Source organism: Aegilops tauschii, chromosome 1 (genome assembly GCF_002575655.3).
Source record: "Aegilops tauschii subsp. strangulata cultivar AL8/78 chromosome 1, Aet v6.0, whole genome shotgun sequence".
NCBI classification, from domain to species: domain Eukaryota; kingdom Viridiplantae; phylum Streptophyta; class Magnoliopsida; order Poales; family Poaceae; genus Aegilops; species Aegilops tauschii.
In genome coordinates this window covers 266332651-266404739 of record NC_053035.3, presented here as the reverse complement: position 1 = coordinate 266404739, position 72089 = coordinate 266332651, and the positions used below count along the sequence as shown (strand labels likewise).

The 72089-nt window shown below is 48.1% G+C and overlaps 3 protein-coding genes across 3 annotated transcripts; all 3 read left to right on the top strand.

Annotated features, from left to right (window-relative positions):
- Positions 1-20729: 20729 nt before the first annotated feature.
- Positions 20730-21651, top strand: LOC141039325 (E3 ubiquitin-protein ligase SINA-like 10). The gene is made up of 2 exons (XM_073506684.1): positions 20730-20794; positions 20946-21651. The coding sequence occupies exons 1-2, from the start codon at positions 20730-20732 to the stop codon at positions 21649-21651; spliced, it is 771 nt and encodes a 256-aa protein (XP_073362785.1).
- A 5409-nt stretch (positions 21652-27060) lies between these two features.
- LOC141039324 (E3 ubiquitin-protein ligase SINA-like 10) lies at positions 27061-28083 on the top strand. The gene is made up of 2 exons (XM_073506683.1): positions 27061-27125; positions 27277-28083. The coding sequence occupies exons 1-2, from the start codon at positions 27061-27063 to the stop codon at positions 27980-27982; spliced, it is 771 nt and encodes a 256-aa protein (XP_073362784.1). The 3' UTR covers positions 27983-28083.
- Positions 28084-33390: 5307 nt separating this feature from the next.
- Positions 33391-34312, top strand: LOC109778011 (E3 ubiquitin-protein ligase SINA-like 10). The gene is made up of 2 exons (XM_073506682.1): positions 33391-33455; positions 33607-34312. Exons 1-2 carry the CDS (start codon positions 33391-33393, stop codon positions 34310-34312), a joined length of 771 nt encoding a protein of 256 aa, XP_073362783.1.
- Positions 34313-72089: the final 37777 nt, after the last annotated feature.

Genomic DNA, 72089 nt, shown 5'->3' with positions numbered 1-72089 from the left:
CCGCACTTCATTTGGAGTCTCCTAGCTCCCTCTACCTATAAAAACACCTTCCCCTCCGAAATCCGGGTCAAACCCTAGTCCCCTTCCCCTCTCCGCGGGCGGACGTGTCCGCCGCCGCCGGACGAACCAGCCGTCGCCGCCCCGCGCCAATCAGGCACTGCCACGTGCCCAGCGCCGCCGCCCGTACGCCCGTGGCCCGGAGAGCCCGGATCGGGCCCCCCGAGCCCGTCTCCCCGTCGCCAGGACCCGCGGGAGCCCGCGCGCGCCCCGCCTCCTTCCTCCTCCAGCCCGGCGCCGCCCTCCGCCGTCGACCACGCCGTACCCCGCCGCCGCCCGCTGTCCTCCGGTCGTCGCCGCGCCTCCACGCCGACGCCACGCCGCCGTCCCGCACCCGACGCCGGCGCCTCCTCTCCGCCGAGCCCTGACCGGCCCCGCCCCTCCTCCCTCTCCGGCCGAAGCTCCGGTGAGCTCGCGCGCCGGCGAGCCGAGCCCACGCCGGCCTCGATCCGATCTGGATCCAGAGAATCCATACGGTTGACTTTTTCTTCCTCCCCCGAAATCTTCCAAGTCCTTATATTTTTGCAATTTATGCTCCTGTTCATCGCATCATAACTCTCTGCGTATAGATCCTTTTCGTGCGTGTAAATATCAAAATGTTCTTCTCGAGATGCTCTTCATTTTGTTCCATTGTGCCATGTTCATTTGAGTCCATCTTGATGCCAAAATCTCTGGTGCAAGAGTGCTAAGTGCTGTTAACTGCTGTTACTTATCAGAACTTGAGGATTTGTTATTTTTGTTGCTATTGATGTGCACATCTTATGGGCATGAGCCCTACATGTGTTTTGATGTATGCCATGCCATCTTTACAGAGATGTATGCCATGTATTTTTTTGATCTCTGTGGTGACTAGCACAAGCATGCAAACTAGGCTCCGTGATGTTTCTGTTTTCAGGGACTGTAATTTTAATGTCTGTCTCTGCTGTTATTTTGTTGCCATGTAAACTTGATGCTATAGAGAGATCCATGCATATTTAGAGATACTTCAGTAAGGATGTTTTGTATATATATAGTTGTGCTCTATCCATTCATGCCTTTGGTTGCAATTATGGAGTGCCATAGAATGAACTAATCTTGCTCTACTTTTGCTATAAAATATTCCTGGCAGATTGTTTACGTGGTATTCAATTTTGCCAAGCTTGTTGTAGTTGTTTCATACATGCTATGAACTTGCTCTTGCCATGGATAGCTTCACAAACATTCCATCTTTCTGTAGGTATGCTTGTTTTGTCATGCATTGCCTTGTGGTGAGTGCATCAAGCTCACCAAGATGCCCTCACAATGCCTGTTTCTGCCATACTCTGTTTTCTGCCAAGTCTGAAACCTGTTAACGAAACTTGCTATGTTTACATGGTTGCCATCATATCTTCTGGCCCTTTTTGGCTTATTGCCATTAAAGGACATTTGTTCCATGCTTTTAGTAGATTCATTCCATGCCTTGTTTTGATATGTTAAGTTCCTGTAGCATGTTGATTTCATGCTCTGAACACTGCTACCTGCTGCTGTTTCAGGCATGTCCAGTAATTTCTCCAAGTCTGTGACCCTGATATCTTTTGCACTTTTGCCATGCTTGTTTGAACCTGTTATGTTGTGATCTAACCGTAGCTCATTGTGCATATTTTGTCAAGCATCTCCTGTATATTACTCCATTTGTTTTGTTGCTATATTAGAGTGCTGTAGCATAGTTACTTGTTGCATTCTAAGTGCTATCATGCTGTTAATCACAGATTCGTGTCATTCTTGTTTTGCTTGCCATTTGCAAACCGTGCATCCGTTTCCGGTGATCTTTATATCGATTTCAACCGAAATCATCTCACCTTTCCAGTGGCATGCTTGGTTTGCCAAGTTACTGCCTTATTCATCATTTTTCTTCCGGAGCACGCATATGCATCGCATATCATATCTTGCATATCATTCATGTTTGCATCATGTTGCTTGTGCATTTCCCGTGATTGATTGTGGTTCCGTTGCTTGTGCTCTTGTTTTGGGTAGAGCCGGGAGACGAGTTCGTGAACGAGGAACCTGTTGAGTACGCTTACGAGGATCAAGCTTTCGACAACTCTGAAAACCTTGCAGGCAAGATGACCATACCCTCGAAATCACTTCTATCTTTGCTTTGCTAGTTGTTCGTTCTATTGCCATGCTGCGCTACCTACCACTTGCTATATCATGCCTCCCATATTGCCATGTCAAGCCTCTAACCATCCTTTCCTAGCAAGCCGTTGTTTGGCTAAGTTACCGCTTTTGCTCAGCCCTTCTTATAACGTTGCTAGTTGCAGGTGAAGTTGAAGGTGGTTCGATGTTGGAACATGGATATTTTTGGAATATCACAATATCTCTTATTTAATTAATGCATCTATATATTTGGTAAAGGGTGGAAGGCTCGGCCTTACGCCTGGTGTTTTGTTCCACTCTTGCCGCCCTAGTTTCCGTCATACCGGGATTATGTTCCTTGAGTTTGCGTTCCTTACGCGGTTGGGTGATTTATGGAACCCCCTTGACAGTTCGCCTTGAATAAAACTCCTCCAGCAAGGCCCAACCTTGGTTTTACCATTTGCCACCTAAGCCTTTCCCCCCGGGTTTTCGCGAGCCCGAGGGTCATCTTTATTTAAACCCCCGGGCCAGTGCTCCTCTGAGTATTGGTCCAACCTGTCAGTCGCCGGTGGCCACCAGGGGCAACTCTGGGCTCGCCTATCGGAAGCTTGGACAATCCGGTGTGCCCTGAGAACAAGATATGTGCAGCTCCTATCGGGATTTGTCAGCACATTCGGGTGGCTTTGCTGGTCTTGTTTTACCATTGTCGAAATGTCTTGTAGACCGGGATTCCGAGACTGATTGGGTCTTTCCGGGAGAAGGTTTATCCTTCGTTGACCGTGAGAGCTTATAATGGGCTAAGTTGGGACACCCCTGCAGGGTATTATCTTTCGAAAGCCGTGCCCGCGGTTATGAGGCAGATGGGAATTTGTTAATGTCCGGTTGTAGAGAACTTGTCACTTGACCCAATTAAAATACATCAACCGTGTGTGTAGCCGTGATGGTCTCTTCTCGGCGGAGTCCGGGAAGTGAACACGGTTTGAGTTATGCATGAATGTATGTAGTTTCAGGATCACTTCTTGATCATTTCTAGCTTCGCGACCGTTGCGTTGCTTCTCTTCTCGCTCTCACTTGCGTATGTTAGCCACCATATATGCTTAGTGCCTACTGCAGCTCCACCTTTTTTACACCATCCTTTCCTATAAGCTTAAATAGTCTTGATCTCGCGGGTGTGAGATTGCTGAGTCCTTGTGACTCACAGATTCTACCAAAACAGTTGCAGGTGCCGACGATGCCAGTGCAGATGATGCAATCGACCTCAAGTGGGAGTTCGACGAGGAACGTGGTCGTTACTATGTTTCGTTTCCTGATGATCAGTAGTGGAGCCCAGTTGGGACGATCGGGGATCTAGCATTTGGGGTTATCTTATTTTCATTTGGATTTTGACCGTAGTCGGTCTATGTGTGGATTTTGGATGATGTATGAATTATATTTATGTATTGTGTGAAGTGGCGATTGTAAGCCAACTCTCTTTATCCCATTCTTGTTCATTACATGGGATTGTGTGAAGATGACCCTTCTTGTGACAAAACCACTATGTGTATGCCTCTAAGTCGTGCCTCGACACGTGGGAGATATAGCCGCATCGTGGGCGTTATAAGTTGGTAATCAGAGCCATCCCCGACTTAGGAGCCCCCTGCTTGATCGAATCGCTGGCGTTGTTGAGTCTAGAACAAAAATGTTTTGAGTCTTAGGATTATATATATCGGAGAGTAGGATTCTTTTTACTCCTCAGTCCCTTCGTCGCTCTGGTGAGGTCTCCTGGCGTAGAAGTTTTGACTCTTCTCTCCTCAAATTTCACTAAATTTTTTTTAGGATCACGCGGGTATCTTAGAATTGTTCCGATGGTTTTGTGACGAGAACATTGTTCTTGGTGCCTCCTGACATTTAGGGGTTGTGGCAGTGTCCCGGGGAGTTGAGCTCCGAGGTGTTGTCGTCACAATTTTATCGTTGCAGTTCTGGAATACCTGAGTTTCGCCGACATCGAAATCTCTTTTATGCAGTTGTTGGTGAGATCACCTTGACGCCACCCAGTACTGGGGCAGGAGTTCGGGAGTATTGCCATAACTCGTATAACGGATGCTTTTCGAAGGTTGATGTACACGATTTCCGAAGGTTTCTTGGTTATGTGTTGACGGATGGATACAGCTGGATCTAGGGATTGCTAGTTTGGGTGATATATTTTGTGTCCCCTGTATCCCCAACACCAGATTGCATAACCAGAAAGTTTCGGGATTTTATAAGTGGGAATTCAAGTAGCTCCTAGGATATCTTTCCGACAGACGCATGAGATGAGATTGGGGTTCGACGTCTAGTGGTCCGCCTTTCCACGGTTGGTTTTCAAGTGGTCTCGTAGTGTCTTAAAGAGTCCTTGGCTATGCCGATTCGGGGACGCCTCGTATGTCATGTGCACTGCCTTGTACATGATGGTGCTGTACGATCGAGCCCGTGTGGGCCCCACCACGAAAACTTCGGATGAAATCTCTATCATATGTTTGTTCCGGCTTATTCTGCAAGCCAATACTTTGTTTTGTTTTGAATTGTGGTATTCGAGTTGCTTCAAAGTCAAATGTTGATTCCATACCTTTTTTTCTAAGTGGCTTCTCAACTTAATGGAAGTGTGATGATTTGCTATGGAATTCATTCGTTCATCCTCGTTCGAATGTTTATTGTGAAGACTATATGTTGCAATTTCTATCCGTTGATTCAACTTGTCTATTTGTCTATCAAGATGCTAACGGATGTCACCCTCTTCAGGATGGCTCCGCCAACGCGTCAAAATCCGGAACGCAATGAAGGGAGTCAGGCGAACCCTCCGCCACCACCTCCGCCTCCGGAGGCATGGCAAGCTATCATGGCAGCCACCAACGCCAATGCTCAGATGATTCTGCAACTCTTGCAAGAACGCACCCAAGGGCAAGGCAATCAAGGAAATCAAGGTCAAGGCAACAATCAGCCTCACTTCGCTACCCTCAACCAGTTTCTCGCAAATCAGCCCAAGTCTTTCAGCTACTGTGCTGAGGCCACAGATGCCGATGATTGGCTCGTGGACATCAACAAGCATTTTGAATGTAGCAATGTCAGGCCTGAGGACTATGTCAAGTTTGCTTCTTTTCAGCTCAAGGATCAAGCTCCTGATTGGTATCAACAATACAAAGATTCCAGAGGAGGTCGTGTGATCACTTGGACTGACTTCTGTCGGGACTTCAAAGCGCACCACATTCCACAAAGTGTTGTTGAGAGAAAGCGTGAGGAGTTCCGCAATCTCAAGCAAGGCAACATGTCTGTGTATCAATTCAACATCCAGTTTCAGAAACTTGCTCGCTTCGCTAAACAAGACGTTCCTGATGAAAAGAGCATGATCTATCACTTCAGAGGTGGCCTTAGAGAGGATCTGCAGTTAGCTCTCGTTCTTGTTGAGCCTACTCAGTTTGATCAATTCTATAATATGGCTCTAAAGTAAGAGGCTGCTCAGCTCAAGTGTGAGGCTTCTAAGAAGAGAGTCAGGGACACAGTTCAGTCTTCTTCTTCCTCACTAGTGGCTGCTAAGCAACAGAAGTTCTGGTTGCCTCCTCCTCCTCCGTTTCGTCAGCCTTACCAGCAGAAGAACAAAGGTGACCATGGATCTTCCCACTCATCCAACTCTGGCTATCAGAACAAGTCTCAGAATCAAGCTCCAAAGGCGAATGCGCCTTATCATCGTCCACTCTCGGAGGTGACTTGCAACAAGTGTCAGCAGAAAGGTCACTATGCTAACAAGTGCTTCAACCAAAGGCGCCTTCCGCCTCCTCCTCCTGTGAGATCTTCCAGCAATGCAGTGGTCAAGCATAATCCCAAGTCTGCAAAGGTGAACATGATGAATGCAGCTCAAGCGGAGGAATCTACTGATGTGATAATGGGTAATCTTCCTGTTAATGATATTCCTGCAAAAGTCTTATTTGATACTGGTGCATCTCTTTCTTTCATTTCAAGACCTTTTGCTTCCAAGCATGAGTTGGTTTTTCAAGATTTGCCTAGACCGTTATCAGTTGTCTCTCCGGGTAAATTCATGAACGCAAGCTCCATGGTTCCGGATGTTTCCATCAAGATGGGGAACTATAAATTTCTGTCTTCTCCAATTGTTCTTGGTGACTCGGATATTGATCTAATTCTCGGGATGGACTGGCTTTCTAAGCACAAGGCTCAACTTGATTGTGCTGCCAGGGAAATTCAATTGACACACTCTTCTGAGGATGTGATTATCTATGCCGCTCGTGATGAAACCATTCGGTTGTTTTCTCTCAATGAGAAGGGCGAATTGAATGCCATCTCTTGAATTCCAGTCGTTTGTGAGTATCAAGATGTCTTTCCAGAAGAGCTTCCGGGTATGCCTCCTCACCGACCAGTTGAGTTCGTTATCGATCTTGAGCCCGGCACTGAACCCGTTTGCAAGCGTCCTTACCAGCTTGGACCCAAGGAGCTGAAGGAATTGAAGAAACAGCTCGATGAACAAGAGCGTCTGGGTTTGATCAGACCGAGTTCATCTCCATGGGGTTGTGGTGTTCTTTTTGTCCAGAAGAAGGATGGCACGGAACGACTTTGTGTCGACTACCGTCCATTGAACAAGAAGACAATTAAGAACAAGTATCCACTTCCCAACATCAATGAGCTATTCGAGCAACTCAAAGGTACTAAAGTATTCTCCAAGCTTGACCTTCGTATGGGTTATCATCAGATTCGCATTCGTGAAGAAGATATTCCCAAGACAGCATTCAGAACACGCTTTGGTTCTTATAAATATCCTGTCATGTCTTTCGGCCTTGTCAATGCTCCTCCAACATTCTCTCGGATGATTAATTTCATCTTCAACCCCTATACCAATGAATTCGTCCTGGTGTATCTCGATGATATCTTGGTCTTCTCCAAGAATAAGAAGGATCATGCCAAACATTTGCGATTGGTGCTCGACAAGCTCAGAGAGTATCAATTCTATGCGAAGTTTTCCAAATGTGAGTTTTGGCTCGATGAAGTTCTTTACCTTGGTCACATCATCTCTGCCAAGGGCATCGCTATTAATCCCGAGAAGGTGTCCGCAATTGTAAATTGGGAACCTCCTCAGAATGTCAAGCAGCTCCGCAGTTTTCTTGGTCTTGCAAGCTATTGCCAAAGATTCGTTGAGAATTTCTCTAAGATTGCAAAGCCTCTTTCCAACCTCCTCTAGAAGCATGTGAAGTATGTCTGGTCTCCTGAGTGTGACGTTGCTTTCAACACTCTCAAAGAGAAACTCGTCACAACTCCTGTCTTAACTCCTCCTGACGAATCCAAACCATTTGAAGTTTTCTGTGATGCTTCTCTTCAAGGTCTCGGTGCTGTGTTAATGCAAGAGAAGAAAGTTGTGGCCTTCAGTTGAAGCCCAACGAAAAGAACTACCTCACTCACGATCTTGAGTTGGCGGCAGTTGTCCATGCATTAATTACATGGAGACATCTCTTGTTGGGAAGGAAATTGGACATTTTCACCGATCACAAGAGTCTCAAGTACATCTTCACTCAGCCCAACCTCAACCTCAGGCAAACTCGATGGGTCGAAATGATTCAAGAGTACAATCCCAGTATTGAGTATACTCCAGGCAAGGCAAATGTCATTGCAGATGCTTTGAGCAGAAAGGCTTATTGCAACAGCTTAATTCTCAAGCCTTTTCAACCGGACTTTGTGAAGCTTTCCGCAAGCTGAATCTCCAAGTTGTTCCTCAAGGTTTTCTTGCCAACCTCATAGTCTCTCCTACTTTGGAAGATCAAATTCGTGAGGCACAACTCCTTGATGCCATGGTGAAGAAGGTGAAACGTGGTATCGACAAGGGCATTTCCAAATACAAGTGTTATCGCATTGATGACAGAGACACTTTATTCTTCGAGGACCGGATTGTGGTTCCTAAAGGTGATCTAAGGAAGGTCATAATGAACGAAGCGCACAATTCTCTCCTTTCCATTCATCCTGGAAGTACGAAGATGTACCATGACCTCAAGCAGTCGTATTGGTGGACTCGAATGAAGTGAGAACTCGCTCAATTCGTGAACGAATGTGATGTGTGTCGAAGGGTGAAAGCAGAACACCAACGGCCAGCTGGTCTCCTCCAACCTCTTGCTATCCCAGAATGGAAGTTTGATCATATCAAAATGGACTTCGTGACTGGATTTCCTAAGTCCAAGCGCAGAAATGATGCTATCTTCGTTGTCATTGACAAGCTCACTAAAGTGGCTCATTTCCTTCCAATCAAAGAATCTACCACAGCAGCTCAGTTGGCAGAGCTATATACCTCCAGGATTGTCTCCTTGCACAGCATTCCACAATTGATTTCTTCAGATCGTGGAAGCATCTTCACTTCTAAGTTCTGGGACTCCTTCCAGAAGGCCATGGGCACCAACATTCGCTTCAGCACAGCTTTCCATCCTCAAACTAGTGGCCAAGTCGAGCGAGTCAATCAAATTCTTGAAGATATGCTCAGGGCTTGTGTCATTTCCTTTGGCATGAAATGGGAAGATTGTCTTCCATATGCCGAATTCTCCTACAACAACAGCTTCCAAGCGAGTTCGGGCAAGGCCCCATTCGAAATTCTCTATGGCAGAAAGTGCCGTACTCCTCTCAATTGGTCAGAGACTGGTGAACGCCAACTTCTTGGCAATGACTTAATCACAGAGGCTGAAGAAATGTGTAAAGTCATCCGTGAAAATCTCAAAGCCACGCAATTGCGCCAGAAGAGTTACTATGATAGTAAGCACCGTGATGTGGCTTTCGAGATCAGAGACCATGTCTACCTCCGCGTCTCTCCAATGAAAGGCACTCGTCGCTTCGGTATCAAAGGGAAGCTTGTTCCTAGATACGTGGTTCCGTTCAAGATCATTGGCAAAAGAGGCGACCTCGCTTATGAACTTGAGCTTCCTTCCAACTTCGCGAACGTGCACGATGTGTTCCACGTGTCACAGCTTCGCAAGTGCTTCAAGACTCCTGAGCGCACCATCAACTTCGAAGAGATTGATCTCCAAGAAGATTTGTCTTATCATGAGCGCCCCGTTGCTATTCTTGAAGAAACTGAGCGCAAGACTCGCAACAAGTCAATCAAATTCCTGAAAGTGAAGTGGTCGCACCATTCCGACCGAGAAGCCACCTGGGAACACGAGGACCATCTCCGTTCCGAATATCCGTAGTTCTTTCAGTCCTAGATCTCGGGACGAGCGTAGTGGTGGAGTGTTGTAACACCCCGGATGTAACTTTCCATATTTGTAACTCCAACTCTTGTCATTTTCGGTTATGTGTTATGATATTCCCTTCGTGGTCGGGTTTTTGTCTTTCGTTTTGCATTTTGTTCATGTCATGCATCTCATATCATGTCATCATGTGCATTGCATTTGCATACGTGTTCGTCTCTTGCACCCGAGCATTTTCCACGTTGTCCGTTTTGCAATCCGGCACTCCCACCTCCTCCGGCGCACCCCTCTTGTTTCTTTTCGTGAGCGGGTGTTAAACGTTCTCGGAATGGACCGAGGTTTGCCAAGTGGCCTTGGTATACCACCGGTAGACCACCTGTCAAGTTTCGTTCCATTTGGAGGTCGTTTGGTACTCCAACGGTTAACCGGGTAACCGCAAAGTCCTTTTGTGTGTTGCAGCAAAACCCCCCTCCAAACAGCCCAAAACCCCTCTAACTCACCTCCATGCTCTCGGTCGTTCGATCATGATCGTGTGGGCGAAAACCGCACTTCATTTGGAGTCTCCTAGCTCCCTCTACCTATAAAAACACCTTCCCCTCCGAAATCCGGGTCAAACCCTAGTCCCCTTCCCCTCTCCGCGGGCGGACGTGTCCGCCGCCGCCGGACGAACCAGCCGTCGCCGCCCCGCGCCAATCAGGCACTGCCACGTGCCCAGCGCCGCCGCCCGTACGCCCGTGGCCCGGAGAGCCCGGATCGGGCCCCCCGAGCCCGTCTCCCCGTCGCCAGGACCCGCGGGAGCCCGCGCGCGCCCCGCCTCCTTCCTCCTCCAGCCCGGCGCCGCCCTCCGCCGTCGACCACGCCGTACCCCGCCGCCGCCCGCTGTCCTCCGGTCGTCGCCGCGCCTCCACGCCGACGCCACGCCGCCGTCCCGCACCCGACGCCGGCGCCTCCTCTCCGCCGAGCCCTGACCGGCCCCGCCCCTCCTCCCTCTCCGGCCGAAGCTCCGGCGAGCTCGCGCGCCGGCGAGCCGAGCCCCCGCCGGCCTTGATCCGATCTGGATCCAGAGAATCCATACGGTTGACTTTTTCTTCCTCCCCCGAAATCTTCCAAGTCCTTATATTTTTGCAATTTATGCTCCTGTTCATCGCATCATAACTCTCTGCGTATAGATCCTTTTCATGCGTGTAATATATCAAAATGTTCGTCTCGAGATGCTCTTCATTTTGTTCCATTGTGCCATGTTCATTTGAGTCCATCTTGATGCCAAAATCTCTGGTGCAAGAGTGCTAAGTGCTGTTAACTGCTGTTACTTATCAGAACTTGAGGATTTGTTATTTTTGTTGCTATTGATGTGTGCATCTTATGGGCATGAGCCCTACATGTGTTTTGATGTATGCCATGCCATCTTTATAGAGATGTATGCCATGTATTTTTGTGATCTCTGTGATGACTAGCACAAGCATGCAAACTAGGCTCCGTGATGTTTCTGTTTTCAGGGACTGTAATTTTAATGTCTGTCTCTGCTGTTATTTTGTTGCCATGTAAACTTGATGCTACAGAGAGATCCATGCATATTTAGAGATACTTCAGTAAGGATGTTTTGTATATATATAGTTGTGCTCTATCCATTCATGCCTTTGTTTGCAATTATGGAGTGCCATAGAATGAACTAATCTTGCTCTACTTTTGCTATAAAATATTCCTGGCAGATTGTTTACGTGGTATTCAATTTTGCCAAGCTTGTTGTAGTTGTTTCATACATGCTATGAACTTGCTCTTGCCATGGATAGCTTCATAAACATTCCATCTTTCTGTAGGTATGCTTGTTTTGTCATGCATTTCCTTGTGGTGAGTGCATCAAGCTCACCAAGATGCCCTCACAATGCCTGTTTCTGCCATACTCTGTTTTCTGCCAAGTCTGAAACCTGTTAACGGAACTTGCTATGTTTACATGGTTGCCATCATATCTTCTGGCCCTTTTTGGCTTATTGTCATTAAAGGACATTTGTTCCATGCTTTTAGTAGATTCATTCCATGCCTTGTTTTGCTATGTTAAGTTCCTGTAGCATGTTGATTTCATGCTCTGAACACTGCTACCTGCTGCTGTTTCAGGCATGTCTAGTAATTTCTCCAAGTCTGTGACCCTGATATCTTTTGCACTTTTGCCATGCTTGTTTGAACCTGTTATGTTGTGATCTAACCGTAGCTCATTGTGCATATTTTGTCAAGCATCTCCTGTATATTACTGCCATTTGTTTTGTTGCTATATTAGAGTGCTGTAGCATAGTTACTTGTTGCATTCTAAGTGCTATCATGCTGTTAATCACAGATTCGTGTCATTCTTGTTTTGCTTGCCATTTGCAAACCGTGCATCCGTTTCCGGTGATATTTATATCGATTTCAACCGAAATCATCTCACCTTTCCAGTGGCATGCTTGGTTTGCCAAGTTACTGCCTTGTTCATCATTTTTCTTCCGGAGCACGCATATGCATCGCATATCATATCTTGCATATAATTCATGTATTGCATCATGTTGCTTGTGCATTTCCCGTGATTGATTGTGGTTCCGTTGCTTGTGCTCTTGTTTTGGGTAGAGCCGGGAGACGAGTTCGTGAACGAGGAACCTGTTGAGTACGCTTACGAGGATCAAGCTTTCGACAACTCTGAGAACCTTGCAGGCAAGATGACCATACCCTCGAAATCACTTCTATCTTTGCTTTGCTAGTTGTTCGTTCTATTGCCATGCTGCGCTACCTACCACTTGCTATATCATGCCTCCCATATTGCCATGTCAAGCCTCTAACCATCCTTTCCTAGCAAGCCGTTGTTTGGCTAAGTTACCGCTTTTGTTCAGCCCTTCTTATAGCGTTGCTAGTTGCAGGTGAAGTTGAAGGTGGTTCCATGTTGGAACATGGATATTTTTGGAATATCAAAATATCTCTCATTTAATTAATGTGTCTATATATTTGGTAAAGGGTGGAATGCTCGGCCTTATGCCTGGTGTTTTGTTCCACTCTTGCCGCCCTAGTTTCCGTCATACCGGGATTATGTTCCTTGAGTTTGCGTTCCTTACGCGGTTGGGTGATTTATGGGACCCCCTTGACAGTTCGCCTTGAATAAAACTCCTCCAGCAAGGCCCAACCTTAGTTTTACCATTTGCCACCTAAGCCTTTTCCCCCGGGTTTTCGCGAGCCCGAGGGTCAGCTTTATTTAAACCCCCGGGCCAGTGCTCCTCTGAGTATTGGTCCAACCTGTCAGTCGCCGGTGGCCACCAGGGGCAACTCTGGGCTCGCCTATCGGAAGCTTGGACAATCCAGTGTGCCCTGAGAACAAGATATGTGCAGCTCCTATCGGGATTTGTCGGCACATTCGGGTGGCTTTGCTGGTCTTGTTTTACCATTGTCGAAATGTCTTGTAGACCGGGATTCCGAGATTGATCGGGTCTTTCCGGGAGAAGGTTTATCCTTCGTTGACCGTGAGAGCTTATAATGGGCTAAGTTGGGACACCCCTGCAGGGTATTATCTTTCGAAAGCCGTGCCCATGGTTATGAGGCAGATGGGAATTTGTTAATGTCCGGTTGTAGAGAACTTGTCACTTGACCCAATTAAAATACATCAACCGTGTGTGTAGCCGTGATGGTCTCTTCTCCGCGGAGTCCGGGAAGTGAACACGGTTTGAGTTATGCATGAACGTAAGTAGTTTCAGGATCAGTTCTTGATCATTTCTAGCTTCGCGACCATTGCGTTGCTTCTCTTCTCGCTCTCACTTGCGTATGTTAGCCACCATATATGCTTAGTGCCTGCTGCAGCTCCACCTTTTTTACACCATCCTTTCCTATAAGCTTAAATAGTCTTGATCTCGCGGGTGTGAGATTGCTGAGTCCTTGTGACTCACAGATTCTACCAAAACAGTTGCAGGTGCCGACGATGCCAGTGCAGATGATGCAATCGACCTCAAGTGGGAGTTCGACGAGGAACGTGGTCGTTACTATGTTTCGTTTCCTGATGATCAGTAGTGGAGCCCAGTTGGGACGATCGGGGATCTAGCATTTGGGGTTATCTTATTTTCATTTGGATTTTGACCGTAGTCGGTCTATGTGTGGATTTTGGATGATGTATGAATTATATTTATGTATTGTGTGAAGTGGCGATTGTAAGCCAACTCTCGTTATCCCATTCTTGTTCATTACATGGGATTGTGTGAAGATGACCCTTCTTGCGACAAAACCACAATGCGGTTATGCCTCTAAGTCGTGCCTCGACACGTGGGAGATATAGCCGCATCGTGGGCATTACAGTAGTACACTAGGACGGAGACAGTGATAGTACATATAATTAACGCCAAATAAGAGCAAGGGATCACACATGTCATTTACGACTGAAAAAAATACCATACACTAATAAACAATGCTGGTTACAGGAGGCCAGAAGAAAGATGCATCCATCGATGATGTCCACCTCCTCGACTCAGGGCGCTGGACCACCGGACGGCGGCTAAGTAGCAGCGGCTTTCATGGCCAGGTCGACGGACTTCTGAACAATGGCATCCAAAGATTCCAGCCGCTGGAAGAAGGTTGGCGTCTTTTTGTCCTCGCTGGCCTTGTAGTGTCCTACGTAGACGATTTCCTCGTAGACGTGTATGTGTAGGTCGAAGGTTTCTTGCATGGCGAGGCGTTGCGCGGCGAGCGCGGCCTCGAGGTGCACATTCTTCGTCGCGACCTCCGGCAGTTGCAGGGCCACCAGTGCTTCAAAGAGTTCGTCACCTCTAACGCCCGGATAGTTAGGCTAACGGTAAAACTCTCCTAATGATGCCATGTCATCTCTGATTACTATTGCTAATCTCTCGTTAGTTCAAAACCCGTTCAAAAGTCAAATTCAACATATGTCAAACAACAAACGTTTTCAAAAGTTGAAACAAAAATGTTCGGATAGTGCCAAATATGGCATAGGTAATTATGGTGTAGAAGACACAATTTTATAAAATACTTAAATGCCCTAAATTAAATAAAACAGAAAACGAAAAGAAATAAAACTAAAGAAAATACAAGCAGAAGACAAAAGAAAAAGAGAAAAAAGAGAAAAGGACCCAAACTGGACCAGACGGCCCAACTCACAGCCAGGCCGGCCCACCTGGCCCATCCGGCCGACCCAGCCCATTCCCCCGGTCGCTCCCTCCACTTGACTGTTCCCCCGACCAGGGTCAGAACAGGGGCGCGTCCACGCCCGACCGCGTCGCCGGCACCGACACCGGGAGGAGATAAGGCCGCCACGCCCCCGCCTCCTCGATCCCATCTCCCACTCGCCCCCGCTCTCCCCCTCGGTCCCTGCGCCTCCCCTCTCCTCAGATCCACCTCGCCGCTCCTTGCTCTGCGCCATGGCCGAGCGCCTTCCTCGCCGCCGCTTGCAGTAGACGCGACCACCGTCGCCCGTTCACCTCTCCGACGAGTCCAACAGCTCCGCCTCGCTCCTCTGCTTCGACTACACGGTTGGATCGAGCCCCGCAATGCCCACGACGCCGCCGTCTTCCTCCTCTGCTCCGACGAGCTTCGTCGCCGCTCTTCACCAACTCTGGCGACACCCCCTCTGCTGCTACTAAACCGTTCACGGGCCACCGTGTGTGCCGCTCGGTGAGCCCCCGCTGCCTCCTCTCTCTCGCGTGCGCCCTAACTTGCTGTCACCGTAGCACCCGAACACAGCGCCGGGGAGCTCGCCGCCGACGAGTCTCCGGTGACCAAATGGTCACGGGCCCGTGCCGGTTGCACTCATCGCGCCCCGTAGATCCCCCTAGCCTCTCCGTTTGTTCGCTAGCTCACCCTAGCTCCGGTCTTCTCGAGCTCCCGTATGCGTCGCCGTCCGCGCTCGTCACCGGCTGCCGTCCGGTGACCCTTTGGTCCCGGGCTCGTGCCGTTGTGCTCGCGCACGCACGTAGGCCTCGCCCCGCTCTCCAGTTTGCCCGAAACCGCCCCGTATCATCGTTGTTGTTCCCCTCCCGCAGAACCTCGCCGCCGATGAGCTCGGCGCGACCTTCTCCGGCCACCGCAGCCCGCAAGACCACCACCAACCGACGCGTCGTCGTCTTTCCGTTCTAACGCGCCCGGCCGCGATCGAAATGGTGCCCTGTGGGCGTTTTCCGACGATGCCCGAGGACACGCCGCCGCGAACGAGCTCGCCGGCGTGATTCCGACGAGTCGTCGGCCGTCGCTGAGCTGGCCTGACGCGTGGGCCCCCTTGTGTCGCTGATGGGTGGGCCTCGTTGAACCATTAACTCAGTCAGCGCTGATGTGGCTCCCCAATGTCTATGACATGCGGGCCCCACGCCATAAACAAAAAAGAATAAATAGATAAATTGCTAATTAATTAAATTAATTAATTAAAACCTTAATCTCTCACTGACTACTGGGCCCCACCCGCAAATTAAGCCATTTAGTTACGCTAAACCCCCCTGTTAATGCCCCTGACAATGACATGTGGGTCCCACTGGACCCACCTGTCTAGTTTGACTGGTCAACCGACCAGTTGACCTGCTGACATCACTCTGATGTCATGCTTGCGTCATCGTTCACTGTTCTGGATAATGTTGGATTTAAATAAATAATTAAAATCAGAAAATGATTAAATCTTTAGAAAATCATATATAATGATCCGTAACTCGGATGAAAATACTTTCTACATGAAAGTTGCTCAGAACGACGAGACGAATCCGGATACGCAGCCCGTTCATCTGCCACACATCCCTAACCTATCGAACTCGCAACTTTCCCCCTCCGGTTCATTTGTCCGAAAACGCGAAACACCGGGAATACTTTCCCGGATGTTTCCCCCCTTCGCCGGTATCACCTACTACCGCGATTGGGCACACCTAGCATCACACTTTGTCATGTCATGCATCATCATGCATTTGTTTGCATTATATTTATTGTTTCTTCCCCCTCTACTCTCGCTAGACTCCGAGACCAACGCCGCTGCTACCCAGTACGACTACGGTGTTGACGACCCCTCCTTCTTGCCAGAGCAATCAGGCAAGCCCCCCCCCCCTTGGTCACCAGATATCGCCTATTCTACTCTACTGCTTGCATTAGAGTAGTGTAGCATGTTACTGCTTTCCGTTAATCCTATTCTGCTGCATAGCCTGTCCTTTCTACTACTTTTGTTACCTTTACCTGCAATCCTACATGCTTAGTATAGGATGCTAGTATTCCATCTGTGGCCCTACATTCTTGTCCGTCAGCCTTGCTATACTATCGGGTCGTGATCACTCGGGAGGTGATCACGGGTATATACTTATATACATAATATATGATACCTGTGGTGACTAAAGTCGGGTCGGCTCGTAGGAGTACCTGCGAGTGATTCACGGATTGGGACCGAAAGGACGTTTGTCCCGACGGCCCTCTGAGTGAATCTTTGTGGCGGAGCGACAGGGCAGGTTGAGACCACCTAGGCGAGAGGTGGGCCTGGCCGTGGTCGGCGTTCGTAGTTACTTCATAATAACACGTTTAACGAGATCTTGGTATTTGATCTGAGTCTGGCCACTTGCCTATACGCACTAACCAACTATGCGGGAACAGTTATGGGCACTCGACGTCGTGGTATCAGCCGAAGCCTTCGTGACGTCAGCGACTGAGCGGCGCGCGCCAGATTGGACTGAAACGCCTACTCTTGTATAAGGGAGGCTAGGTCTGCTTCCGGCCGCGTACGCAACATGTAGGTGTGCAATGGGCGATGGGCCCAGACCCCTGCGCCATAGGATTTAGACCGGCGTGCTGACCTCTCTGTTGTGCCTAGGTGGGGCTGCGACGTGTTGATCTTCCGCGGCCGGGCATGACCCAGAAAAGTGTGTCCGGCCAAATGGGATCGAGCGTGTTGGGTAATGTGGTGCCCCTGCAGGGAAGTTTATCTATTCGAATAGCCGTGTCCCTCGGTAAAAGGACGACCCGGAGTTGTACCTTAACCTTATGACAACTAGAACCGGATACTTAATAAAACACACCCTTCCAAGTGCCAGATATAACCCGGTGATCGCTGTCTAACAGGGCGACGAGGAGGGGATCGCCGGGTAGGTTTATACTATGCGATGCTACTTGGTGAACTTACCATCTACTCTCTTCTACATGCTGCAAGATGGAGGTGGCCTGAAGCGTAGTCTTCCACAAGATTCCCCCTCTTATTCTGGCATTCTGCAGTTCAGTCCACCGATATGGCCCTTTACACATATACCCATGCATATGTAGTGTAGCTCCTTGCTTGCGAGTACTTTGGATGAGTACTCACGGTTGCTTTTCTCCCTCTTTTCCCCCTTTCCCTTCTACCTGGTTGTCGCAAACCAGATGCCGGAGCCCAGGAGCCAGATGCCACCGTCGACGACGACTCCTACTACACTGGAGGTGCCTACTACTACGTGCAGTCTGCTGATGACGACCAGGAGTAGTTTAGGAGGATCCCAGGCAGGAGGCCTGCGCCTCTTTCGATCTGTATCCCAGTTTGTGCTAGCCTTCTTAAGGCAAACTTGTTTAACTTATGTCTGTACTCAGATATTGTTGCTTCCGCTGACTCTCTATGATCGAGCACTTGTATTCGAGCCCTCGAGGCCCCTGGCTTGTATTATGATGCTTGTATGACTTATTTATGTTTTAGAGTTGTGTTGTGATATCTTCCCGTGAGTCCCTGATCTTGATCATACACGTTTGCGTGCATGATTAGTGTATGATTGAATCGGGGGCTTCACATCACCTTGGAGGACGATGATGGTGGCAGGCAATGAGGAGCCTGGGCGCGCGGGCTGGAGCAGTACGACAAGGTTGTCCGCGCGCTTCTTGACGGCGGTGAACTTGCGGATGGAGTCGACCATCATCTGGTACATGCGAGAGGCGAAGCCGGCGTCGACGAGGGCTATGACGTCGGCGGTCTCCAGCACCGTCTGGAAACTCTGCGCGGTGCGGGACCGCAGGCCGACGTCTTGGACTATCCGACACAGCCGACTGCCGCTCGCGTCCATCGACGCCATGGGTGCTTGTGTCTTCTGGTCACTTGGTCTTGGTCTTGGATTGGAGTGGCAGTGTTGCACAGAGACTAGGAGTGGATGGATTGGAGTGGTGGGGCACCTTTATATGAGAGTCCAAACTGTGTTGCATTAACATCGTGCTGGCTCCATTCTACTTCTCCAATTACTTACCTCTGCATGCTAATTGAATGCGGAGGCATCATTGACCGTTCAATGTTTCGGGAACCGCTACCCTCTGCCTCGTTGGCATTCAAGCCGTATCAACATAAATGTGTGTCAAAAAGAGACTAGTCTGTAGTAGTATACTCAATATTGTGCACCGCGACCAAGGTGGATAGGAAAACGAGAGAACTACATATTTATTTACGGTGTAGATTCACTCATTTTGCTTCGTATGTACTCATTTACGGTGTAGGCACTTGTTGAGATCTCTAGAAAGACAAATATTTAGGAACGGAGGGAGTAGTCCCTCCTTTCCAGTTTACAGGGCTATACTATTAAGAGCAAGTACAATAGTGGGCTTATAGCCTGCTTACATGGAATTTTGTCTATGTGGAGGAGAGAGACATAAAAAAGTAAGACTAGGCACAGTGGGAGTAACTTCAGTAGTAACATCGAGTGCAACTCAGCAAACTTGCTTATGTGGCAATGAGTTAATGAGGAGAGAGGTAGTTTGAGTAACTTAGCTAGTTACTGTAACATCACATGTCCCAATGCAATATGAGTCTATAACCTAATAAATGAATCTTTGCAAGACACCACACTTATGTTACTACCCACTATGAAGATACTAACATAGTCTAGGGATATGTCTATTTTCCCAGTGTATGTTACTCTCCATTGTGGCTAGTCTAATCTCATGCAAGAGCCTGGCTATATGCGTGCTCCAAGGCAGATGCAATAAATGTGAGAGATAGAGAGAAGATGAGAGGTAGATGCAATAAATGTGAGGAAAGAGATGGAGTACTAATCTTATAGCCAACCTTATAACTAAGCTTGTTGTATATGTGTTGGCTATAAATGATATGGCAACATCTTATAGTCAGCAGTTGGCTGTATTATTAACTTTTGTATGTCTCTCTCCTACACATAGGCAAAGTTGCCATGTAAGCAGGCTATAAGCCCACTATTGTACTTGCTCTGAACTGACCGTTGCATGCCGTGCTAGGTACTACATCCCACGTCTCTCATTGGTTGATTCCTATTCATGTCTAGAAACAAGAAACGTGGTCGGGTTTGTTTTGGGATTATTTGATTTTCGTAAGATGACTATTACTAGCAATCGCCACAATAACTGTAAGATCTGCATCCGACGGTGGCACCTATTGGACGCAAATAGCAGTAGAAAAGAATTGCCACAAAACTGCCACACCACGCCCCACCCCTACACAAAGACTGCCACGCGAGCGGCGCAACTGCCGTGTTCGAGTTGCGCTTGGTTCTTCGCCTCTTCGAGAAGACGAACAATGATGTTAATACTTCTACAGTATCGAATCAACGGATGCATGTCCGTCCACCGCGTGCGGGAGGGATAGCTTGTTGTAGTAAGCAAAAGCCCATCCTCGTTTGTGAGCCACCACGCGCATGGGCGAGGGAGAGGGCGTACTAGTAGTAAAATCAAGCCTCTCCTGGTTGTACGAGTTGACGCGACACATGATAGCACTGGCCCCACATGCTTGCCTCTAAACTTGGCTAAAAGACCCGCAGTGTACAATATATTGCTGCAACCTCTAACATTTACCCCACCAAAAATTAAAATATATATATTCCTGTCTTGACTAGATCAGCGTGCAAACTACAATCACCAGGATGACAGGTAGGGCTAGAAGATTATTTTAATCAAAAAATGCTTCGAGACGGCCTCATAGCATGGAGCCGACTCCAACGATTTTAAGCTTAGAGGCACGGTACATGCTATCCTAGACTATGTCACTATACTAGCTCCCCTACACATGAAACTACCACACGAGCATTCAGGTTGCGCTTAGCTCTTTGCCTCTTCGAAAAGTCGAATAATGATGGTACTACTATAGTGGAGTACTACTAGTATGCTTCTGGCCATCTGACACCGAATGAACTGCTGCATGTCCACCGCGTGCGGGAGGGAGAGCGTGTAGCGAAAGCTTCTCCTAGTCCTGCGAGCCACCACGCTCATGGGCGAGGGAGAGGGCGTTGTAATCAAACTTCTTCTTGTTGTACGAGTTGGCGCGACACATCAAAGCAGTGCACTCGATATATTTCAATAATTTGTGTTTACCGATGCATTAATTACAACGCATGCATGCATGCCTTGACTTTCCTTTTGATACTTGCATTGTTGATTTAATGCACCTTGAAGTAGTATGAATATGTGATGGTAAAACTTTCTAATGCCCCGGCCCTAAAGTGAGAGATGGTTGTGCACGAGGAGGGCGAGATCATGGCGACGGAACAGGACCCGACGATGGAGCTCTCTATGGTCTCTATGGACCTCACCTTGCTCCACTGCCCCTTGTGCCTCCGCCCCTTGAAGCCTCCAGTGTATGAGGCTCGAATACACCTCGTCCGTTCGGCTGATCGAGCAAGGTGCAGATTTCTTGATTGATGTGTTATTCGATTGATTTGTGTGGTGCAAGGGAGGGCACCTTGCCTGCGCGGACTGCCGCGGCGAGCGCCTCGGGAACCAGCGGCAGTGCCAGAAGTGCGAGCGCGGCGACAGCTTCGACGTGCGAAACACGGCGATGGACGCCGTCCTCTCCTCGGTGAGGGTGGAGTGCCCGCACAAAGGCTGTGGGCTCTACGTCACTTACCATAAGCTCGCCGATCACCAGAGCATGTGTCCGCTCATGCCCTGCAAATGCCTCGTGCCCGACTGCGGCTACGAAGGCCCGCCGCCGGCGCTCCCCCACCACATCAGCACCATGCATCACATGCCCATGCATAGGATCCAGTACGGCAAGGTGCTCCAGCTGCAAGTGCTAGTGTCGAAGCCGCGGCTCTTGCTGCTCGCGGAGGAGGACGGCCGCGTGTTTTTCTTGGTCGGGGGCGTGCTCGACATCGGTGCGCCTATCACCGTGTTGGTCGTCTGCATTAGAGCAGGGGCATCCCCACCGCCGCACTATGCGGCCAAGCTGTGGGCGAACGGCCCGCGGGGGGAGCCCAATGGCAGGACCGACGCCGTCAATGTGGAAATCGAGGTGACAAGCAGCAAGGATCCCGGCAACATCGCCGTGCAGGAGATGACCTTCTTCACACTTACGCCCAAGCTGCTGGCCGGGGCTGGGTTGTCGAGGATGGTGTCCCTTCACATTCAGATTGACAAGCTCAACTCCTAAATGATTCTACAGTGCCTTCTGTTTATCTTAGTAACATGCTAATATAGGGGTTAGCTCGGTCTAATTTAGCTTAAGAGATGGTGGGTTTTGGTGGAACGAATATTTTGTGTCTGTTGGATATAAAGATCCTTTGGGTAAGAAGTATAAGCAGCTTATATGCTTGTTTGTTGAGAAGTGTTGCATACTTCTGCGAGTTGACGCGACACATCAAAGTAGTACTACTAGTAGTAGCACTCACCCGACTGCGCACCAGGCAGACGAAGCTCGTGTCGTGTTGGTGCCGTGTGCGGCCCGCACATTAACCAAAACCTCGCGCCTCCAGCTTAGCCTCCGCATTTTAAACTTCTCAATCTCAAGGCCAAGGAGCAATGGGAACCATAGAGCCAATCGGATGGTTGAGAACACTACAATTCGTAGCTACAGATGCGTGTCTGAGAGAGGACGAGTGTGTGCGTGCACCTCTTCTCTTCGTGTATAACATACTAAACTCGGAGTACAAGTGTATGTGGGTGGCATCGACCTAGGGAGCTAGAGATGGTGCGTGCGAGAAGTCCCGAGAAAGTAGGTGTGTGCGTGGGAAAGAGGGAGAGACATGATATGTGTCGATGTAATGCGTGTGAAAAAAAGACTAGTCTATACCTCGCCACGAGGCTATTCCTGTCGAACGCCCCAATAACCGTAAGATATGTATCCGACGGTGCCAGTTATTGCATGTAGACAACAGTAGAAAAAGAAGTACCATGGCATATGCTACACCACGATCGAGAATGCGTGCCCACGTTACGCCATCCGGGAATAGTGCCGCACTTCAAAACTAGAACCGTCAATAAAGTTTGAGCTTGCATCTCGTCACATTCCAACTTACTACCACGCTATAGTTAATTGCAAACCTGTTGACATCGATCACAACCTAAACGGTTTCCCACTTAGGAGCATATAAGTACTCGGTTATAAATACTACTATGCCAAGATGACTGCACATTCCTCCTCAACTCCTCATCCACAAAAACAAACAAGTCATTCATCATCGTTCCCTTGCGTCTGCCATGGCCAGCGTGAGTTCTGGGTCGAGAGATTACCACCAGGGAGAGGCGAGCATGGAAGCGGAAGCACGAGAGATGTCCCGCCTCGCTGCGAAAGCAGCCGACATGTCCCGCCACACGACACTAGCAGCACAGAGGTCCCGCCGTGCCGCCGAAGCAGCACGGAGGTCCCGCCGCATCGTCGATGGAGCAGACTGGTCCGGCCGGGCCGCGGAAGCAGCAGCGATGTCCCACCGTGCCGCGAATGCAGCAGAGATGTCCTCCTGCGCCACGACATCCTGGGAAAATGTCTCGCGGGCAGGCGAGGACTCTTACAGGCGCATGCATGCGATCGTCCGTAGCCAGATGGATCAGATCTCCGGCTGGGCGAAGTTGCAGGACGACATGAAAGCCTCATTTGAACAGGCTACCAGCATCATCCGGCAACTAGGGGAGGGCAATGCGAAGCTCTGGGCCAAGCGCAACCTGCTGAGGGCGAAGATCACCGGAAGGGCGAAGCAGACCGAGACCGCTGCCTTGTTGAAGAGGACGGGCGTCATCATCAAGAAACTTATGGACGAGAATGCCATACTCCGCATCGAGTGCGAAAGGCTGGTGGAGGAATCCGTGGATGCTGCCAAGCAGCGTATTAAGGAAGTAGAGATCAGCGAGCCAGATCGTTGTATGCGTCTTCCTTCTTCTTTTTCCCTTGTGTATTTCGGGCGTAGCCGCGTGTGGCTTTTTTAATTATCTTCCTAAATATGTAAGACAATTATTATCCACTATCGTTGTCCTTATATATTCACCAGTCTTGCTATAAGTCGTAGTAGATGCTATATAGGTCCGTCGGATCTTACATCAAGATCCGTGAAAAACATTCTTTTCAGATTTTTTTCCTCTCTTAAATCTCAGTCGAGTGAGACATAGCCACACCATTAAATAGGGGCTCGGGCGCCATTAATGGAGACCTTGGGAGAGAGGTGGGCAGCAGATGGAGGTCAAAGGGCTCTCCACCCGATAAGCACGCGTAGGGGTCAAATACCTACCCCGCACGGCGCCTCCTAGCCAATAAAAAAAGGGGACGCATGGCGGCACGTAAATGGTAAGTAGAATGCCCACGGTTTCAATAATACTTGTGTTTCCGATTGTAACGTGACAGCACTTGTTCCCCAATGACTTTGTTGATTGTTAATGTGTGCGCCTTCGCAAATCGGATAGCAAAATTACCATGGCATGTTGGTGCCATGTCATGACACCAAGCGAAGTTTCATGATTTTCATGCATGTTTTGGATTTATAGGAATTAAAAACCAAGTTTCTCAATGTTTTCGGCCGAGCCACGACACCCAGATGTTTGAATTTCATTCCCATTTCTTGCATGGGACCTAGAAATTTACCCGAGGATACACATGTGATTTTTCAACCAACTTTGGTGCACTGGAGCATGTGCCTGTAGTTCAAATTTGAATTATGCACATTAAATGACCAGAAACTCAATTAATGTATAAAAAGGCCAAATGAACCCGGAATAATTCCAAAATTTAACACGACACTCATATAGTTCTATGTTGCCTCTGTAAAGAAAATCAGGGGGCAGCATATATTGTTTCGCACGGAAAGGTGACACGTTCCCTCTCAGAACCACGAGCCTTCTTGGGAGAAGCTCCGGTTTGCAAGAAGCTTATACCAAAACTTGTTCCAATTCGGCCAAAACTTTTACCACAGCATGTTAGTACCATGACATGACACCATGCCAAGTTTCATGATTTTTAGGCGTGTTTTGGATTTACAAAAATTTTAAAGCCAAGTTTCTCAATGTTCTCGGCCTAGCCATGACGCCCAGATGTTTGAATTTCATTCCCATTTCTTGCATGGGACCTAGAAATTCACCCGAGGACACACATGTTATTTTTCAACCAACTTTGGTGCACTGGAGCATGTGCTTGTAGTTCAAATTTGAATTATGCACATTAAATGACCAGAAACTTAATTAATGTATAAAAAGGCCAAACAAACCCGGAATAATCCCAAAATTTAACACGACACTCATATAGTTCTATGTTGCGTCGGTAAAGAAAATTAAGGGGGGCAACGTATATCGTTTCACACACAAAGGTGACATGTTCCCTCTCAGAACCACGAGCCTTCTTGAGAGAAGCTCTAGTTTGCAAGAAGCTTGTACCAAAACTTGTTCCAATTCGGCCAATTTTTTTTACCACAACATTTTAGTGCCAAGACATGACACCATGCCAAGTTTCATGATTTACAGGAATTTAAAAACCGAGTTTCTCAATGTTCTCGGCCGAGTCACGATGCCCAGATGTTTGAATTTCATTCCCATTTCTTGCATGGGACCTAGAAATTCACCCAAGGACACACATGTGATTTTTCAACCAACTTTGGTGCACCGGAGCATGTGCTTGCAGTTCAAATTTGAATTATGCACATTAAATGTCCAAAAACTCAATTAATGTATAAAAAGGCCAAATGAACCGGGAATAATTCAAAAATTTAACAGGGCACTCATACAGTTCTATGTTGCCTCTATTAGGAAAAGCAGGGGGAGGCAGGGTATATCGTTTCTCGGGACCACGAGGCTTGTTGAGAGAATCTCCGGTTTGCAAGAAGCTTATATCAAAACTTGTCCTAATTCGGCCAAAAATTATACATATGAAAACAGGGTTTAGATTATCCCGAACATCTCGCTACCTAGACAAATGTATTGTGATTTGAATTCAACATAAAATGGATACAAATATTTAAATTGGAGATCGTATGGTACATGTAGTTCATAGTAAAATATGATTACTACTATATGCATGTTTTCTGTTATCAAGATAATATTTAAATGATGGTATAAATTGACAACAATCGTATTCAAATAAGGAAAATTGATTCAAATTTAGTCCACATGGTAGACGACAATATATATGTTCATAGGGTGGAGTAAAATGTTCATATAAGATGGAAGATCAAAATGTAGGACTACGTCCATTATAAACCGCAAGATCATCTAACGATATATTCGAATTCAACATAACATGGATTCAAAAATTGAAATTCGAGATCCTAGCATTTGTAATCATATAAAAAGGGACATGACTCTTTCTTGTGGTGGGAATTAAGTTGTTTTTTTGTTGTTGTTGAGGGAAGTGCGAATTGATTTGGTACAGGCTAATCTTGTTCTCCCGATTTCTTTACATTTTTCTTGTAGTATTTTCAATGGCATTTATAGCAATATAGTAAAAGGGGACATGACTCTCTTGTGTCTTGTTTGGATTGTTTTATTTTGTACCCGTTAAGTTTGTTCTGTCGAGCATGGAATCCGCGCCTTGTTATCTTGAAATTTTCAAGCTCGAGTATATTTTGTCTCTTCTGCTGTGAAACTCCCGCCTCTTCAACCCGCGTCGCAACTGCCGTGTTCGAGTTGCGCTTGGTTCTTCGCCTCTTCGAGAAGACGAACAATGATGTTAATACTTCTACAGTATCGAATCAACGGATGCATGTCCGTCCACCGCGTGCGGGAGGGATAGCTTGTTGTAGTAAGCAAAAGCCCATCCTCGTTTGTGAGCCACCACGCGCATGGGCGAGGGAGAGGGCGTACTAGTAGTAAAATCAAGCCTCTCCTGGTTGTACGAGTTGACGCGACACATCATAGCACTGGCCCCACATGCTTGCCTCTAAACTTGGCTAAAAGACCCGCAGTGTACAATATATTGCTGCAACCTCTAACATTTACCCCACCAAAAATTAAAATATATATTCCTGTCTTGACTAGATCAGCATGCAAACTACAATCACCAGGATGACAGGTAGGGCTAGAAGATTATTTTAATCAAAAAATGCTTCGAGACGGCCTCATAGCATGGAGCCGACTCCAACGATTTTAAGCTTAGAGGCACGGTACATGCTATCCTAGACTATGTCACTATACTAGCTCCCCTACACATGAAACTGCCACACGAGCATTCAGGTTGCGCATGGCTCTTTGCCTCTTCGAAAAGTCGAATAATGATGGTACTACTATAGTGGAGTACTACTAGTATGCTTCTGGCCATCTGACACCGAATGAACTGCTGCATGTCCACCGCGTGCGGGAGGGAGAGCGTGTAGCGAAAGCTTCTCCTAGTCCTGCGAGCCACCACGCTCATGGGCGAGGGAGAGGGCGTTGTAATCAAACTTCTTCTTGTTGTACGAGTTGGCGCGACACATCAAAGCAGTGCACTCGATATATTTCAATAATTTGTGTTTACCGATGCATTAATTACAACGCATGCATGCATTCCGTGACTTTCCTTTTGATACTTGCATTGTTGATTTAATGCACCTTGAAGTAGTATGAATATGTGATGGTAAAACTTTCTAATGCCCCGGCCCTAAAGTGAGAGATGGTTGTGCACGAGGAGGGCGAGATCATGGCGACGGAACAGGACCCGACGATGGAGCTCTCTATGGTCTCTATGGACCTCACCTTGCTCCACTGCCCCTTGTGCCTCCGCCCCTTGAAGCCTCCAGTGTATGAGGTTCGAATACACCTCGTCCGTTCGGCTGATCGAGCAAGGTGCAGGTTTCTTGATTGATGTGTTATTCGATTGATTTGTGTGGTGCAAGGGAGGGCACCTTGCCTGCGCGGACTGCCGCGGCGAGCGCCTCGGGAACCAGCGGCAGTGCCAGAAGTGCGAGCGCGGCGACAGCTTCGACGTGCGAAACACGGCGATGGACGCCGTCCTCTCCTCGGTGAGGGTGGAGTGCCCGCACAAAGGCTGTGGGCTCTACGTCACTTACCATAAGCTCGCCGATCACCAGAGCATGTGTCCGCTCATGCCCTGCAAATGCCTCGTGCCCGACTGCGGCTATGAAGGCCCGCCGCCGGCGCTCCCCCACCACATCAGCACCATGCATCACATGCCCATGCATAGGATCCAGTACGGCAAGGTGCTCCAGCTGCAAGTGCTAGTGTCGAAGCCGTGGCTCTTGCTGCTCGCGGAGGAGGACGGCCGCGTGTTTTTCTTGGTCGGGGGCGTGCTCGACATCGGTGCGCCTATCACCGTGTTGGTCGTCTGCATTAGAGCAGGGGCATCCCCACCGCCGCACTACGCGGCCAAGCTGTGCGCAAACGGCCCGCGGGGGGAGCCCAATGGCAGGACCGACGCCGTCAATGTGGAAATCGAGGTGACAAGCAGCAAGGATCCCGGCAACATCGCCGTGCAGGAGATGACCTTCTTCACACTTACGCCCAAGCTGCTGGCCGGGGCTGGGTTGTCGAGGATGGTGTCCCTTCACATTCAGATTGACAAGCTCACCTCCTAAATGATTCTACAGTGCCTTCTATTTATCTTAGTAACATGCTAACATAGGGGTTAGCTCGGTCTAATTTAGCTTAAGAGATGGTGGGTTTTGGTGGAACGAATATTTTGTGTCTGTTGGATATAAAGATCCTCTGGGTAAGAAGTATAAGCAGCTTATATGCTTGTTTGTTGAGAAGTGTTGCATACTTCTGCGAGTTGACGCGACACATCAAAGTAGTACTACTAGTAGTAGCACTCACCCGACTGCGCACCAGGCGGACGAAGCTCGTGTCGTGTTGGTGCCGTGTGCGGCCCGCACATTAACCAAAACCTCGCGCCTCCAGCTTAGCCTCCGCATTTTAAACTTCTCAATCTCAAGGCCAAGGAGCAATGGGAACCATAGAGCCAATCAGATGGTTGAGAACACTACAATTCGTAGCTACAGATGCGTGTCTGAGAGAGGACGAGTGTGTGCGTGCACCTCTTCTCTTCGTGTATAACATACTAAACTCGGAGTACAAGTGTATGTGGGTGGCATCGACCTAGGGAGCTAGAGATGGTGCGTGCGAGAAGTCCCGAGAAAGTAGGTGTGTGCGTGGGAAAGAGGGAGAGACATGATATGTGTCGATGTAATGCGTGTGAAAAAAAGACTAGTCTATACCTCGCCACGAGGCTATTCCTGTCGAACGCCCCAATAACCGTAAGATATGTATCCGACGGTGCCAGTTATTGCATGTAGACAACAGTAGAAAAAGAAGTACCATGGCATATGCTACACCACGATCGAGAATGCGTGCCCACGTTACGCCATCCGGGAATAGTGCCACACTTCGAAACTAGAACCGTCAATAAAGTTTGAGCTTGCATCTCGTCACATTCCAACTTACTACCACGCTATAGTTAATTGCAAACCTGTTGACATCGATCACAACCTAAACGGTTTCCCACTTAGGAGCATATTAGTACTCGGTTATAAATACTACTATGCCAAGATGACTGCACATTCCTCCTCAACTCCTCATCCACAAAAACAAACAAGTCATTCATCATCGTTCCCTTGCGTCTGCCATGGCCAGCGTGAGTTCTGGGTCGAGAGATTACCACCAGGGAGAGGCGAGCATGGAAGCAGAAGCACGAGAGATGTCCCGCCTCGCTGCGAAAGCAGCCGACATGTCCCGCCACACGACACTAGCAGCACAGAGGTCCCGCCGTGCCGCCGAAGCAGCACGGAGGTCCCGCCGCGCCGTCGATGGAGCAGACTGGTCCGGCCGGGCCGCGGAAGCAGCAGCGATGTCCCACCGTGCCGCGAATGCAGCAGAGATGTCCTCCTGCGCCACGACATCCTGGGAAAATGTCTCGCGGGCAGGCGAGGACTCTTACAGGCGCATGCATGCGATCGTCCGTAGCCAGATGGATCAGATCTCCGGCTGGGCGAAGTTGCAGGACGACATGAAAGCCTCGTTTGAACAGGCTACCAGCATCATCCGGCAACTAGGGGAGGGCAATGCGAAGCTCTGGGCCAAGCGCAACCTGCTGAGGGCGAAGATCACCGGAAGGGCGAAGCAGACCGAGACCGCTGCCTTGTTGAAGAGGACGGGCGTCATCATCAAGAAACTTATGGACGAGAATGCCATACTCCGCATCGAGTGCGAAAGGCTGGTGGAGGAATCCGTGGATGCTGCCAAGCAGCGTATTAAGGAAGTAGAGATCAGCGAGCCAGATCGTTGTATGCGTCTTCCTTCTTCTTTTTCCCTTGTGTATTTCGGGCGTAGCCGCGTGTGGCTTTTTTAATTATCTTCCTAAATATGTAAGACAATTATTATCCACTATCGTTGTCCTTATATATTCACCAGTCTTGCTATAAGTCGTAGTAGATGCTATATAGGTCCGTCGGATCTTACATCAAGATCCGTGAAAAACATTCTTTTTAGATTTTTTTCCTCTCTTAAATCTCAGTCGAGTGAGACATAGCCACACCATTAAATAGGGGCTCGGGCGCCATTAATGGAGACCTTGGGAGAGAGGTGGGCAGCAGATGGAGGTCAAAGGGCTCTCCACCCGATAAGCACGCGTAGGGGTCAAATACCTACCCCGCACGGCGCCTCCTAGCCAATAAAAAAAGGGGACGCATGGCGGCACGTAAATGGTAAGTAGAATGCCCACGGTTTCAATAATACTTGTGTTTCCGATTGTAACGTGACAGCACTTGTTCCCCAATGACTTTGTTGATTGTTAATGTGTGCGCCTTCGCAAATCGGATAGCAAAATTACCATGGCATGTTGGTGCCATGTCATGACACCAAGCGAAGTTTCATGATTTTCATGCATGTTTTGGATTTATAGGAATTAAAAACCAAGTTTCTCAATGTTTTCGGCCGAGCCACGACACCCAGATGTTTGAATTTCATTCCCATTTCTTGCATGGGACCTAGAAATTTACCCGAGGATACACATGTGATTTTTCAACCAACTTTGGTGCACTGGAGCATGTGCCTGTAGTTCAAATTTGAATTATGCACATTAAATGACCAGAAACTCAATTAATGTATAAAAAGGCCAAATGAACCCGGAATAATTCCAAAATTTAACACGACACTCATATAGTTCTATGTTGCCTCTGTAAAGAAAATCAGGGGGCAGCATATATTGTTTCGCACGGAAAGGTGACACGTTCCCTCTCAGAACCACGAGCCTTCTTGGGAGAAGCTCCGGTTTGCAAGAAGCTTATACCAAAACTTGTTCCAATTCGGCCAAAACTTTTACCACAGCATGTTAGTACCATGACATGACACCATGCCAAGTTTCATGATTTTTAGGCGTGTTTTGGATTTACAAAAATTTTAAAGCCAAGTTTCTCAATGTTCTCGGCCTAGCCATGACGCCCAGATGTTTGAATTTCATTCCCATTTCTTGCATGGGACCTAGAAATTCACCCGAGGACACACATGTTATTTTTCAACCAACTTTGGTGCACTGGAGCATGTGCTTGTAGTTCAAATTTGAATTATGCACATTAAATGACCAGAAACTTAATTAATGTATAAAAAGGCCAAACAAACCCGGAATAATCCCAAAATTTAACACGACACTCATATAGTTCTATGTTGCGTCGGTAAAGAAAATTAAGGGGGGCAACGTATATCGTTTCACACACAAAGGTGACATGTTCCCTCTCAGAACCACGAGCCTTCTTGAGAGAAGCTCTAGTTTGCAAGAAGCTTGTACCAAAACTTGTTCCAATTCGGCCAATTTTTTTACCACAACATTTTAGTGCCAAGACATGACACCATGCCAAGTTTCATGATTTACAGGAATTTAAAAACCGAGTTTCTCAATGTTCTCGGCCGAGTCACGATGCCCAGATGTTTGAATTTCATTCCCATTTCTTGCATGGGACCTAGAAATTCACCCAAGGACACACATGTGATTTTTCAACCAACTTTGGTGCACCGGAGCATGTGCTTGCAGTTCAAATTTGAATTATGCACATTAAATGTCCAAAAACTCAATTAATGTATAAAAAGGCCAAATGAACCGGGAATAATTCAAAAATTTAACAGGGCACTCATACAGTTCTATGTTGCCTCTATTAGGAAAAGCAGGGGGAGGCAGGGTATATCGTTTCTCGGGACCACGAGGCTTGTTGAGAGAATCTCCGGTTTGCAAGAAGCTTATATCAAAACTTGTCCTAATTCGGCCAAAAATTATACATATGAAAACAGGGTTTAGATTATCCCGAACATCTCGCTACCTAGACAAATGTATTGTGATTTGAATTCAACATAAAATGGATACAAATATTTAAATTGGAGATCGTATGGTACATGTAGTTCATAGTAAAATATGATTACTACTATATGCATGTTTTCTGTTATCAAGATAATATTTAAATGATGGTATAAATTGACAACAATCGTATTCAAATAAGGAAAATTGATTCAAATTTAGTCCATATGGTAGACGACAATATATATGTTCATAGGGTGGAGTAAAATGTTCATATAAGATGGAAGATCAAAATGTAGGACTACGTCCATTATAAACCGCAAGATCATCTAACGATATATTCGAATTCAACATAACATGGATTCAAAAATTGAAATTCGAGATCCTAGCATTTGTAATCATATAAAAAGGGACATGACTCTTTCTTGTGGTGGGAATTAAGTTGTTTTTTTGTTGTTGTTGAGGGAAGTGCGAATTGATTTGGTACAGGCTAATCTTGTTCTCCCGATTTCTTTACATTTTTCTTGTAGTATTTTCAATGGCATTTATAGCAATATAGTAAAAGGGGACATGACTCTCTTGTGTCTTGTTTGGATTGTTTTATTTTGTACCCGTTAAGTTTGTTCTGTCGAGCATGGAATCCGCGCCTTGTTATCTTGAAATTTTCAAGCTCGAGTATATTTTGTCTCTTCTGCTGTGAAACTCCCGCCTCTTCAACCCGCGTCGCAACTGCCGTGTTCGAGTTGCGCTTGGTTCTTCGCCTCTTCGAGAAGACGAACAATGATGTTAATACTTCTACAGTATCGAATCAACGGATGCATGTCCGTCCACCGCGTGCGGGAGGGATAGCTTGTTGTAGTAAGCAAAAGCCCATCCTCGTTTGTGAGCCACCACGCGCATGGGCGAGGGAGAGGGCGTACTAGTAGTAAAATCAAGCCTCTCCTGGTTGTACGAGTTGACGCGACACATCATAGCACTGGCCCCACATGCTTGCCTCTAAACTTGGCTAAAAGACCCGCAGTGTACAATATATTGCTGCAACCTCTAACATTTACCCCACCAAAAATTAAAATATATATTCCTGTCTTGACTAGATCAGCATGCAAACTACAATCACCAGGATGACAGGTAGGGCTAGAAGATTATTTTAATCAAAAAATGCTTCGAGACGGCCTCATAGCATGGAGCCGACTCCAACGATTTTAAGCTTAGAGGCACGGTACATGCTATCCTAGACTATGTCACTATACTAGCTCCCCTACACATGAAACTGCCACACGAGCATTCAGGTTGCGCATGGCTCTTTGCCTCTTCGAAAAGTCGAATAATGATGGTACTACTATAGTGGAGTACTACTAGTATGCTTCTGGCCATCTGACACCGAATGAACTGCTGCATGTCCACCGCGTGCGGGAGGGAGAGCGTGTAGCGAAAGCTTCTCCTAGTCCTGCGAGCCACCACGCTCATGGGCGAGGGAGAGGGCGTTGTAATCAAACTTCTTCTTGTTGTACGAGTTGGCGCGACACATCAAAGCAGTGCACTCGATATATTTCAATAATTTGTGTTTACCGATGCATTAATTACAACGCATGCATGCATTCCGTGACTTTCCTTTTGATACTTGCATTGTTGATTTAATGCACCTTGAAGTAGTATGAATATGTGATGGTAAAACTTTCTAATGCCCCGGCCCTAAAGTGAGAGATGGTTGTGCACGAGGAGGGCGAGATCATGGCGACGGAACAGGACCCGACGATGGAGCTCTCTATGGTCTCTATGGACCTCACCTTGCTCCACTGCCCCTTGTGCCTCCGCCCCTTGAAGCCTCCAGTGTATGAGGTTCGAATACACCTCGTCCGTTCGGCTGATCGAGCAAGGTGCAGGTTTCTTGATTGATGTGTTATTCGATTGATTTGTGTGGTGCAAGGGAGGGCACCTTGCCTGCGCGGACTGCCGCGGCGAGCGCCTCGGGAACCAGCGGCAGTGCCAGAAGTGCGAGCGCGGCGACAGCTTCGACGTGCGAAACACGGCGATGGACGCCGTCCTCTCCTCGGTGAGGGTGGAGTGCCCGCACAAAGGCTGTGGGCTCTACGTCACTTACCATAAGCTCGCCGATCACCAGAGCATGTGTCCGCTCATGCCCTGCAAATGCCTCGTGCTCGACTGCGGCTATGAAGGCCCGCCGCCGGCGCTCCCCCACCACATCAGCACCATGCATCACATGCCCATGCATAGGATCCAGTACGGCAAGGTGCTCCAGCTGCAAGTGCTAGTGTCGAAGCCGCGGCTCTTGCTGCTCGCGGAGGAGGACGGCCGCGTGTTTTTCTTGGTCGGGGGCGTGCTCGACATCGGTGCGCCTATCGCCGTGTTGGTCGTCTGCATTAGAGCAGGGGCATCCCCACCGCCGCACTACGCGGCCAAGCTGTGGGCAAACGGCCCGCGGGGGGAGCCCAATGGCAGGACCGACGCCGTCAATGTGGAAATCGAGGTGACAAGCAGCAAGGATCCCGGCAACATCGCCGTGCAGGAGATGACCTTCTTCACACTTACGCCCAAGCTGCTGGCCGGGGCTGGGTTGTCGAGGATGGTGTCCCTTCACATTCAGATTGACAAGCTCACCTCCTAAATGATTCTACAGTGCCTTCTATTTATCTTAGTAACATGCTAATATAGGGGTTAGCTCGGTCTAATTTAGCTTAAGAGATGGTGGGTTTTGGTGGAATGAATATTTTGTGTCTGTTGGATATAAAGATCCTTTGGGTAAGAAGTATAAGCAGCTTATATGCTTGTTTGTTGAGAAGTGTTGCATACTTCTGCGAGTTGACGCGACACATCAAAGTAGTACTACTAGTAGTAGCACTCACCCGACTGCGCACCAGGCGGACGAAGCTCGTGTCGTGTTGGTGCCGTGTGCGGCCCGCACATTAACCAAAACCTCGCGCCTCCAGCTTAGCCTCCGCATTTTAAACTTCTCAATCTCAAGGGCAAGGAGCAATGGGAACCATAGAGCCAATCGGATGGTTGAGAACACTACAATTCATAGCTACAGATGCGTGTCTGAGAGAGGACGAGTGTGTGCGTGCACCTCTTCTCTTCGTGTATAACATACTAAAATCGGAGTACAAGTGTATGTGGGTGGCATCGACCTAGGGAGCTAGAGATGGTGCGTGCGAGAAGTCCCGAGAAAGTAGGTGTGTGCGTGGGAAAGAGGGAGAGACATGATATGTGTCGATGTAATGCGTGTGAAAAAAAGACTAGTCTATACCTCGCCACGAGGCTATTCCTGTCGAACGCCCCAATAACCGTAAGATATGTATCCGACGGTGCCAGTTATTGCATGTAGACAACAGTGGAAAAAGAAGTACCATGGCATATGCTACACCACGATCGAGAATGCGTGCCCACGTTACGCCATCCGGGAATAGTGCCGCACTTCGAAACTAGAACCGTCAATAAAGTTTGAGCTTGCATCTCGTCACATTCCAACTTACTACCACGCTATAGTTAATTGCAAACCTGTTGACATCGATCACAACCTAAACGGTTTCCCACTTAGGAGCATATTAGTACTCGGTTATAAATACTACTATGCCAAGATGACTGCACATTCCTCCTCAACTCCTCATCCACAAAAACAAACAAGTCATTCATCATCGTTCCCTTGCGTCTGCCATGGCCAGCGTGAGTTCTGGGTCGAGAGATTACCACCAGGGAGAGGCGAGCATGGAAGCGGAAGCACGAGAGATGTCCCGCCTCGCTGCGAAAGCAGCCGACATGTCCCGCCACACGACACTAGCAGCACAGAGGTCCCGCCGTGCCGCCGAAGCAGCACGGAGGTCCCGCCGCGCCGTCGATGGAGCAGACTGGTCCGGCCGGGCCGCGGAAGCAGCAGCGATGTCCCACCGTGCCGCGAATGCAGCAGAGATGTCCTCCTGCGCCACGACATCCTGGGAAAATGTCTCGCGGGCAGGCGAGGACTCTTACAGGCGCATGCATGCGATCGTCCGTAGCCAGATGGATCAGATCTCCGGCTGGGCGAAGTTGCAGGACGACATGAAAGCCTCATTTGAACAGGCTACCAGCATCATCCGGCAACTAGGGGAGGGCAATGCGAAGCTCTGGGCCAAGCGCAACCTGCTGAGGGCGAAGATCACCGGAAGGGCGAAGCAGACTGAGACCGCTGCCTTGTTGAAGAGGACGGGCGTCATCATCAAGAAACTTATGGACGAGAATGCCATACTCCGCATCGAGTGCGAAAGGCTGGTGGAGGAATCCGTGGATGCTGCCAAGCAGCGTATTAAGGAAGTAGAGATCAGCGAGCCAGATCGTTGTATGCGTCTTCCTTCTTCTTTTTCCCTTGTGTATTTCGGGCGTAGCCGCGTGTGGCTTTTTTAATTATCTTCCTAAATATGTAAGACAATTATTATCCACTATCGTTGTCCTTATATATTCACCAGTCTTGCTATAAGTCGTAGTAGATGCTATATAGGTCCGTCGGATCTTACATCAAGATCCGTGAAAAACATTCTTTTCAGATTTTTTTCCTCTCTTAAATCTCAGTCGAGTGAGACATAGCCACACCATTAAATAGGGGCTCGGGCGCCATTAATGGAGACCTTGGGAGAGAGGTGGGCAGCAGATGGAGGTCAAAGGGCTCTCCACCCGATAAGCACGCGTAGGGGTCAAATACCTACCCCGCACGGCGCCTCCTAGCCAATAAAAAAAGGGGACGCATGGCGGCACGTAAATGGTAAGTAGAATGCCCACGGTTTCAATAATACTTGTGTTTCCGATTGTAACGTGACAGCACTTGTTCCCCAATGACTTTGTTGATTGTTAATGTGTGCGCCTTCACAAATCGGATAGCAAAATTACCATGGCATGTTGGTGCCATGTCATGACACCAAGCGAAGTTTCATGATTTTCATGCATGTTTTGGATTTATAGGAATTAAAAAACCAAGTTTCTCAATGTTTTCGGCCGAGCCACGACACCCAGATGTTTGAATTTCATTCCCATTTCTTGCATGGGACCTAGAAATTTACCCGAGGATACACATGTGATTTTTCAACCAACTTTGGTGCACTGGAGCATGTGCCTGTAGTTCAAATTTGAATTATGCACATTAAATGACCAGAAACTCAATTAATGTATAAAAAGGCCAAATGAACCCGGAATAATTCCAAAATTTAACACGACACTCATATAGTTCTATGTTGCCTCTGTAAAGAAAATCAGGGGGCAGCATATATCGTTTCGCACGGAAAGGTGACACGTTCCCTCTCAGAACCACGAGCCTTCTTGGGAGAAGCTTCGGTTTGCAAGAAGCTTATACCAAAACTTGTTCCAATTCGGCCAAAACTTTTACCACAGCATGTTAGTACCATGACATGACACCATGCCAAGTTTCATGATTTTTAGGCGTGTTTTGGATTTACAAAATTTTTAAAGCCAAGTTTCTCAATGTTCTCGGCCTAGCCATGACGCCCAGATGTTTGAATTTCATTCCCATTTCTTGCATGGGACCTAGAAATTCACCCGAGGACACACATGTTATTTTTCAACCAACTTTGGTGCACTGGAGCATGTGCTTGTAGTTCAAATTTGAATTATGCACATTAAATGACCAGAAACTTAATTAATGTATAAAAAGGCCAAACAAACCCGGAATAATCCCAAAATTTAACACGACACTCATATAGTTCTATGTTGCGTCGGTAAAGAAAATTAAGGGGGGCAACGTATATCGTTTCACACACAAAGGTGACATGTTCCCTCTCAGAACCACGAGCCTTCTTGAGAGAAGCTCTAGTTTGCAAGAAGCTTGTACCAAAACTTGTTCCAATTCGGCCAATTTTTTTACCACAACATTTTAGTGCCAAGACATGACACCATGCCAAGTTTCATGATTTACAGGAATTTAAAAACCGAGTTTCTCAATGTTCTCGGCCGAGTCACGATGCCCAGATGTTTGAATTTCATTCCCATTTCTTGCATGGGACCTAGAAATTCACCCAAGGACACACATGTGATTTTTCAACCAACTTTGGTGCACCGGAGCATGTGCTTGCAGTTCAAATTTGAATTATGCACATTAAATGTCCAGAAACTCAATTAATGTATAAAAAGGCCAAATGAACCGGGAATAATTCAAAAATTTAACAGGGCACTCATACAGTTCTATGTTGCCTCTATTAGGAAAAGCAGGGGGAGGCAGGGTATATCGTTTCTCGGGACCACGAGGCTTGTTGAGAGAATCTCCGGTTTGCAAGAAGCTTATATCAAAACTTGTCCTAATTCGGCCAAAAATTATACATATGAAAACAGGGTTTAGATTATCCCGAACATCTCGCTACCTAGACAAATGTATTGTGATTTGAATTCAACATAAAATGGATACAAATATTTAAATTGGAGATCGTATGGTACATGTAGTTCATAGTAAAATATGATTACTACTATATGCATGTTTTCTGTTATCAAGATAATATTTAAATGATGGTATAAATTGACAACAATCGTATTCAAATAAGGAAAATTGATTCAAATTTAGTCCATATGGTAGACGACAATATATATGTTCATAGGGTGGAGTAAAATGTTCATATAAGATGGAAGATCAAAATGTAGGACTACGTCCATTATAAACCGCAAGATCATCTAACGATATATTCGAATTCAACATAACATGGATTCAAAAATTGAAATTCGAGATCCTAGCATTTGTAATCATATAAAAAGGGACATGACTCTTTCTTGTGGTGGGAATTAAGTTGTTTTTTTGTTGTTGTTGAGGGAAGTGCGAATTGATTTGGTACAGGCTAATCTTGTTCTCCCGATTTCTTTACATTTTTCTTGTAGTATTTTCAATGGCATTTATAGCAATATAGTAAAAGGGGACATGACTCTCTTGTGTCTTGTTTGGATTGTTTTATTTTGTACCCGTTAAGTTTGTTCTGTCGAGCATGGAATCCGCGCCTTGTTATCTTGAAATTTTCAAGCTCGAGTATATTTTGTCTCTTCTGCTGTGAAACTCCCGCCTCTTCAACCCGCAACCCAGACACGCGAAATCCCCCTTCTACCCCTCAGCCGGAAATGCCGCCTCGATGTCGCGTGGTCAAAACCGGTGGGGGTACATTCGTAACTTACCCTACATTTTGGACAAACGCGTCCCTAAGCCATGGCTGCCCGTACCTTCCCCTTCGCCCCCCCATTCGTACACCGAGGCCTTCAAAACCCGCGAAACCCCACGCTCCTCCGTCGGCCTCCCGACTGCCGCCCAGCCAGAGACTCTTCCCCGATGACGTCGTCCACCGCAACAGCTCGCCGTCCCTCATCCACCGCACCGGATGAGGATCCATCGTCAATCTCGTCGTCCTGCTGGATCTACCGCCCCGTCCTCCACCTCCAAGGAGCTACCCCGACATTTGCCTCGTCTATCGCACCACCTCCATCCCCATAGCACCGTCTTAACCTGCCCCACCGGAACCGCAGCACCCTCACCAATTCCTCCGATGAAGCCGAGGCCTACTCGGCGCCACCAAGGAGGTTCTGCACTCACCACTGCATTTTATCTTTTATTTGATCCCACGGGGTTGTCGGTGCTCGATACCGAGCAGCCATAGGGTCTCCATCGACGGCGCCGTCGCTGGCCACTTCCTCCACGACGTCTCTCCCCCATGCCATTGCTTCCTCAGCGGCGACCTCCACACCAACACTAGTTGCTGCTACTCCGGCTCTCCCTCGCGCTGCTGCTGCTGCTCCGGCTCTAGCTCGCGCTGCTGCTCCGACTCTCGCTCATGTTGCGGCTCTGTTCTTGCTGTCGGTCATGCTGCTGCACTGCTCTGGCTTTCGTTTGTGCTACTGCTCTGCTTTGCTATTGCTGTTGGTCGCGCTGCTGCTCTGCTCTTACTCTCATTCGTGCTGGTGCTCTGCTGTGCTCTTTCTTTCGCTCGTGCTGCTGCTGCACGACCTGCGGCAGCTACATGAGTTGCTGCTTTAGCACTAGCTCGCGGTGTTGCTGCATGAGTTGCTCTCTGCTAGTGCGTTCCCTGCTCGAGCGGCTGCTAATTTAGATCACTGCTTCTCTGCTACTAGTGCTCGAACGCCCTAAACTTCTATTGCAATGCTCTGCTACTAGTTCAATCAGTTTCAACAGTAAAATTCAGTCTTGACTGTAAAGTTCGGTTTCTTCAGTTAAGTTCAGAGCGAACAGTACTTACAACATCTATCGGAGCGTCCGTGGCGTGGCTGATGCATTTTACATCTAGCACTTTTTGGTGATGTATTTTACATCATCTATTGCAGATGCTATTAGAGTCCCACTTCAGATTAACGTTGTATGTCTTGTCCTGCTTCAGCCTCGCCGTTGTACACCTCACCGGAGCTGCTCCAACGATGGAACCGTCCATCACAGTGGAGCAGTACCCTCGGTGCCGTCTCTAGAGGCCTCAGATCTTCTTCCCCGCCTCCGACAGTCACACCAACATCACCATCCTCCACGTCCAACCCAATGATGTTGAGGTCGACAAGGCTATGCCAAAGAGGTTGTACACTCGTCGCATCACTTTGTTACTCTGCATTCATGTCGATCCCTCAGGGATCCTTTGGTTCAAAGCAGTTGCAAATCTAGAAATAAATGAACCATGGTCACAAAGTTAACAGGGAGAAAACTAAATGCTCTATTGAACCACAATTTGAATCGGTTTAGCAAGATAGCCATTATATGATACTCATGTGGACCAAATCTAAGCTCACAAAATATTTCGAGGGCACGCTTTAGCCTATTGAAGACTGCCTACTAGAATCGCCACTGCTTCAAAGAAAAAGTGAAGGAGAACATAGGAATTGGGAACTTTACTATGGTACTACTATTTGTGCATTTGGTTAGAAGGAATGGAGCAAAGCAAAACTGGAGGATTTTTTCCTTTGGTGTCTCTTTCAAAGAAAAAATGTAGGAATTTTAATATCCACTAGGACGTCCTTTTCAAATTAATATGCATGAAGTGAAGGAAATATGCCCTAGAGGCAATAATAAAGTTATTATTTATTTCCTTATATCATGATAAATGTTTATTATTCATGCTAGAATTGTATTAACCGGAAACATAATACTTGTGTGAATACATAGACAAACAAAGTGTCACTAGTATGCCTCTACTTGACTAGCTCGTTGATCAAAGATGGTTATGTTTCCTAGCCATTGACATGAGTTGTCATTTGATTAACGGGATCACATCATTAGGAGAATGATGTGATTGACTTGACCCATTCCGTTAGCTTAGCACTCGATCGTTTAGTATGTTGTTATTGCTTTCTTCATGACTTATACATGTTCCTATGACTATGAGATTATGCAACTCCCGTTTACCGGAGGAACGCTTTGTGTGCGACCAAACGTCACAACGTAACTGGGTGATTATAAAGGTGCTCTAGAGGTGTCTCCGAAGGTACTTGTTGGGTTGGCGTATTTCGAGATTAGGATTTGTCACTCCGATTGTCGGAAAGGTATCTCTGGGCCCTCTCGGTAATGCACATCACTTAAGCCTTGCAAGCATTGCAACTAATGAGTTTGTTGCGAGATGATGTATTACGGAACGAGTAAAGAGACTTGCCGGAAACGAGATTGAACTAGGTATTGAGATACCGACGATCGAATCTCGGGCAAGTAACATACCGATGAAAAAGGGAACAACATATGTTGTTATGCGGTCTGACCGATAAAGATCTTCGTAGAATATGTGGGAGCCAATATGAGCATCCAGGTTCCGCTATTGGTTATTGACCGGAGACGTGTCTCGGTCATGTCCACATAGTTCTCGAACCCGTAGGGTCCGCACGCTTAACGTTTCGATGACAGTTATATTATGAGTTTATATGTTTTGATGTACCGACGGTTGTTCGGAGTCCCGGATGTGATCACGGACATGACGAGGAGTCTCGAAATGGTCGAGACATAAAGATTGATATATTGTAAGCCTATGTTTGGATATAGGAAGTGTTCCGGGTGAAATCGGGATTTTACCGGAGTATCGGGAGGTTACCGGAAACCCCCGGCAACATAATGGGCCTTAGTGGGCCTAGGTGGAAGAGAGGAGAGGCGGCTAGGGCTGGGCCGCGCGCCCCTCCCCCCTAGTCCGAATAGGACAAGGAGAAGGGGGCGGCGCCCCCCTTCCTTCTTCTCCCTCTCCTCTTCCCCCCCCCTCCCAAGTCCTAATCCAACTAGGAAAAGGGGGGAGTCCTACTCCCGGTGGGAGTAGGACTCCTCCTGGCGCGCCCCAAGGCTGGCCGCACCATCCCCCCTTTGATCCTTTATATACGGGGGCAGGGGGGCACCCCATAGACACAACAATTGATCATTGATCTCTTAGCCGTGTGCGGTGCCCCCCTCCACCATATTACACCTCGATAATATCGTAGCGGTGCTTAGCCGAAGCCCTGCGTCGGTAGAACATCATCATCGTCACCACGCCGTCGTGCTTACGAAACTCTCCCTCAAGACTCGGCTGGATCGGAATTCGAGGGACATCATCGAGCTGAACGTGTGCTGAACTCGAAGGTGCCGTGCGTTCGGTACTTGATCGGTCGGATCGTGAAGACGTACGACTACATTAACCGCGTTGTGTTAACGCTTCCGCTTTCGGTCTACGAGGGTACGTGGACAACACTCTCCCCTCTCGTTGCTATGCATCACCATGATCTTGCGTGTGCGTAGGAATTTTTTTGAAATTACTACGTTCCCCAACATGAAGAACATGACTAATTGCATTACTGGCATAATAAGATTCTTATTTTTTTCATTTTCATGTGGTTTGACTTCAATTTGACCATGTTTCTCCATTCCTGTGTTCTTCCAATTGATGTGAACCAAACACGCAGGTTGATAGAAACCCTATGTTTGCAAATGCTCTGTTTTGCACATGCATTCATATCCTATTCCTGTGTTTTTCCTGTCCCTACGTTTATAGAATTTTCTAATTCTAAGGAGCCCTTACAAATTTACTTCATTTTCAGATAGGTGTCAAAGAAAATTATGTGTATTATGTCCTGCTCCTGCCGTGTCGTCATCCACCCCACCTGAGGTGCACCATCGATGGAAGCATTCACTTCAGTAGAGATTCCCCCTGCAGACTTTCTTTCACTGCCTCAGATCATCTTCCCCGTTGCCGACGGCCACGCCAACTACATTACCATCATCGACTGAGAAGATGAACCTGAGGACTACACAGTTCCGGAGAGAGGTCACACTCTTTCGTGTCTGCTTATGTTATACATCGGTTATTATTACCTGCTACTTTATCGTCCTGTTCACCTCTTAGACTCTGAGTCAGGTCCAAACTAATGTTCAAACTTGAGTTTAAAGTGCCCGTGGGGAACATATCGAGGCAGCAATGAATAGTATTTATCTACTATCTGGTTCATCTGGGGTCTTCTATGTGGTTCATGTGGGGTGGGCAACAAGCAGTAGATGATCCATCGTCTATGTTTTTAAATTGAAGCTATAATCTACCTGCTATCATTAGTTTTGGATCTATCCACTCATTTGCTACCATCAATCTTGATTTCTGCCCCCTTAGGCCTTACATAATCTAACTATGTTTTTTATTATGCATGTCAGTTATTGTACACAATCATACTGAACATGTAGAGAAAAAGAGAAGACCGTTGCGTGGGAATACAATGTCATGCAGTCGCCGCTCCATAGTGGGCGAAGTGCCCCCCTCCTCCCGCCATTCTAGATTGTATTCCATAGGAAGATAACTGTTCAGAGGGGGGTTCAGAGGGAGCCGACCACTCCTATTTACCCCCTGAGGTGTTTGCTCTAACCTGGCATGCTGATGTTGGTCATATCATGCATATGGTGCCTCGCATTGCTTAAATTATTCATCTTATATGTCATCAACTTAGTTAGATTTGCTTTGTGTGAATGCCACCTATTTGGTTTCTATATCATACTCCCACCATTCCTAAATATTTGTCTTTTTAGAGATTTCAACAAGTGACTACATACGGAGCAAAATGAGTGAATCTACACTCTAAAATATGTCTATATACATCTCTATGTGGTAGTCCATTTGAAATATCTAAAAAGACAAATATTTAGGAACGGAGGGAGTATATGTGAATTATGAAATGCCATCTTCTTTAGCTAGGCATCATATACGTGAATCATGCAATGCCATCCTGTTTAGCCAGTCATCGTATATGTGAATTGTATTGTGCCATATTTTTTTCATAATGTATTCCATTTGTCAACAATGTTTATACATTCATCTACTCTTCCTGTGCACCAGCCATTTGAGTCGGTCATGGGAAAATCTGGAGTGAAAACAAGGTCTTCTGAGCAGTCAGTGCTACCTGTCGATGCAGATTTCTTGCTGGTTACAGATAGCTCCTCAAAGGAGGATTCAGAACAGATGACCAGTCATATCCCCCCCTGTCGGGTGGTAGGTGCGACATATGCCAATGGGTGGCTTATCATTGTGGGAGCCAGTAAGACATCGCCGGTGCCTGGAAACGAGATAAGGCGAAGACATGCACGCCGGCGAATCTTACCCAGGTTCGGGGCTCTCCGTGGAGATAACACCTCTAGTCCTGCTCTGCGGGGTCTCCGCATGATCACTAGATCAACACAAGTAGCTACAAGTGCTCCTTGAGCTGTTTGGCTAGAGGAGGAAGAAAGGCAAGGCTAGCTCTCCTCTTCCCTCTACGTGGTGGCTAAAACTATCTTAGAGATCAACCCTTTGCATGGGTGCCCCGGGGGGTTTATATAGGCCTACCCCCCAGGGGTACAATGGTAATCCGGCTGGACGCGGGTCCTAGCCGTCAGTGTCTGTATTCGCCGGCTTCTCCGCCGACCGCTGGGGCCCGCCGACTGGTGGGTCCCGCCGGCTGCCGGCCTTATGGCCGACAGGCCGGCCCCACCGCCTGGGGGTCTTGTCGGTGGCTGGTTACTGTAGCCTTGCCTCGGATGACGAGGGCTTTGTCGAGGTAAGCATGGCCACAGTGCCGCCGCCTTGCGGGCCCTCACTGCAGCCTTACCTCGTCTTGTCTCCTTAATGATGCACATACTTCGAGGATGGGGAATAGCCGGCTGTTGGGAGCCGGCTATGCCCCAGGCCGACTGGAGGAGGCTCGGCCGCCTTCGAGCATCTCTCTGGCTGAAGGGGCCCGCCGCCCGCGGGCCATACTGGCGCCTGTCGTGGGGGTGTCATGGACAACATGGAAACAGTGCCGCGCCGGACGGGGGATGGCCGACCCGTACGGCGTACTGTGGCCACGCGTGCTCCGGGATTCGGGGGTGGCAGGTTGTACTGTAGCCATGCCCCATCTCATCACCGTTATGTGGGTGCAACCCTGGTGGGTGCAGTCTTGGCCGGCTTGCAGGAGTCGGTCTTCTTGTCGCCGGCTTCTGGGAGTCGGTCTACTTATGGCCAGATTCTGGGAGTCGGCCATCTTATGGTTATCTTCGGGAAGGTTTTGGAGGGCGGGTCGCCTTCCGGTAGTCGGCCTGTGAGATAGCCGACCAGGGGAAGGCGGCCCTGTGTTTTGGATACTTGAAGGCCCAATCGGCCTGATAATTTGTCAGAGAGCCAGGGGGAGTCGGTTAGGCTACCCGTGGCCATTTACTGCGACACCCCCCTGAGGTGTATGCTCTAACTTGGCAGGGTTATATTGCTCATATCATGCATATGGTGTCTTTCATTGCCATGCCATCTGCTTAGATTAGACATGCTTTGTGTGAATGCTTCATGTTTGCTTTCTATATCAGATATGTGAATTATGCAATGCCATGTTTTTCAGCCAGTTATCATATATGTGAATTATGCACCGCCATGTAGCCAGGCATCATATATGTGAAATATCTCATGCCATCCTTTTTTTCATTACGTATTCCATTTCTCGACAATCTGTGTATATTGAACTACTCTTCATGTGTATGAGCCATTTGGGCCGGTTATGGAAAAATTAGGAGTGAAAACAAGTTCTTCAGAGCACGCAATGGTACCTATTGAAGCATATATCTCGATGGTTACAGATAGCTCCTCAGAGGAGGACTCAAAGACAGATGACCAGTCCTACATCCCACCTGAGGTGTATGCTCTAACTTGCAATGTTTACATTTCTCATATCATGCATATGGTGTCTTGTATTGCTTAGTTTAGACATCATATGCACAATATTCAGTTCCATCTACTTAGTTTAGAGATCATACATGCGAGTGTCATCTGCTTAGTATATGAATCAATTATGTCAATTATATCATGCCATCATGTATGCTTAGACAACATGTATGTGAATTATTTCATCCCAACCTATTTTTAGAAAGACATCATGTAGTTTTGTCATTTCATCCTGTTTAGATACTCATCGTATGTTGAATTATGCCATTATATCCTATTAAGTTATCCATCATATATCTGAAACTGTGTCATGCTATCATGTTTAGTTAGCCATCATATATGTGAAATTGTGTCATGCTGTCCTGTTTGGTTAGACAACATATATGTGAATTACCACATCTGTCTATCATGCAATGTCTGTACGTTCAATTTCTTTTCTTGTTTATCAGCCATTTGAATTGGAGGGGGTGATGGCAGTATCTCAAGGAGTAAAAACCCATTCTTCACAAAAGACGGTGCTACCTGTGGATGCAGATAGAACCATGGTTGTATTGTCCCATGAACTAGCCCCACCACACATAATCAAGACTCTTCCAGATTGTACACTTACACCGTTGGATAGAGAACCAGCTACACCCCATCTAACCCCAACCCCAGCAGATAGTAATCCACTTCTAGTTGACACAGCACCATGTCCATAGAGTACCCCCACACAAGAAGTTTGTAAAGCAACTGCAGTGCCCAAAGCACGAAGACCTCCATAGTGAACCCAAACTCCAGGTTTAAAGCAGAAGAGCAACTGTTCTCAGGTCAGATTCCGTAGCTATGGTCCATACTCCTTTGCTCTTGCATCACTGTATTTACTCATACCAACTAATTTCGAATTTGAAGGATCCAATTTAAACTCCAATGGCGCAACATCTATATTTTAAACCTATTTCTTTAACTGGATTGTTGTTCTAACTTCTTTCCCTATGTTGATTTCAGTTTCAATTGTATAAATAGTTATGTTCTCATGTCATGCGCATTACAAGTATTGCCAGTGCTGTGTAGTTTCTCACACTTATATTATGTCTATGTTGCTTGGTCTTAAAAATATATGATTTGAACTGTGTGTCTATCTTGATTTGGCAACATAAACTAGAATGATATGGATAATACAGTGAACATAGTACATAGATATATGCTTGTTTCATGCTGTTATCCTGTCCACCTTACTACTGAACCGGTTTACCAAAATGAGTTTCATATACTACATGCTAAACCTGTGATGTGTCTGCTTGTTTCTCTTGTAGAATGCCAACGGAATATTAAAGAAGAGCACCCCATTATGCAATGGTAGAGAAAGTAATGCAGATAAGGTTCAAGATAGTGAGACAGCCCTGTTGGTCTCCAAGAAAGGTGATAAAATGATCTTGTAGACAGTGAGACAACCCCAAAGTCCTGCGTTGATGTAGTGTTAGAGTTACTGGCCACTACCGCTGGCACGCTCTTCGAACTCGCTGCCTGAATCACTTCGGCTTCTTCAGTCTCAGCTACAAGCTGAAAGGCATCAGTCATCTGTTCTGTGGCAAGAAGCCGAAGGACCGAGGAAGTCCCTGCTGAATTCAGATGCATGCTTTCTAGGGCAACAGCAAGCACTGGACGGTTTTAGCACCAATCAAGAGAAAACTAATAAGCTTGCTAAGCTTTTTGCCAGCATGGTGGGTATCCAGGATATCATTTCTTGAGCTCTTCTGAAGTGGTTTCAGTTCTGGACTTGTTTTGTTGCCGCGTTTATTTTCACTGGTGGCCAATTTAGATGCCCAGTGTATGTAATATGCTGCTTTGTTCACTATATTTGCACTGGTGGCGAACTTTGATGCCCAGTGGATGTAATATTTGTAATAGCCATAATAGCCTAGCGCAAGTTGCTTGCTTATTTATTTCCTTATTGTCTTGTTTATTTTTTTGCTGGTAGTCCTTGCATTTCTTTTTCCGCGGTAACCTTTTTTATTTAGAAGTAGTCCTGCTACCTGCTGTAGTGGGCCTCCTAAGGTTCGTATGATCCATGGGCCTTCTATGGGCCGTAGATTCAATGGGACTTCTACGGGTCGTATGATCGATTGGCCAAACACGGCCATACTTTCATGGACAATTAACGGACCACAATATGGGCCACAAACGGGCTATAATGGGAATCGTCTGTTTATGGGCCATTAACAGGCCCATGTGTACAACCGGCTTAATTCAAACGACAGGCATAACATGTCGTTAATGGGCCATATGTGATGAAGCCATGAAAATGGCCCAACGGATTAAAGAGCCTCCACTACCAAAAAAAGACACATCCGTGACATTGTGGGCCGAACAATTTTTTTTCTGTCATACTTATGACACTTCTATGACGATAATTGTGACAAAACCCGGTATCATCATAGATGTGGTGGGGTCCTACTTCTATGACAAAAAATCATGACAGAAAATGGGCTTTTCGTCCTGGGCGGGCCGGAGACGCAGCTGCATGACATTCTTCGGGCCGTCCATGACGGAAAAAACTGTGGTAGAAGCGAGGGCGAGGAAAATATCGGGGTGTTCCCGGTTACGGTGGGTGGTCGGGGCCGAGCGATGTGCGTTTCTCTCATACACGCACACGCGTGGGTGTGAGGCGTTCGGCTCTAACTGAACCCGAGCGAGGCGTTGGGCTCTAACTGAACCCGAGCGATTGCACTGCAGGCTACGCATTACTGAACTCGAGCGATCGATCGATGGCTGTTAACTGAACCCGATCGAGCGATTCCTTCGCTACTGCTGCTAACTGAAGCCGATCGATGCTGCCTCTGGATGAACAGTGAGCATTGCTGGGGGGTTTGGATGAACAGTTCCCGGTGGGGTGGATGAACAGGACCCCGTGGAGTTGCCTCTGGATGAACAGGACCCCGATCGATCGAGCCGGTTGGGGCTGGATGAACAGTACCCCATGGAGGGCAGGATGAACAGGACCACCTCGTGGAGGGCAGGATGAACAGTAGACGATGGAGGGCTGGATGAACAGTAGCCCGTGGAGGGGTGGTTGAACAGGAGCCCGTGGAGAGGGCTGGTTGAACAGTAGCCGGTGGAGTAGCGCACGGTGGAGGCTGGATGAACAGGAGCCCGTGGATGAACAGTCGCAGGTGAAGGCTGGAGGAGGTCGACGGAGGAGGAATAGTAGCCCGTGGAGGCTGGAGGGGGTCGACGGTGGAGATGAACAGTATCCCGTGGAGTCCCGTTTTGAGGTACGCCACACCCCTCCCGATGAACATGACCCCCGTTTCAACCGTAGCGCTCCAACACAAGTCTGTTTCCTCCGTTTTGCGGTACGCCACACCCCTCCCGATCAACAGGACCCCCGTTTCGACCGTAGGAGGTCCGTTTCCTCCGTTTTGCAGTACACCAGACCCCTCCCGATGAACAGGTTCCCGTTTCGAACGTGTCCGGTCGAACACAAGGTTGTTTCCTCCGTTCTGCGGTACGCCAGGCCTCGTTTCCATCGGCTGTTCCGTCCAAGCCCTCCCGATGAACCCGACGACGCATTCCATTCCGACCCAACCAGTTGGCTCCCCATGAACACGACGACGCAGTTTCTCCGTTCCGACCCAGCCATGTACACGAGCCCTGGCCGTACGTATGCGCGAGTAGGCGTTCGAGACCCTGCCCGTATGTACGTACGTGGTCGTATTTTCTTTCTTGCACACTTGCCGCTATACGTACGTGTACATGCTACGTGCGCACGTCTACTACGACACGTGCGCGCCTCTACATCGACCAGTATATACGTACACGTTCGCGACCAGAACGACAACACTACGTACGCTTCGACCAGGTGGTCCCGACTGTCAGGCACTTCCTTGCCTGCGAAGATGTAGCTGGTGGGTCCGAGCAGTCAGGGGAGCGAATCATTTTTTTTGCCCGGACGCATTTCCTTGCGTGTGAAGATGTAGCTGGTGGGTCCCAGCTGTCAGGGGGAAATGTTTCTTTCACGAAATACGGTGGCCCATCCGGTGGGTCCCCGCTGTTAGGTGGAGGAACAATTATTTTGCGTGTAATAAGGAGGCACTTCATTGCTGCGGCCATGGATCCAGCTGTCAGCCTCTCCACGTACAGTCCATGTCCGATGGAAGACATTCCTTGACCACATTGACCACGCTGCACCGAGAGTATCAGGGCAGTGGACGACAACGAGGCCTAGGAAGGGGACGACGCGGAGCCGGGGAAGACGCGACAGTGGATGCCCACGCGTAGAGGAGTATGAGGGTTCACTGGTTCGCTGCGGTGTGAGGCTGCCGTCGCCGCAGAATAACAGGGGGTGTGGGTGAGTAGAGGGATGGCCAGGCCAGCGGTGGCAGTACTAGGGGGCGGTGAGGCCTCCGCCGCATCTCAGCCGGCCACGGGAGGCGGGAGCACGAGGCACGACCGGTGCTGGTTTGGGCGGCTGGAGCAAGAAGACCAGAGGTTGAAGAAGCACTACGGCCTTTGGATGGACATCGTACGGTCACTGGAGCTAGAATCGTGCATATTGACTAAGTTGACAAAGCCCTCCATCCCCGTCAACTTAGTAGGCCCACAAGTCAGCCTGGCACTATACTGGGTCCTAGCTAGCAGGAGGAGTATTCATTTTTTTTGTGCGTAATAAGGAGGCACTTCCTTGCGTGCGAAGATATAGCTCTTGGGTCCAAGCTGTCAGGGGCGCTAACATTTTTTTCGCGAAATACAGAGGCCCTTTCGGTGGGTCCCAGATGTCAGGTGGAGGAATCATTATTTTGCGCGTAATAAGGAGGCATTTTCTTGCGTGCGGCCGTGGACCCAGCTGTCAGCCTCTCCACGTACAGTCCACTTCAGATGCATGCCGGTCGTTGACCACGTTGACCAGGCCACGCCGAGAGCACCATGGCGGTGGACGACGGCGAGGCCTAGGAAGGGAACGACACAGAGGTAGGGAAGACTCGGCAGTTGTTTCCCACGCGGAGGGGAGTACGACTGTACGAGGGTTTACTGGTTCGCCTGCCGTCACCGGAGAATAATAGCAGGTGTGGGTGAGTAGAGGGATGGCTAGGCCAGCGATGGGAGTACGATGGGGCGGTGAGGCCTGCGCGGCAACATAGCCGGCCGCGGGAAGGAGGGAGCAGGCAGTCCCGCCGGCGCTTGTTTGAGCGGCTGGAGCAGGAAGAGCAGAGATTGAAGAAGCACGACGGTCGTTGGATGGACATCCAACAGTCACTGCTTGTGCGTCAACCTTTTTTTAGGAAAGACTCAAGTCTGTGGAAAACATCATACAACCCATCTGCCATTATTTCCAATAATTTACAGCCCATTTGCTAATTCTTAAGGTTTTTTTTGGAGCCCATATTCTTTTTGTTAGCATTACAGCCCATATTGTGGCCACGGTTAAAAAATTATACGAAATTTTGCATATTTCGGTGCGGTCCGAACTGTTTTTAATCCCGAAATTTCGAGTCACATTCAAACTGATTTTAAAAATAAATGTATATCAATATAAAATCCAACAAATTGTCCACGCATAAAAATCAATGCAATTTAAAATCTCGAAATGAAAAAAAGAAATTTGAAACTAATTGCCGGTTTGATGTGTTTTAAAAATGTACAGCCCATTTCTCATTACTGATAGGCCATTTTCTCGGCCAGCCCAATCAAGCTCTCCTCGTCTTGAAAGATTTGCAGCCCAACAAGCCTGACAAAGCGACTTACTTGGCAAATCACAAAAAAACTGGGTTGTGGCCGTGGACCGAGTTGTTAGCCTCTCCACGTATAGTACTCTTCCGATGGAAGTCGGTCGTTGACCACATTGACCATGTCGTGCCGAGAGCACCAAGGCGGTGGACGACGGCGAGGCCTAGGAAGGGGACGACGCAGAGCCGGGGAAGACGCGGCAGTGGATGCCCACGCGGAGAGGAGTACGAGCGTTCACTAGTTCGGCTGCGGTGTGAGGCTGCCGTCGCCGCAGAATAACAGGGGGTGTGGGTGAGTGGAGGGATGGCCTTGAGAGGCAATAATAAAGTTATTATTTATTTCCTTATTTCATGATAAATGTTTATTATTCATGCTAGAATTGTATTAACCGGAAACTTGATACATGTGTGAATACATAGACAAAACAATGTGTCACTAGTATGCCTCTACTTGACTAGGTCATTGAATCAAAGATGGTTAAGTTTCCTAGCCATAGACATGAGTTGTCATTTGATTAACGAGATCACATCATTAGGAGAATGATGTGATTGACTTGACCCATTCTGTTAGCTTAGCACTTGATCGTTTAGTATTCTGCTATTGCTTTCTTCATGACTTATACATGTTCCTATCACTACAAGAAAAAAAGACACATCCGTGACATTTTGGGCCGAACAAAATTTTTTCTGTCATACATATGACACTTCTAATGATAATTGTGACAAAACCCGGTATCATCATAGATGTGGTGGGCTCCTACTTCTATGACAAATAATCATGACAGAAAATGGGCTTTTCATCCTGGGTGGGCCGGAGACGCAGCTGCATGACATTCTTTGGGCCGTCCATGACGGGAAAAACCGTGGTAGAAGCGAGGGCGAGGAAAATTTTGGGGAGTTCCCGGTTACGGTGGGAGGTCGGGGACCGAGCGATGCGCGTTTCTCTCGTACACGTACGCGCGTGTGGGCGAGGCGTTCTCTCTAACTGAACCCGAGGGAGGCGTTGAGCTCTAACTGAACCCGAGTGATTGCACTGCAGGCTACGCATTACTGAACCCGAGCGATCGATCGATGGCTATTAACCGAACACGATCGAGCGATTCCTTCGCTACTACTGCTAACTGAAGCCGATCGATGCTGCCTCTGGATGAACAGTGAGCATTGTTGGGGGGTTTGGATGAACAGTTCCCGGTGGGGGTGGATGAACAAAACCCCGTGGTGTTGCCTCTGGATGAACAGGACCCCGATCGATCGAGCCGGTTGGGGCTGGATGAACAGGACCCCGTGGAGGGCAGGATGAACAGGACCACCCCGTGGAGGGCAGAATGAACAGTAGATGATGGAGGGCTGGATGAACAGTAGCCCGTGGAGGGGTGGTTGAACAGGAGCTCGTGGAGAGGGCTGGTTGAACAGTAGCCGGTGGAGTAGCGCGTGGTGGAGGCTGGATGAACAGGAGCCCGTGGATGAACAGTCGCAGGTGGAGGCTGGAGGAGGTCGACGGTGGATGAACAGTAGCCCGTGGAGGCGGGAGGGGGTCGACGGTGGAGATGAACAATGTCCTGTGGAGTCCCGTTTTACGATACGCCACAGCCCTCCCGATGAACAGGACCCCTGTTTCGACCGTAGCGCTCCAACACAAGTCCGTTTCCTCCGTTTTGCGGTACGCCACACCCCTCCCGATCAACAGGACCCCCGTTTCGACCGTAGGAGGTCCGTTTCCTCCGTTTTGTGGTACGCCAGACCCCTCCCGATGAACAGGATCCCGTTTCAAACGTGGCCGGTCGAACACAAGGCCGTTTCCTCCGTTCTGCGGTACGCCAGGCCTCGTTTCCATCGACTGTTCCATCCAAGCCCTCCCGATGAACACGACGACGCATTCCGTTCCGACCTAGCCGGTTGGCTCCCCAAGAACACGACGACGACGCAGTTTCTGCGTTCCGAACCAGCCATGTACACGAGCCCTGGCCGTACGTATGCGCGAGTAGGCGTTCGAGACCCTGCCCGTATGTACGTATGTGGCCATATTTTCTTTCTTGCACACTGGCCGCTGTACGTACGTGTACATGCTACGTGCGCGCCTCTACATCGACCAGTATGTACGTACACGTTCGCGACCAGAATGACAATGCTACGTACACTTCGACCAGGTGGGTCCCGACTGTCAGGCACTTCCTTGACTGTGAAGATGTAGCTGGTGGGTCCCAGCAGTCAAGGGGCGAATCGTTTTTTTTTGCTCGGACGCACTTCCTTGCGTGCGAAGATGTAGCTGGTGGGTCCCAGCAATCAGGGGGAAACGTTTTTTTCACGAAATACAGTGGCCCGTCCGGTGGGTCCCAGCTGTCAGGTGGAGGAATCATTATTTTCCGCGTAATAAGGAGGCACTTCCTTGCTGCGGCCGTGGACCCAACTGTCAGCCTCTCCACGTACAGTCCACGTCCGATGGAAGTCGTTCCTTGACCACATTGACCACGCCGCGCCGAGAGCACCAGGGCGGTGGACGACGGCGAGGCCTAGGAAGGGGACGACGGGGAGCCGGGGAAGACGCGGCAGTGGAAGCCCGCGCGGAGAGGAGTACGAGGGTTCACTGGTTTGGCTGCGGTGTGAGGCTGCCGTCGCCGCAGGGCTTGGACAGCGATGGGAATAGTAGGGGGCGGTGAGGTATCCGCGGCAGCACAGCCGGCCACGGGAGGCAGGAGCAGGCGGCACAACCGGCGCTGCTTTGGGCGGCTGGAGCAAGAAGACCAGAGGTTGAGGAAGCACTACGGCCGTTGGATGGACATCGTACGGTCACTGGAGCTAGAATCGTTCATATTGACTAAAGTTGACAAAGCCCCCCGTCCCAGTCAACTTAGTAGGCCCACAAGTCAGCCTCCCACCATGGTGGGTCCCAGCTAGCTGGGGGAGTATTCTTTTTTTTGTGCGTAATAAGGAGGCACTTCCTTGCGTGTGAAGATATAGCTGGTGGGTCCGAGCTGTCAGCAGCGGTAATGTTTTTTTCGCGAAATACATAGGCCCTTTCAGTGGGTTCCTGATGTCAGGTGGAGGAATCATTATTTTGCGTGTAATAAGGAGGCATTCCCTTGCGTGCGGCCATGGACCCAGCTGTCGGCCTCTCCACGTACAGTCCACTTCAGATGCATGTCGGTCATTGACTACGTTGACCAGGCCGCGCCGAGAGCACCAGGGCGGTGGACGACGGCGAGGCCTAGGAAGGGAACGACACGGAGGCAGGGAAGACTCGGCAGTTGTTTCCCACGCGGAGGGGAGTACGACTGTATGAGGGTTTACTGGTTCGTCTGCCGTCGCCGGAGAATAACAGCAGGTGTCGGTGAGTAGAGGGATGGCTAGGCCAGCGATGGGAGTACGGTGGGGTGGTGAGGCCTGTGCGGCAGCAGAGCCGGCCGCGGGGAGGAGGGAGCAGGCAGTCCCGCCGGCGCTTGTTTGAGCGGCTGGAGCAGGAAGAGCAGAGATTGAAGAAGCACGTCGGCCATTGGATGGCCATCCAACAGTCACTGCTTGTGCGTCAACCTTTTTTTTAGGAAAGCCTCAAATCTGTGGAAAACAGCATACAGCCCATCTGCCATTATTTCTAATAATTTACAGCCCATTTGCTAATTATAAAGGTTTTTTTGGAGCCCATATTCTTTTTGTTAGCATTACAGCCCATATTGTGGCCACGGTTAAAAAATTATACGAAATTTTGCATATTTCGGTGCGGTCCGAACAATTTTTAATCTTGAAATTTCGACTCACATTCAAAGTGATTTTAAAAATAAATGTATATCAATATAAAATCCAACAAATTCTCCACGCATAAAAATTAATGTAATTTAAAATCTCGAAAAAAAAAGATATTTGAAACTAATTGCCGGTTTGATGTGTTTTAAAAATGTACAGCCCAATTCTCATTACTGATGGGCCATTTTCTCGGCCGGCCGAATGAAAGCTCTCGTTGTCTTGAAAGATTTGTAGCCCAACAGGCCTGACAAAGCGACTTACTTGGCAAATCACAAAAAAACTGGGCTGTGGCCGTGGACCCAGCTGTCAGCCTCTCCACGTACAGTACTCTTTCGATGGAAGTCGTTCCTTGACCACGTTGACCACGCCGCGCGGAGAGCACCACAGCGGTGGACGACGGCGAGGCCTAGGAAGGGGACGACGCGGATTTGGGGAAGACGCGGCAGTGGAAGCCCGCGCGGAGAGGAGTACGAGGGTTCACTGGTTCGGCTGCGGTGTGAGCCTGCCGTCGCCGCAGGGCCTGGCCAGCGGTGGGAATAGTAGGGGCGGTGAGGCCTCCGCGGCAGCATAGCCGGCCACGGGAGGCAGGAGCATGCGGCACGACCGGCGCTGCTTTCGGCGGCTGGAGCAAGAAGACCAGAGGTTGAAGAAGCACTACGGCCGTTGGATGGACATCGTACGGTCACTGGAGCTAGAATTGTTCTTATTGACTAAAGTTGACAAAGGCCCCCGTCCCAGTCAACTTAGTAGGCCCACAAGTCAGCCTCCCACCAAGGTGGGTCCCAGCTAGCAGGGGGAGTATTAATTTTTTTTTGTGCCTAATAAGGAGGCACTTCCTTGCGTGCAAAGATATAGCTGGTGGGTCCGAGCTGTCAGCGGTGGTAATGTTTTTTCGCGAAATACAGAGGCCCTTTCAGTGGGTCCCTGATGTCAGGTGGAGGAATCATTATTTTGCGTGTAATAAGGAGGCATTTCCTTGCGTGCGGCCGTGGACCTAGCTGTCGGCCTCTCCACGTACAGTCCACTTCAGATGCATGTCGGTCATTGACCACATTGACCAGGCCGCGCCGAGAGCACCAGGGCGGTGAACGACGGCGAGGCCTAGGAAGGGAACGACACGGAGGCAGGGAAGACTCGGCAGTTGTTTCCCACGCGGAGGGGAGTACGACTGTACGAGGGTTTACTGGTTCGTCTACCGTCGCCGGAGAATGACAGGAGGTGTGGGTGAGTAGAGGGATGGCTAGGCCAGCGATAGGAGTAAGGTGGGGTGGTGAGGCCTGCGCGGCAGCAGAGCCGGCCGCGGGGAGGAGGGAGCAGGCAGTCACGCCGACGCTTGTTTGAGCGGCTGGAGCAGGAAGAGCAGAGATTGAAGAAGCACGACGGCCGTTGGATGGCCATCCAACAGTCACTGCTTGTGCGTCAACCTTTTTTTAGGAAAGCCTCAAATCTGTGGAAAACATCATACAGCCTATCTGCCATTATTTCTAATAATTTACAGCCCATTTGCTAATTATTAAGTTTTTTTGGAGCCCATATTCTTTTTGTTAGCATTACAACCCATATTGTGGCCATGGTTAAAAAATTATACGAAATTCTGCATATTTCGGTGCGGTCCGAACAGTTTTTAATCCCGAAATTTCGACTCACATTCAAACTGATTTAAAAAATAAATGTATATCAATATAAAATCCAACAAATTCTCCACGCATAAAAATTAATGTAATTTAAAATCTCGAAATGAAAAAAAAAGATATTTGAAACTAATTGCCGATTTGATGTGTTTTAAAAATGTACAGCCCATTTCTCATTACTGATGGGCCATTTTCTCGGCCGGCCGAATGAAAGCTCTCCTCGTCTTGAAAGATTTGTAGCCCAACAGGCCTGACATGGTGACTTACTTAGCAAATCACAAAAAAACTGGGCTGTGGCCGTGGACCCAGCTGTCAGCCTCTCCACGTACAGTACTCTTCCGATGGAAGTCGTTCCTTGACCACGTTGACCACGCCGCGCGGAGAGCACCACGGAGGTGGACGACGGCGAGGCCTAGGAAGGGGACGACGCGGAGCCGTGGAAGACGCGGCAGTGGAAGCCCGCGCGAAGAGGAGTACGAGGGTTCACTGGTTCGGCTGCGGTGTGAGGCTGCCGTCGCCGCAGGGCCTGGCCAGCGGTGGGAATAGTAGGGGGCGGTGAGGCCTCCGCGGCAGCACAGCCAGCCACGGGAGGCAGGAGCATGCGGCACGACCGACACTGCTTTGGGCGGCTGGAGCAAGAAGACTAGAGGTTGAAGAAGCACTAGGGCCATTGGATGGACATCGTACGGTCACTGGAGCTAGAATCGTTCATATTGACTAAGTTGACAAAGCCCTTCGTCCCCGTCAACTTAGTAGGCCCACAAGTCAGCCTCCCACCAAGGTGGGTCCCAGCTAGCCGGGGGAGTATTCTTTTTTTGTGCGTAATAAGGAGGCACTTCCGGTGGGTCCGAGCTGACAGCGGGGGGAACATTTTTTTGTGAAATACGGTGGCCCGTTAGGTGGGTCCCAGCTGTCAGGGGGCAAACGTTTTTTCGCAAAATACGGTGGCCCGTCTAGTGGGTCCCTGCGGTCAGTTGGAGGAATCATTATTGTCCGCGTAATAAGGAGGCACTTACTTGCTGCGGCCGTGGACCCAGCTGAGACTCTCCACGTACAGTATACTTCCGATGGAAGTCGTTCCTTGACCACGTTGACCTCACCGCGTTCCGTTGCATGCATGCGTCCATGGGCGTGGTGCGTCCCCACTGTCAGCCTCTCACGTACAGTCATCTTCCGATGACTCTCAGTTGTTGACCACGTTGACCACACCGTGCCGAGCGCACCCAGACTGGAACGACCCGGATATGGGGAAGACGGGGCAGTGGAGTCGCAGATGGAGAGGAGTGGGAAACTTCACTAGTTCGGGTGCGCGGCAGCACAGCCGCGGTGCCGCCCACGGGAGAGAGGAGCAAGAACAGAGGTTGAAGAAGGAGCACGGCTGTTGGATTAACATCCAACAGTCCAGCTGCTAGAATCATTTGTTGATTAAGTTGACAAAGCCGTGCGTACACGTCCGCTTAGTAGGCCCAAAAGTCAGTCACCAAATCTGACGGGTCCCAGCTGTCAACGGGATGAATTTTTTTTCGCAAAACAAGGAGGCACTTCCTTCCGTGCGAAGATACAGCCGGTGGGTCCCAGCTGTCAGGTGGAGGAAACATTTTTTCAGCTTAATAAGGAGGAACTTTCCTTGCGTGCGACCATGGACCTCGTGGGTCCCAGCCGTCAGGCTCTCCACGTACAGTCCTCTTCCGATCACTCTCGTTTGTTGACCATGCCGCACTGAACGCAGCGAGGCGGTGGACGACGGCGAGGCCCCGGACGGGAACGACTCGGAGATGGGAAAACGCGGCAGTGGATTCACAGATTGAGAGGAGGAGAAGGGTTATAACTGGTTCTGTTGCGGCGTGGGGCTGTAGTCTGTGGAGAATAACAGGAGGTGTCGAGGGGTGGAGGGATAGCCTGGCCGGCGGTGGGGTAGCGCTTCGCAGCGATGCGTGCTAAGCAGAGCCGGTAGCCGCCGGAGGCCGGACCAGGCGGTCCCGGCGACGCTGGAGGAAGAAGACGAGAGATTGAAGGTGCATGCCGGCCGTTGGATATAAATCCAATGGCTATGGATGACACAATCATTTGTTGACCAAGTTGACAACACCCTGCGTAGGTTTCGACCTATTGGCCCACATGTCAGCCTGCAAAAATGTGGCATATATTTAACCCATGTTTTCTAGAATGTATAGTCCATTCGCTGGGCTGGGTGAACAAATAATTTCGCGTCAATCAGGCCCATTTATATTTTCTAAGAAAACCCAGCCCATTTGCACTTCCTTGAAATACACGTATTAGGTGGGCTCGTTATATATATAATGTTATGTTAGAAGGAGCAATTAATATCAAAGAATAAACCGGAGAGGCACATTTTTTATATATATAATTAAGAAATTAGCGAGTTATTGCTCAAAATAAAAATGAGCGCGTTATTATTAAATTGGTCCTTAAAATCTTCGCAAGCTTTTGTACGCAATCACCAGGATTTTCCTTGCGTGTGAGTCAAAAACAACCAGGATTTTCCTTGCCAACTTCTGTTAAACATTTACTTTTATAAGTTAATAACACGTGGGATGTTTTTATAATGTATATATAAGTCTCTATAAAATATACGATAATAGTAATAATATAAATATATATAATGTGGTTAGAAGGGAAAACATAAATTGGACACAACGTTACTTTTATAAGAGACCTGCGTTTTATACACCACAGTAGGCATACTAACAAGTTCACACACAAATACAACAGAAAAGGTAAACATTCATATCGAACTCAGGTTCACAGGACACGTTCATATTCATAGCCAACATTCACTATCAACAACTCAAAAGATTCATATATACACAAGCTCAGCATATCTATGCATCCAAATGATTGATAGATCACACGACAATATTCATACATAATTCACAAAAAGATTCAGATATACACATGTTCAGTATGTTTATGCATCCAAATGATTGATATCACAGCCAATATGATCCATGGACGAACTTTAATTACCTAGGGTACAGACTGGTAAATGGTGTTCAATCGGAGGTACTTCTTGCTAAAATTAGTTCTTGTACGAGTAAACTTTCGAGTACATAAGAGGCAGCACAGACAATCTGAACTTTGCTTGTAGGTTTATCCTCAAATAGTGGCCTCGTGCCGAGGGAGGTTTGAGCAACTTGGCCACTACCTTCATCCAACTAGTTTACTGGCTCATGTTGGTCCTGTATCTCGCCAAAATTCTACATTGCAGACGAGAAAGGAGGCGGTTGAGAAAATGAACCACCCAAATTTTGTGTGCAGTTCAACTGAAATGGAGTATCCTTGGCGTGCAGACTGATTAAGTGCCAGATGAATATACGCGCCAACCAACTTGTCTGGAATCTTTAGACTCCATGCCATATAGTTCGCTACCATATGTGCCGATAACCAAAAGGCACAAGTTGGGACCAAAGACTGGACTGCGTTTTTCTGGGCTATGCAACAAGCAATATTTTTGGCGTTCAGTCTCCTAATACTTGGAGTTTGACAATTGGTTGACACCGGTTGATACTCGAATGAATATAGGCACTTCTTGTCAACATCGATGCTTGTCTGAGTGAACTTTGGAGTACATAGCAGCAGCATAAGTACCTGTCCATCTGATCATTTTGTGCAGTTCTTCTGAAATCACCCGATGTAATGATTTGCCTGCAAGTTCAGGCTCCAAATTACTCCTTTATGAAATCGGCAAACAGTAGCACAATACTAAATTACCAATACATATGACAGGCACAATAATCAGGATAAAGACCAGCACCAACCTGTGTGAGGTAGCATATCAATTACTATTTCCTTTGACTGGAAGCCGAGATAAGCCAAGCGACTGACAGCAAAGGAAGAAAGCAAGCGGAGATTAGCGACTGACAGGAAAGGACGGAAGCTGTCGAGGCAATGAAGCACCCAAAGTTTTTGTGCAGTTCCACCAAAATCGAGCATCCCTGTTGGCACGTATATTGAGAGAGTGAGATTACTGTAATAGTGGGACTAGTTGATGAAACATGCACTAACAAATAGAAGCACCCTCATTATCTTAATGGGTAAAGTTAGCAACATAGTAGTCTTGCTTAAAGAGAGGTATTAGTTTATTTAATCAGTGCCAATTAGCTCAACTCAACACTCAAAGCATTGCCATTTATCATAGGTTGCAAAACTTTAACGTGCAAAGATAAAGGAGTTTCTCATGAAAGTAGCACAATACAAATAGAGATGACAGCAAACTAATATGGATGAAGGCCTTAGGCCCGTACCAACCTGAGAAAAAAAGCTTATTCATGTAGTCCCATAAGAGATGATAAAGCACTCACTCGAATCACACAATAGTATATATTTTTGTGCACTTCAAATGTATGGTTGAAATCACTCTTGTTTACCAGTGCTGAGATTATATCGAAAGATTATCAAGAACTTCTAGCAAAGTTAAAGCACTGGCTGGGATACAGTTCATTGTATTGTCTTGTGTAGTTCCACTAAAATGTATGATTGGCACAACATGGTCCCTGTTTGCACAAGTAGGAACAAGGTGAAACCTTCATTAGCTTAGTGAGAAAGGATAGGAAGACATTAGCATATTACTCAAACAGTAGAATCAAATTCATGATGGACAATACGCAAAACATTGCCTCATTGAACCAATGGCAATAAATTGACATGCAAAACAATAGCACTATTATGTCATGACACTAATAATATTCCCTCCCTGCTCCACCACATGATTCACCTCCATAGACAAACATACACATGTACATGATTCAGCATAGGGTCCTACTAAAGATTTGTTTAACTCCAACAGGAAAATTAGGCAGTAATAAATTAGTGGTAGTTAAGTACTCCTAATTAATTAAGTGAGACAGCAGAAGTGGAAGGGCTCCCTGGAGGATCATCTCACATGTAAGGCAGTCATTGCCGGAGCCCTTGAATGGCCTCGACTGAGGCCTCTGGCTTCAGCAAGATCGCCTTGGCACTGTTTATTCTTGTTCTTCTTCCTCTTCATGCTCTGTTTCTCTTTCTCCTCACCAGTTGGTGAAACCAAGTACATGATTGGCCTTCTAATTCAGAATTGGTTTTGTCAGTGAGGGAGTACAAGTGTACTAGTAAAAAACAGCATTATTTTCTCATGGCAGTCGGAAAATAGAGATGAACACATGCATTAAATATCATTCTTACCTAAAGGAAGGTTATGGCGCCAATATGGATGATGAGGATTGGAACACAGATCTCCCTTTGTGCAGTTCCACCAAAATGAACCAACTGTTCCATTCTGACATTCCAGTTAAACAGCACAAAAGTCACTTCTTTTAAGAAGAGTTTTGTGCAGTGCACCAAAAGGTCACAACATCAACCAGGTGAATTGGATATCCCTGTTTGCACAAAAAGGCACAGAGGAAACAGTCAGAGTCTCAAACAATTACAGGCAAAAACATTTGGCTAAACTTGTCATGGCTTATAAAGTGGCATGGCTTCCTTTTTACCAGGGACATTAGATTAAGAACACCTAAGGCTGCGTTCGGTTCACAGGTTTGGTGCAGGATTTTCGTAGGAACACAATTCCTACGGTATTCTTTCCCTTCCAACCGTTCGGAACACGGGAAAGGTGAATAGTGTTTCATAGGAAAGTTGGTCTGGTAGTACTGATTCCATAGGATTAGAAACATCCACGCGCTGCTCATTTTTTGGGCGGAAGCCCGAGGCAGGCGCTCGCTGCCATGCGTTAGACAGGTTGCTGTGCTGTGTTGCCGGAATAAAAAAATCAACCTATGTGTGGTACGTGAGGTGAGGACAAGAGTAGTCACTGTGCAGCTGAATAAACAAATAGCATCTCATACTGCCAAGCATGCTACTCTAAAAAACAAATCTGTACATTTCGTAGTCCATCCGAACACATTCTCTTGAGAGTTTCCTCCGGTTCGCTGTTCCATAGTTTTATACCTACATTCCTTTCCTATTCCTCTATTTTCATCAAGACCTATGTTTTCCGCCCCTTTATTCCTAACGGAGCCTAAATATTTGGTATAAGGGCATGGGACATGTCACATCCTAGCTAGTTCATGCATTAGAGTGTTGCATCATGTTTCTTTTTTTCCAGAAACTTGAAATGGGGAAGACAGAAACCCCAGCACCCCCTGTTAACAACTAGGGTTTACTAAAAATAATTTCAATGAAGCTGAAATGCCCTTCTAAAATGTTCATCATCTCTGCCTTGGTCTTAAACCACTGCCAAAAGTGATGCACAAATTTCTAGGACATCTTAAGGTCACTGGATTAATCCATTAGCTATTTGATTTTGGGCATTTAAATAATATAAAATATTTCAAGTGCTCAAATAATTCCAAACTAAAATGTTCCATGCCATATAAATTCTAAACAGTGGCCATGTGCATTTTGGTGATTTTAGGAGATGCCTAAGTATTTTTAATAATGCAACAAACTTACAGAAAAATAGAAAAACAATTTAAATTAGAAAAAAAAGAGAGAGAGAGAGAGAGAGAAAGGCCAGAGGCCACTTACCTCGCGCCCACCCGCGGCCCAGCAGAGGCCCAGCCCACCCGGCCGTGCCAGTCATCCCCCACCTCTGCCAGTAGGCAGAGGAGGGACACCGCGACGCCGCCGCGCGCGCCACGGCATCACCTGCTTGCCGCCCGCGCCTCTGGAGGATCTGGACGACGCCCACGTCGCCCGCTCGACCGCCCCGACACCTCATTCGCCCCCTGCACCTCTCCCTTGCCTCGCCTCCGCCATGGCCGACGCTGTCGAGCTCGCGCCGGCGTGAACCTCGCAGCCACCATGCTCCCCTCACCTTCCCGTGCTGTCCAGCAGCTCCGTCTCGACGCCCTCATCCTCTCAGCCGAGTCAGGCAATGCCGAACGGCCTGCATCGCCCCCTGCACCCTCGACTTCGCCGCCTCTGCTCCGAGATCGCCGGCGACCTCCCGACGTCGTCAGCCCATCCCCGACCGCGCCGTTTGCTTCTACGTGACCGCAGTGAGCTTCGCTACCTTCTCCCCCTTCTCGTTCTCGCTCTCGAGCTCCGTAGCAACTGCACGTAGCTCACCCGCACGCGCCGCCGCCGAGCTCGTCGACGGCGCCACTCCGGCCACTCCCCGGCCGCGCCACCCCCACGGTTGGATGCAGACGAGCGTCCGCATCCCGTATAGTTGTGCTCCGCGCGCCAAACGGCGCCCCGTAGGGTAAACCCGTGGCTCGCCGCCGCGTCTGGCCTCGCCGGCGGCTAAACGCCGGCGAGTTGACCCCGTTTGACCCAGGCTGACCCCCTCCCCTGAGTCAATGACAAGTGGGGCCCGCCTGCTAATTAACCTGGATTAACTTTTAATTAATTCTAAATTAGTTAGTTTACTAACAGTGACACTGACGTGTGGACCCCACACGTCAGGTTTGACCTGAACGACCCCGCTGACTAGCTGACGTCACCCTGAGGCAATGCTAACGCATTAATTTAATTACTGGAATTATTTTTATACAGGAAATTCCAGAAAATACCACAAACTTCAAAAAATCATAGAAAATAATCTATAACTCAGATTGAAAAGATATATATATATATATATATATATATGAAAAATGATCAGAAAAATCCAATCTTTCCATCTGTACTGGTTCCATGCATGTTTAAGCACATTAACCTGCTGTTTAGTACAGAACTAGATAAAGCACTAATAAGAGCCACTTATGAGCTTGGAATTTGAATCTTTGATTCAAAATGGTCCAAACCCATCTGGTCTTAGTTGCATTAGCCCAATACATTCATTTTGCCATGTCTCATGCATGCATCATATTGTTGCACTTGGTTGGTGTTGATTGTGCTTCGATGTATTCTTCGTGGTAGGTTCTGCCTCCGAGGATATTCACGATTATCCGACTGAAGGGCAGTATCCTACTACCACTCCATCAGGCAAGCAAACCCCCTTGTTCATTCCGATACAATCCCACTCTCTCGCTCCTACTCTCTTTTACTGCATTAGGACAACAACGATTCATCTGTTACTTGCTGCGGTAGTTGATCCCCTTATCCTCTGCATGACCTGTCATTGCCACAGTAAATAGATGAAACCCACTAGCATGAGTAGGAGTTGTTTGAGCCCTGATGTGCCTACTCATTCATGCTTGTTTGTCATGCCTGCTACTGCTTAGAGTTGAGTCGGGTCTGATTCATCGGGGATGAATTGGAATGGTGATGAACATGTCCTACTGTGTGTGAGCTAAGTGTGTGAACACGATTTGGTAAAGGTAGCGGTGAGAGGCCATGTAGGAGTACATGGTGGGTTGTCTCATTGAAGCCGTCCTCAGGAACTGAGTTCTGTGTTTGTGATCCATGATACAGTTACTACCACGCATTGGGCCCGAAACCAATGGACCCTCTCAGCTTCTTAATCACCCTTGTCCTCTGTCCAGGAGTTGCAAGTAGTTTCTGGTGTTTGTAGTATGCTGGAGGCCGTGGGCAGGGCTGACCCGAGGGGTGGGCTGTGATGCGGTAGGCACGTGGCCGGGCATGCCGGGCGCCCGTTTGGTGTCTCGAAACCCTGTACACATCGTTCGGGGCCGTATGTGGAAACCTCGGCCGGACTCCCTGCGGATGGAACCTGAATTGGCGATAAACCTGGACTAGAGACTTGAGTGTTTAGGTAGGCTGTGGCCGACACCCTCGCTGGGCTTCCACTTGAAGGTTGCCGAGTACATGCTGTGTAAACGGCGGTAAGTGGTGAGAGCGTGTGTGACGAAGTACACCCCTGCAGGGTTAATATGATCTATTCGAATAGTCGTGTCCGCGGTAAAGGACTTCTGGGTTTCCTATAACAGTTCATAGACAAGTGAAAGTGGATACTCTAAAATGCGCAAGATAAGCGTGAGTGCTATGGATGGCGTTCTCGTAGGGAGACGGGAGCGGATCCATAGTAGAGTATTGATATGGTGAATATGTGGACTCGTGTGCGCCACCTCAAAAGAGTTACTTGCAGTCGTAGCTAGGATAGCCACCGAGTCAAAGCTGGCTTGTTGCAGTTAAACTCCACCACCCCCTTTGTTGATACCGATGCATATGTAGCTAGTTCTGATGTAAGTCTTGCTGGGTACATTTGTACTCACGTTTGCCTATTTTATGTTTTGCAGAGAGACATCGGTCTCGCTAGTAGTTCCGTGTGGACTTCGACGTTTAGCTTGTTACCTCAGCTACGATCTTGTGCCCTCGGCAGGATCTGGTAGATAGTCAGGCTTCTCAGCCTTTTTTCATTTGTAGATGTCTATACTCAGACATGTTAAGCTTCTGCATGTGTTTGACTTGTATGCTCTGAATGTTGGGTCATGAGACCTATGTTTGTAATATCTCGCTCCTCGGAGCCTAATGAATAAATACTTGAGTCGTAGAGTTATGTTGTGATGCCATGTTGTATTTACACATATCGAGCATATTGTGTGTATGATTGAAATGCTTGGTATGTGTGGGATCCGACAACCTAGTTGTTTATCCTTGGTAGCCTCTCTTATGGGGAAATGTAGTCTTGTGCTTCCATGAGCCATAGTAGTCTGCTACAGCCCGGTTCACCGGAGTCCTGCTAGCCCAGCACTACTGCTCCGGACACCTGACTGGCCGGCATGTGATTCACTTCGTTCCTGTGTCTGTCCCTTCGGGGAAATGTCACGCGGTGACATCCGGAGTCCTGCCTAGCCTGCTACAGCCCGGGTTCCCGGAGTCCTGTTAGCCCAGTGCTACAGCCCGGATTCACACGCTGCTGACCGACATGCTCGATGTTGATTCATGTATGCCTGTCCCCGTAAGTTAGTGCCACTTTGGGTTCACGACTAGCCATGTCGGCCCGGGTTCTCTATCATATGGATGCTAGCGACACTATCATATACGTGAGCCAAAAGGCGCAAACGGTCCCGGGCCATGGTAAGGCGACACCCGTGGGAATACCGTGCGTGAAGCCGCAAAGTGATATGAGGTGCTACAGGCTAGATCGGTGTGACTTAGAATCGGGGTCCTGACAGCGTTGGTATCAGAGCCAGGCTGCCTGTAGGTTTACGAAGCCAAACTGGTCGAAGTTGAGTCTAGAAATGCTTTAGTTATATAAAGGAATTGATTGTGGGAGGGAACGTAAGCCTCTTTTTACTCCTTTACCTTATGCCCTTCTGATCTGAGTCACCCTCTTCTCTTCTACGGGGATTAAGAACTAGGCTTCTCATCTTTCTATCAGGATCACGTGTTACTAATCCGTAGACTCATAGGACTGTTGGATTTAAGCTTCATTTCAGTTCCTACTACTTCCGTGTATCCATAGCTGGCCTCAAATTCTTGATATTGTGATGATCGAGTGGTTACGCCACCATTTTTGCAGGATGTCTCAAATCCTTTTGAGCATTTACAGCCGTTATGTTGTCCGAGTCATCCCAGGCTTCTAAATAATCTGATGCATTTGCAATCCCTTCTTTCCGTTCTCGATGTTCCTTTGGGCCAGATTAACCACACTAATCGTTGAGCTGAGGTACTCTGTTGCCTTGCCATATATGTTGGAGTTATTATTATGACCCTAGGTGTCTTAGAGGACCACTTAGTAATCTAGCAATGCTTGCATCCCAGTGTGATGATTCTGGCCATTATTCTCGAAAGCATCCCGTGATGCCATTTAGTTAGTAAGCATTCTATTTCTGGGTTCTTGAGCCCAAGATTCACTCCACTTACCTCCTGTTGATAGTGTTTGCTCGTTCCTTTAGGATATTAGTAACCTTGCGACAGTCCTCGAGGTCCGTGGTATTTCCTTCTTCCAAATACCATGAACCATTATGGCAGAAGTTCTTTTAACCAAAAGATCACAACCAGGGCGCTCTTGAGGAGTACTCCATTCATATTGTGACTCTGCCAGTCCTTCTTCATCTGCATGGGTTATCCGGAAGAAATATGTTGAATTTGTTCGATATACTAATCCATGCATCCACAACTCAGAAAAACTTATGTTCCTTTGGGTTGTCCCTCTTTAGTTATTTTCTGGCCCTCGTCTATCAATTGATAGTCAGGACTAGTTGTGCATTCGTGTTATCAATGCCTATTATTCTTTGGGTCCGTCAAGCCATTCTATTCCGGAATGACTAGGAGAAACAAACTCCAGTACCTTATCCATTTCTTGGATTGGTCAAAGTAGTTGTATTCCGCAGATCAAAATGCCAATCCAGCTTTTGCTCTGTTCTACCTCGGAGTATTACCCCCTTTATGTCAGAATTGTCATGAGAATTGCACCATCTCTCACGAATTCTTAATGCAGTGATACTTCTTGCCATCATTGCTCATTCCTCGGTTCCGTGTTGTCACAATCGGAATGCCAACAAGTAAACTATGATGTGCGAAATCTATACTCCTAGCAACTCCGTTGCTTGGTAGTTAAAGGACAATAATTTCATCCTTAGCGTGTTGGTTACTGAATCACATCCTAAGGTTGATCGTGCTACCCAGTCCTTATTCCCGGTGCACTTTTCGATCAACGAGTTAGGATAGTGTCAGTCCTTGCTTATTCGGTCATATCGTCTTGCTCTGAAAAGCAAGATCGTTCTCGAGCTTAGTAACATATCGGTGGTTCGTGATGTTCCGAATATCTTCTCAGATGTATTACCAGGTTGTCACCTGACCGCTATGTTGAGTTCGTGATCATGTTGGTTTTCCTCCAAACCACCCATTCTCCAAGAATCTGTGTTGGATACCCCTGAGCTAATTGGTCAAGCTAAACAACAACTTGGAGAGTTGGAAGATAAAAACTTGTCTAACTTAGTTCATTTCCAAAGGGGTATCTTGTGTTGTGTGTTGTAGAAAGATGATTTCTTCATCGATTGGTCCTCGTGATCAATTAATGGACCTACCATCTTAACCAAACTTTGATTTGAGTATGGGCTATCATCAAATCAAATCAGAACCAACGATGTTCGTAATGTTGTCTTACTCGTGGTTGATTCCTCGAGCATACACCATTACATCTTTTGGTCTGACCAATGCTATCACCGTGTTCACTTAATTGTGGAATTCCATCTATATGGAAGCCTAGATGGTTTGTTGTTGAGCCCATCGACAACATCCTTATCTCCTCCATGATTTGGTTGAACATCTAAGTTAGCGTTGGAAACTTTTGAAAGCATCTTCCTCGTGTTAGCTCATGAAGTTTATGTTTTGATGGAAGAAGTGACTTCCTCTAGTTCACGTGCATATGATGCAAGTTGCCGCCGTGAACTTGAGAAAGTTTGTTTCGCTTCCTCAAATCATCCCAAGTCAGTCATGCATACGTGCGAAGTATTCTTTGGTCTGGAGACTTGCAACCTTCATTCTATATGAATCCCTAGCACACCAAGCCACTGATTGATTTGTTCAAGGAAAAGAAGTTCTTAAGTGCTATTCCTTAAGGACCCAAAGGTACATGCGCATGACTTCGCTCTCCGCAATGATGGTTCCTAATCAGAACTCGGTAGTGTTTTATTCTAAGACTACTATGTGGTCATGCTTGTCTAGGACAGCGTGTTCACATGTTGTAGCAGAACCAGCTCATGTTTTGGAGCTTGATATCATAGTTCATCCCCTGAGAATCTCGCAACGTCATCTCGTCGATTTGTGTTGCAAACCTTCATTTTTCTTCCTAGACTCGATGAGTCTGGAATATCCTGCCACCAACCAGATCTGAATCTCGGGCAGATGTGATGGTTGGAACGTTTCCCAAGAGCTATAATATTGGTCTCTCGGTAACCGGTAGAGTGGATGTCGTGGCCAACACACCCAACCGGAAGACCTATTATTATAGTATCTTGATTGAGGAAGTTGGCCACCTCTCCATAAGGATTTCGTAAGATTCTACTTCCGTAGATATTCCTTATGGATTCTTGTGCTCCCGAAGTCCGACCTTTTACTTGATGTTCTACGTACCAAACCATTTTAATAAATGGGTTGCACTAGCACATCAAGGAGAACATTAGAAGCGGAGTGCTAAATGTCTCTCGGTCGATCATTCAGATTTCGTCCCCCTGGCCTCGCTAAGGTGAAATCCGAGAAGGTGTTATCTTCCTTTGCATCTGCATCATCCATCACTATTCATCATGGTAGTATGTTGTGTTGCCAGGATCCTCGACACGGATATTGGTAAAACCTTGATGTATATGGAAATGCTCAAGTTCTTGAGAGCACACACAAGCACTAGGTGTTATCATCGGCACTAACAAGGATTGCTCCTAGTTTCTCCGGTTATGTTATAACTTTTCAAGAGTGGACTCACCCTCCACTGTTAAGCTTCTCCCAGTTACCACAATCATTGCCAGCATTTGCAATCGTTCCCAGCTTGCACCGCCAATGTGCCATTCTACCATGGGTTCCATCCATTTCCGGTGACAAGCAAATCATCCCTTATGTTGTCTTCAACAAGGTAGTTCATATCATCCATTCTAGTCCGAGTATGCCATTCCTTCGAACTCCGCCAAACGATTGCTGTGATTTGCCTTAGGCTGATATAAGAGTCTCAATGATCTCTATATCAAAGGTAATTCTTTTTGCCACTTAAGGTAATAATTCTACGAGTCACCTTCCCCAAGGTGCCCCGTTATCGAATCATGGCAATTTTCCTCGCTACTTTGAAACCCTCGTCAAATTGTTTTTCCGTCCCTCCTGATGCATGTTTTGCCTCTTAGCTCCAGAGATGTTTCTATGTCTCATTCCGTGAATTGATCTTGTGATCTTTAAGATGATCCTAAGTTGCTCGAATCTCAGGAAGATCGATTCTTCTTAAATTCTCCCTTTCTACTCATTGTCATGTTGGATGTAGTTCTCAAAGCAAGACGTTGAGACGAAGATGATGATCGAATCAACATCTTCGAGAAGAGCAATTGGATCATGAAGATTGTGTTAGTTTGTGTCCCCTCTCTTCTTACCTCACGTCTTGAATCTCGGGACGAGATTCTTGTTTAGTGGGGGTGAGTTGTCACATCCTAGCTAGTTCATGCATTAGAGTGTTGCATCATGTTTCTTTTTTTCCAGAAACTTGAAATGGGGAAGACAGAAACCCCAGCACCCCCAGTTAACAACTAGGGTTTACTAAAAATAATTTCAATGAAGCTGAAATGCCCTTCTAAAATGTTCATCATCTCTGCCTTGGTCTTAAACCATTGCCAAAAGTGATGCACAAATTTCTAGGACATCTTAAGGTCACTGGATTAATCCATTAGCTATTTGATTTTGGGCATTTAAATAACATAAAATATTTCAAGTGCTCAAATAATTCCAAACTAAAATGTTCCATGCCATATAAATTCTAAACAGTGGCCATGTGCATTTTGGTGATTTTAGGAGATGCCTACATATTTTTAATAATGCAACAAACTTACAGAAAAATAGAAAAACAATTTAAATTAGAAAAAAAGAGAGAGAGAGAGAGAGAGAGAGAGAGAGAGAGAGAGAGAAAACCTGGCGCTCACCCGCGGCCCAGCAGAGGCCCAGCCCACCCGGCCGTGCCAGTCATCCCCCACCTCTGCCAGTAGGCAGACGAGGGACACCGCGACGCCGCCGCGCGCGCCACGGCGTAACCTGCTTGCCGCCCGCGCCTTTGGAGGATCTGGACGACGCCCATGTCGCCCGCTCGACCGCCCCGACACCTCATTCGCCCCCTGCACCTCTCCCTCGCCTCGCCTCCGCCATGGCCGACGCTGCCGAGCTCGCGCCGGCGTGAACCTCGCAGCCACCATGCTCCCCTCGCCTTCCCGTGCTGTCCAGCAGCTCCGTCTCGACGCCTCGTCCTCTCAGCCGAGTCAGGCAACGCCGAACGGCCTGCATCGCCCCCTGCACCCTCGACTTCGCCGCCTCTGCTCCGAGATCGCCGGCGACCTCCCGACGTCGTCAACCCGTCCCCGACCGCGCCGTTTGCTTCTACGTGACCGCAGTGAGCTCCGCTACCTTCTCCCCCTTCTCGTTCTCGCTCTCGAGCTCCGTAGCAACTGCACGTAGCTCACCCGCACGCGCCGCCGCCGAGCTCGTCGCCGGCGCCACTCCCCGGCCGCGCCACCCTCACGGTTGGATGCGGACGAGCGTCCGCATCCCGTAGCTGTGCTCCGCGCGCCAAACGGCGCCCCATAGGGCAAACCCGTGGCTCGCCGCCGCGTCTGGCCTCGCCGGCGGCTAAACGCCGGCGAGTTGACCCCGTTTGACCCAGGCTGACCCCCTCCCCT

What these genes read in the sequence shown, in the direction of transcription:
- LOC141039325 (XM_073506684.1), top strand. Translation starts at nt 20,730, where the DNA reads ATGGTTGTGCACGAGGAGGGCGAGATCATGGCGACGGAACAGGACCCG. An exon ending in CCGACGATGGAGCTCTCTAT is followed by an intron (nt 20,795 to 20,945) that starts GGTCTCTATGGA and finishes TTGATTTGTGTG; the next exon opens with GTGCAAGGGAGGGCACCTTG.
- LOC141039324 (XM_073506683.1), top strand. Translation starts at nt 27,061, where the DNA reads ATGGTTGTGCACGAGGAGGGCGAGATCATGGCGACGGAACAGGACCCG. An exon ending in CCGACGATGGAGCTCTCTAT is followed by an intron (nt 27,126 to 27,276) that starts GGTCTCTATGGA and finishes TTGATTTGTGTG; the next exon opens with GTGCAAGGGAGGGCACCTTG.
- LOC109778011 (XM_073506682.1), top strand. Translation starts at nt 33,391, where the DNA reads ATGGTTGTGCACGAGGAGGGCGAGATCATGGCGACGGAACAGGACCCG. An exon ending in CCGACGATGGAGCTCTCTAT is followed by an intron (nt 33,456 to 33,606) that starts GGTCTCTATGGA and finishes TTGATTTGTGTG; the next exon opens with GTGCAAGGGAGGGCACCTTG.